Genomic DNA, 72089 nt, shown 5'->3' with positions numbered 1-72089 from the left:
AGGCCACTGAATGTGTGCTTTCAACCGCAACCCATGTGTAATATCTTCTTTTCCACCGTATTGATCCTGTAATGAATCCTGTTTCAGAAGCGTCTCATCCAGTACATGGTTATTGATTCTGAGAGACTACTTTTTAACAATTTGTTACAAATCAGGTCATCCCAAATGTGTTATTTAGAAGTTGCTTGTTTACCATATTGTGTTAGTTATCAAGCAGTTTTGTGCACCATAGAGTGTCCAACTGACTTATTGAATCAGGAGGTTTTCCTTCTTTGAAGTATCATCAGCATGTGTATTTTTCCATAGTTTAAGTTGGCTTTCTCTCATATTAAACTGTATGAAATAAATGGAACAAGATGTTCTGGAGCATTGGGGGAACTGGTGAAAAATAGAATAAAAACCTCAAAAAAAGCCTTTCTTCTGCCTTTTCAGGAGCCTTTTTTGCCATCATTTCAAGTGGAAAATTGGATTTGTATTTCCTACTGTGTCATAAAAGCTCTCGATTTATGCGAGCCATGAATGACACATGTTAGGTACGTAAATGCATATTATTGTTGCTAGTCAGAGCAGTCAAGGCTGAAAAGGCACTATTACAGAACAGCCTCCTGGCAGCGGTGTGGCAGGTGAGAGCAGTGTCAGGATTAATGGTCATAAATATTCAAGGCCAGCAAGAAAATTGGAAATATAGTTTGCTTTTGCATGCAGTTTTGGAATTAAGAAGGGGTAAAAGCATAAATATATCACCTAATATATTTCTCATTTATGATTTCTCCAAAAATAAACAGGCTTTTAAGCATTTTTTCACTTTTGGGAGCTGTAGAATAATGTAGTCTGGACTGAAGTCACGTGATTTGGAAATCTGATGACAAAATCCCAACAACAAGAAACAATTAACTTTACTGAACTAATAACTTTGAAATGTTGTCAGTCAAAAAGGAAAAACAAGAATGATACATTTAGGATGTGCACTTCATTAGGCTCTGTTAATCTCACCCTTCTTGCTGAAAGTTAGTAATTACTTCTGGATTACTGTGTATGAGATTCAGCAGATGTGCTGGCAAGGCAGCTGGTAGTCATAGTGCCATCTTATTAAATTAATTAAAAACTTTTTTTTTAAAATGTAGCATTAGCTTGCACCAGTCTGCCATTAGTGCTGCTGCTAAAATAACTGTTTAGAAGTTAACATTAGAGTTGTCTGCTGCAAATAAAGCCATTTAAGTGGCAAAATCCATTATATACATTACAGTCTCAGCATATAATTGCAAATACTCAATTTTTGGTATGGATTTTGTGATTTGTATAGGACTTACACTCAAAGTTTAGGAATTTGGCAAAGGTCAAAAGGAGACCGAGATCAAGAAATAGGGCTATTACATCACAATGATACAGATGTGTTATTATGAACACCGTACTCACATCTTAATTGAATTTTTTTTTTATACACTCATCCTGTTTGAATCATGACACAAGAAAAGGCCGATGAGCTGTAATTAATCTGTAGCTGAAGAAAACAAAAATTGGCTCATTTCTGTTTTCCTTTGGTCTGTTTTATTCTCTGGTTTATTCTCACTGCCAACTATACAGAGCAGAATCATCAGCAGATGAAAGTACATATTCATAATACACCCTTGCCAAATGATGAATTCTGAGGTAAAATCCTTTGTTTTTTGTTCTCTGGATCATTTATTTGTTTGTGTGCCTGTCTGGATTTGAAATGGTGTGATAAAGAGACTGTTCTCCCTCCAAAAACGTGCCCATGGGTTTTATACTGCCAGAGTCAGCCTACATTGGTGTGTGCAGAGTATGAGACATCTAGTGGTCAGAAAGGCAGATATATGTGAATTGTTAAAAAAATAAAAAATGGTGTCAATGAAGGTGGCAGTGACATTATAAAAAGTTTATTTTAGGTCTAAACAAAGTTTTGGATACAACATGTAACCAAAGCAACCATTGGGGTGTACAAAGACTGTACTTTAGCCTTTATCGTAAACATTTTTATCTTACCATAACAGAGTAATCTTGATGTCCAGACCCAATCATCCGAGGTTTTACTGCTGGAACAAATACCAGTGTTGATCTCAGTCTTGCATCACATCAGCTGATTGAACTGATCAGTTGGAGGGCTTGTTGGAAACATCTTGGACATAAATCAGACCAGAGCATCTGACAGCATATATTTTTATTACTTTTATTTGTTTTGTTTCTTCTTAAATCAAGCCACTTTAACATCTCAATAACTGCTCCTGTGGTATTTGCTTTCACATCCAAGGCCACAGTGGTGGAGTAAACAAGTACTCCAAGTGATCTCTGGTGAGTTTAAGTGCTAATGGAAGCTACTCTGGTCGGTTCATTTATTTCGGACTACGGACCTCGCTGTTCATGTTGAGTTGATTGGTTTGGTTGGTCTGGAACAAGTGCTGCTTAACTGTGACCTCCATGTAGAAATAAAAAGGAGTAAAAACTCAATAACTAGCCATTGTGTGATGGCCTCTGTTCATTTTCAAAATTCTTTAAAGGAGATGATACTCCAGAAACTGAATTTATAAGTTTGAGCAATTGTTAATGATGAAGCTGATTTATTTTCCATCCAAATATCATTTTTCCTGACCTCATCAGTCCTAATGTTGTTTGAGACTTCTTTTCTTCAAAAAGCAAACATTTGGCACAGTGTTTGTCACAAGACAGATTGGGTTCAAACATTTTTTTCCTACATTGCATAAAACAATATAGATTTACCCATTTATCCATCCTATCAAATAAAAGTTGCATCTTCATTCTATTGCTTAATCCAGATTAGTCCAGCATTCATTCATCTTCCATCCCTCCAGCTTTTCTGTCTCTCCTCCAACACATTTGCTCTGCCCGTCAATTGAATTATCTCTCTGTCTCTCAGCAGCCCAACTCTCTCTCAGTTGGTGCATCCCTCCCACTGCTCCCACTCTCTCCTAAAATATTTATTGATGTCTTAAACACTTTTTCTGTTACCTGTCCTTTAATCTTTCATTGCTCTGTGCATTCCCCAATCCCCTTATTACATCACATTTGCATTAATTCACATACTCCGGATTTCTGAATCTAAAGAAACACTGAATGGAAATATTATATTTAGAAAATGCTTCCTAGACACACGCTTCTTTATAGCATTTACAGTCGTATTACAGAGCCAACATGTAGTATAGAAAATGAAATGTTTTCTTATTCGTGCTTGACACAGGTTGTAGTGGTTCAACAGTTCAATGCCTCTTTTTAATGCATCAGATGTTTTCAGTGGCTGACAGCTCTGTATCACAGGCAGGTAAGTTTTGCATTTGTGTTTGTTTCATCTGCAGCCATGCTGTTGTAATGTTTGCTGAATGTGGTTTCTGAAAAAGACATCATGTGGGTGGAAGCATGTGTTGCTCCACAACATTTATCTATAATATATTAATGGGCACTTTGCAGATGTACAGGTTACCAAGGACACGTGCACTGATGAATCATGGATGTAATCATGGATTCATTCATGATTCATCAAGTAATCGTGGACACTGACTTCTGAACTATATGCTAATGAGAAGTAGAATGTTCTTCAATTGTTTTGCATTCTGATTTATTTTGACTAGAGAATGAAAATTTTGTATTAGTTTAACTACAAAAATAAGCCTTTTTTTACAGGATAGTATTACTATCTAATTAAACTTTAATTTCATAGTTCATAGTTTTTTTAACTGTTTCTTAGCTCATGCAGAGATTTCCAGGATGAAATTGTATCTGTTTGCAGCACTGACCCAGAAAATAAGGGCTTTTCTGTGTTGTTTTTCTCTTGTACTTAGCAAGAGAGATTATGGATTATGTGATTTTTGTAATAATAGTATAAATCCTAAATGATTAAATTACTGCACACTTTGCCACTTTGCTTACTGCACTCTGAGGAACGTTGTTTTAAATTATTGAGGAATTCGCCCAGTACAGGTACACTTGGTCACCAGTCCATCAAACGTCTCAATACTTGCATTCGGACTCAACAGGACCAGTTAACCTAACATGCATTTCTATGAAAGGCGGAGGGGAAGACAGCTAAGCTCCACACTGTCACGATCTTTGTTCTGTTTTGGTCTTTGTTTAAAGTCCCTGAGTTGTCCTGTCGCTTCCTGTTTTATTTTGTTTTGCTTTTTTCCACATGTATTGTTTTGCTTTCTGTTTCCTGTTTATTAATGTACCTGGTTTTGATTTGTTCATTGGTTTTCCGTGCTCCCTGTTAGCTCACCTGTATTTGTGGACCCCTTCTTTGCTCAACACCCCACTGCTTTGGTTTTCAGTGCTTTAATTAAAACCATTTAATGCACCAGTCTTCCTTCTGTCCTGTCACCCTGGACTTGGGTTCGCATTCTCCACAGAACCAGACACACACAAAACCCACCAAACACTAGATGTCCATGGATGTTGCTTTTATGGCTGGATTAGGTCAGTCCACTGAATTCTTATAATGCTATTTAAAGCCAAAGTTTGTTCAAGAAGCATGTTCAAACAGTTTTTGTTAACTATACCCAAGCACTTTACCATAAAAAGAATGAAAATTATTCTGTGAGAGCCCAACATAGCATATGATAAGTACAGTTTCCCAGACATTAAGCATCACTTTACTCATAAAGTAAAAACTTAGCTGAAATTCTTGAACACAATCTGATTCTTGTCTTTTGCTCCTTAATAGACATTGGAGAGCAAAAAAAAAATTACATCATAAGAATTTTGATATACCACATAGTAAGAAATGGTAAATAAGCCCAGAAAATGCATTAACATTGACATTGCAAACATGCTCCTTTATGTATTTGAGAGAAACTTTGCAGTGATTTTCTTTCACAGCAGGCTGATCTCCACATCAGTCCTGCCAGTTCATTATTTCTGCCAACATTACACTCTTTCTCATTATCCAGGCATTCATTTCTCTGCAGCTTCCATCTTACTGCCTCTGCAGGTCAAGAGAGTCTGTTTTCCTCCTGATATTTTAAAATGTAAAATCTGTATTTACTTAGTTTTCTCCCTTTGTAGCTTTTAAATATTTGTTTGCATGTCTTCTGTTTTCTTTGAAGCACTTTGTGACGAAGCACTTTGTGACAAGTACTTCACAAATAAATTTGACTTGGTTTGACTGCTCAGTCCTATAATATGACGGGAGGGGTGAAAATACTTCTTAAAGCACAGGCACACCAGTGGAGCATAGTCAAGGAGATGAGTGTGAGGAGTGAGGCATTCTGACAGCATTATGCAGGACTGCTGAAATATAACTGGAATATTCATGACTTAAATAAGATCTCATGTCGAGAGACTGTAGCGGAGGAGACCTTATTTTTATTTTAACCCTTTTGTCTGAATAAGGTCAAATATCTTCATATGTGTGCCCATTTATTTGCATAGACAGTAAAGAAAACAGCAAAAATATATGACATAAGCAACAAGTTGAATGACAGTCGTACATACATGTCAGCAACTAGCATGTATTTTTCTAGCACCTTATTACAGAATTTTCCAAATAATGTGAATATGCTTCAAGGAAATCTATAATTGGAGCTTCTCCATTTGCAACAGCTGTAGTTATATAAAGTTAGGTGTTGCACCAGTGTTGTTAAAATAAATAGTGCTGCTTTGTTCTTATACTGATCTATTTCTGTTGACTAAGAAGCAGTCAACATTGAAAATAATATTCATTCATTCATTATCCTAATCGCTTAATCAAATGTCATGGGAAAGATGGAGCCTGTCTCAGCAGTCTTTGGGCGAACAGCAGAAACAACATCTGATACCACAGGAAGATTAAGCTCTTTTTTCCCAACACCGCCACACATATGCACAGGAAGTTATGCAATGTTGTGTGAGACTATTTGGAACTGATAGATGGAGAAGCTGCTAACATTTGGCATTAGCATTATGCAAGAAATTTGGTATATTTACTCATTAGACAGAAACACACCTAATCTGAAGTTTCCAGAGGAGATTCCAATACTGCCACGTTCAACACCAGCAACCTTTCAAAACATTTAGGTTGCCGTCGCATGGAAAAGCGTGGGGGTTTAGTTGCTTTAAAGAAAAATTATAACAAATCGCAGCAACAGCTAACACTGGGAAATGCTTTAAAAAAAATTCAAGAAATTCACTAAATTTAGCTGGGAAGCTACCGCAATAATAAAGTTTTAGAAATTAGAATCCTGGATGCACAGCCTTGGTTTGTCGTGAAAAAGTCCACTTTCAACAAAATTTTTAACAAATCATTTTAAAGTTCTTGGCCAGTAATCGTTTTTATGTGTAAATTGATGTTATACAGCTTAAAGACACACTACAGAACTTTTGCCAATTTCCCGTCACACTCTCCCTCTCAACGGCTAATTCAGCATCCATCTTGCCTCCTACCTGACCAGTTAGCTCTCTCCAGCCAATAAAAGGTGATCTTACAATGACTCTTATTTTGTCCATTTCTCTTTTTTAATCTTCTTGGATTTCTTTGCTGAAAAAAAAAGATGTTGCGTGTTCAAAACAGCCAGTTCTTATTTTACCGCAAAATGTAGCGTCACGTCCTGGTTGTAAAAGTTCTATAGGGCAGTTTTCTCAGCCTCAGGACGCTGCTAGGCAGCAGCTCTACTATGTCACACGACGCAGAGTTTTAAGGCCAAAAAGTTATGGAATGCATTTTTAATCTAGTCCAATAAATGATAAAACAAAAAAGTATAAATTTTTTTTTAAAAAGTCAAAATATTATGCATCAAAATGTATAGTAAATATAATTTATCAAAATTATTTACTCAATAGACCTCTTAATAAAATAACACAGGTATCGTATCAGTACTTGGTATCGGCAGATACCTAAACCGCAGGTTTAAGAATTGGTATAGGACAGAAAAACTTGTATCGGAACATATTTACTTGAAACAAGTGTTCCCATTTTACTTGTGGTTTCCAATTAGACAAAAACTAGGTTTTAGTCAATTTTACAGAGAACAACTTACTTTTTTTATTTGAGAAAAAATGTTTTCTACATAAATTGTGTCTATAAAACCAGATTAGAATTATTTTGTGTGACCATTTAGTGGAGGTGATGGATCTCCCAAATATAATGATAGGGAAAATACTGCTATTAAGTAAATTAAATAATTGAATTTTCAAGTAAATAATACAAGGAATTTATTAGTGCAAAAAAGAATTCCTGTCCAAATTTGTCCAAAAATGTCCAAATTTTCTTTTTCAAACAAAGTTTAAATGAAACAGTTCAACATGATCACTGTGCTTTCGTCTGAGCATGGTGCAAGTTTTGTCTATGTAAAACAAAACAGTGCCTGAATCTAATGTTTGTGTATAGCGGCCAAAAGGGGGTTCCTGCTGTCTTGTCATATCAAACAGAGTAAGACACACTCAGGTCTCGAGGCGATGGAGCATCTCTGTTTCAAAATATTTGCAGATCTTCTGTGTGAGTGAGGCGAAGCCTAAGTTTACATGACAAGAATATTGAATTAAATTGGTGTGCTCAATATGGGAGTGATATGTTCTCAAGCATGTTGCATAAATGTGTCTCCCTATTTGTCTGTGTCAGGAAATTTATCGCTGAAGGTATCGCTGAGCTACAAATAGCCACTGCGCCGACCTCTAAATTGATGCGGCAGCTGTTGAATCAAGAGACCTACAGGCACCGCTATAGGAGACAAAGCCCTTTGGACTGTTGGTAAAATCCTGTTGCTTGACTCAGGGATCCCTCCATCCCCTTCTGTCAGCTTGCGTTGGGCTTCTGCATGAGCCTTTGTTTAAATTCCCTGTGTAGAAAACATTGCATCAACTCTAATTTGTCAAATCAAAATGAATTTATGCAACAGCCACACACCTCCTGTTGTGTTTGCATGAGCAGCGTTCTAACACAATTACTGTCATAATTTTGATTCTTGTTGGGAGAAAGACTTTTCATTAGTAACATTATTCACAAGAGCTAAGTGTTTCATTCAGGAGAATGAGCCCCGGGTAAATATAGATATATAATGAGCATCTGTATGGATTTCCCACTTTCAATAAATATGCAGAGGTGCATCACATCAAAAACTTTAAATATGCATAAATACAACTTGTGTGCCTCTTTTCTGAAATATTATTAATTTGCATGGCATTGTATATTAAACTTTTTTTTCCAAACATAAATGTACACATTAAATCATTAAAATGCAAAATAAATAAATAAATGATATGTCGGATTTGTTTTCAGGGTCTTTGTAGCGAGAGGAAACCAAGTGATTGATGTTGCTGGCAGTTGACCTCACTTTAATGTATTCATTTGTGCACTTATGTGTGTGTATGTGTGTCAACCAACCTTGATGCTATAAAAAAAACACTGCATTACTAGCACTAAGGTAAACAAGGATGGTGGACCTTGTGTGTCAAATAAATGTTCATCTGAGGAGGTGCAAGCGTGCTCTCTTCTCTGAGGCTTATTGCTCCCTCCCACACACATGTACACACACATTCAAGAGCACAGTGCCCAAGTGTAAGCTCACATGGACACTCAGAAGAGGACAAAGAGGCTGAATTTAAAATATGCAGCATGTCAGTGCAAGTTGTGCATGAAATGGCTCATTGCACCCTGGATATTCTATTCTTCTGCAAGATAGCGGAGAAACAAAAAAGAATACAATACCAATATATTTGTGGGATAGATACATAAATGTATAAATAAATGAAAGGGTGGTATATTATAATTACTCAGAAAAATGTTCAAAAAAAAAAAAAGATTAAAATAATACACTGCAAAAACTCAGCCTTAAAAAACAAGAAAAAAAACATACAAAAATTAGGTAAATGTTGCTTAAAATAAGATCAATTATCTGCCAACAGAACAAGAAAATTTGGCTTGTCAAGACTTCCCAAAACAAGTAAAAATACTCTAAAAACAAGAGGAATTCTCTGGCATAACAACAAAGAATTATCTTACCTTTAAAAAAATAAACATATGTGTACTCAATTTCAGATTTTTAATCTTACTTAGATTTCAGTTTTTTCAGTGTACATTTTGCTGGTAAATTTAAAATACAGATCAACAAAGCTGTCCAGCATCATTCCAAGTGCAATGTTGGCCAACATGAAGCAACGTCCTTATAGTTTTGAAAAGTTTCAAACAGAAATATTTTCCAGAAGTTTCTTTGAGCCAGCAAGATGAAAGCTGGTGGATTTCTCTAAATCTCTCTTGCTTTTTTTTTTTTTTTAGATACTCCCAGACACCGGAAACCTTCTTCCTGAAAGAAAAATCATTTGTTTATAAAATATTTGCTTTGAGCCACAACATCCAATGCAACGTCCAGTTACTTTTATTATGGCTATGGTTGTTTAATTCAGAATTAATTATTCAGAATGGAATAGTTCCAAATTAAAGTATTTTTCTTCATGTTTACATGTAAATAGTAATTTGAAATTGAAGTTTTCATGCAAACTTGTTTATTCTACTTTGCTTAAGTCCTCTTTAGTTTTGGGGGATGGGAAGAGTTTTGATTGGACAGAGGCGGACATGAAATACTTACATCTACAGGAAGAAAAGGTAGGTAATTTCTTTAAAATATTTTACTGCATCTGTCGACACTCTTCATCCATTTGCCACCATGGATACAAACACTGCAACTTATCTCTGATTCCTGTTGTTGAAAGACAGCAGGCTTTATGACATTGGAAATTCTGGATTTAGGATTAAATTATATGAGTTCATGACACCAAAATTTATGTGTGAAAGGAGTTCAGAGAAGTCACAAAGAACAACTTTCAGACGGCTTTGAAGAGATTCTGATCCACCACCCCGAGGTTGTAGAAGTAGAAGCAGCACAACGTCCACACTGTTTGCAGAGGGGACGGGATGCTGCTGACTTTGACAAGGGACACCAGTGGAAGGAATACTTCAAATACCTCCTCAATTCTATCAATGAATGTTCCAATGAAGAAAGTTTGGGGATCTGGAGGTGGGCTCATCGATCTCTGGGGCTGGGTGGGATCTGCCTGGAGATCCTCACAATTCTGAATGTTGTGGGGCTGTCAGATGACACACCTTAACAGCATTACATAGACATCAGGGACAGTGCCTCTGGACTGGCAGACTGGGTCCCGCTTTTGAGAGTGTCTGGTTTGATGGCACCAACATTAGGTTTCAGCTTTTTACAGATGATGTGGTTCTGTTCGCTTCTTAAGGACATGATCTTCATCTTTCAATCACAGCCTAAGGTGAGACAGTAGAGATTAAAAAAGGCATCTCCTTATCCGAGACCGGGATAATCAGTCAAAAAAAGGTGACGTGTCCATGCTGGGTCAGAAATGAGGTTCTGCCTCAAGTGGAGGAGTTCAGTTATGTTGGGGTCTTCACAAGTGGGGGATGGATGCAGCAATAGATCAACAGACAGATCTAGTCTGCAGCCTTGGATTTCGTTCTCGGTCTGGGTTCCTACCCTCTTCTCTGGTCACAAGCTGTGGGTAGTGAGTGAAAGGAAATTATTTTTAATACAGGTAGTTGAAAATGAGTCTCCTTTGCAGGTTGGCCAGGTTCTCTATAGAGATAGGTAAAGAAACTCAGTCAAGGACTCAACTCCAGGTGGCCTCAGAGCAGAAGTGCTGCTTCATAACATGAAGAGGAGCCAGATGAGGTGGCTCGGGCATCTGGTAAGGATGCCTCCCTTGTGTGGTATTGCGGGCACGTCACATCATGGAGATCCTGTAAGATAGCTATGTGTATATAATATACTTTTGGTTTCAGGTGATTATTAATTTTTTTTCCTCCTCTGAAATGAGTTTGGAGTGACATTTTTCTCTTTTTTTCCATAGATGGTGGTTTTTCTTCTAAATCGGTGCAACGTGATGAAGGAACTTTCTAATAGTGTAGCAAGTCCATTGCCAGTTGTTGTTGCTGGAACGTAAATAGTTTTAATGAGTTATCACCAATTTTTCACCAAGTTTGTAACTCATCTTGGAAAGAAAATAATGAGATTTAATTATTTATGTCATTTTTCTCAAGCAATGATAATAACCTTTGCTTGTCTAATTTGGAGAACATTTTTGTACCAAAAGAACTCGTCATGATGTGATGTTTCGTGTTATCTTTAGTTCCTGGTTTCCTGCTTTATTTTGTAGTTTTTCCTGTTTAGTTCCCTCATGTCTGCTTTCCTGTTTTGCCTCCCTGTTCATTAGATTCACCTGGTCTCATTTAGTTCATTCACTTCACCTGTAACTTGTTTTGTTCATGTGTATTTATACCCCTTGGTTTCTGTTCCTCATGGCTGGTTCTTTTTGTTAGATTTCTGCAGTTCTATGTCAAGTCTTTGGAAATAAACATCTACATTCAGCCTTCCTGCCTCCAGATCCTGCATTTGGGTCCTCACCTCCATCCCAATCCTAACAGAACTAGTTTCACTAAACACAAACCTACTGGTGGAAAAAAAAAAAACTGATAAATATTAACCTAAGACAATGGCTACTTTAGTTTGATAATGAATGTATAGAATATTTTTAAACAATAGATGGATGTATGGTGGTGATCAATCTCAGGATTTACAGGGCAGTTTAAGGTGTACTTCAGTATGCCATAATTGTTTTTTTGTTTTTTGTTTTTTGTTTTTTTGTTTGTTTTCTTTGCACAAATGGTCCAGCACATGCATAAAACTTGGCAAAATTGACTTCCACCTATATAGCTGTCTCATTAAGCCTTTACTGCAGCCACCTTCTTATTTCTCTTATAATTAAGTTTCATGTGAACTATGACATGTGAGGCTGAATTGCAATTTGAGAGGACTATTCTCTAACCAGGCTAATAACTGAAAACCCTCCTTCCACATATAAATAATTCAAATGGAAACTTTATTTTAAAATTAAAAATAACAGGAAGAAGCACATGAAATAACTGTAAGTTAAAGGTTAATCAACTGTCTGATGTCTGTCTAGTCTGCCAGAGTGATGAGCTCCCTAAACTGTTCATATGAAGACATGGGGGGGGGGGGGGGGGGTAATCTTGGTTAAAAAGAGAATTCAGAGGATTTTCTCTGATTATATGTCTTCATAAAACATTTACAGCAGTTTTATCACTGTGTCTCTTTATGTGACATACTGTATATGGGGGTACATGTATACATGTCCTGCATGTGGGAAGGTTTATTGGTGTACAAAAATTATGGTGATATGATGATGTGATCTAAAACATTGTTACAGAAAGAGGTCAGTAATGGATTGTGTATGTTTCCAAATAATACAGTACAGCTCTCTGCTAAAGTTACTACAGGAATTTAGGCCTAAGTTAAAAGGGGTAACAGCACTAACGGTGTAGTTTAGTTGCACTTCTTAAGTTGCATTCTTGGATTAATTTTGCAACCTCTCAAATGAATACTTACTGAACCGCCTAGTTGTAATAACAGAGGTCGTTATTTGAGGAGAAAATGTCGCATTTTTTGGCTTTTACTCATTTTATAATCACATCATAGTGTTTCTTATTATCATATTTGTTTTTGTTTCTGCTTTCATAGAAATCCAGTTTTGTTTCAAGGCCCAGTTGTTGGTGGAAAAGGACGTAAATAGGATGAGGCAGTTGTACTTGCGGGAAGAGGGTAAATAGGTGGGAGAAATCACAGGAGAGATGATATGTAAACACGAATGAAACAGAAATAAATTAAACATGATAAGCAATGTTACCTTACAAATGCCCCAGCGTGCATGAACACATAGATGCTTATTTGGAGAAAAAAAGGAGAGGAAATCCAGAGGAGATGATAAATAAAAAAGAAAAATCAGAGGAGAAAACAGAATGTGAAGCAAGGGGTTCCTGCTGTATGAGCTGCACCATGCTGATGCCTCCACAGTCTTCTTGCAATAGATTGCTTGTCAGTCGGCTAATAAGCACAACACTTTAGGGGCAAAGAAGGTCAATAACAGCTTCTAAAGTAAAACACTCTTTCCACAGATACAGATAAGAGCTCAGATTAAAAGCTTGGGACTGAACGTCTCTACTTTTGTGGAAAAATCCTCCTGCCTGAGGAAAAACAAGGAATTCTCACATTCAGAAGAGCAACAGATTTACACATTTATGTCTCCCAGTTCAAACAGAGGTGGGCTTGGATGCAGATTGGCTACAGAGCAAACTTTGGTCTATTCTGCTGTTTAATACATGAACACACTAAAATATGAACAGGCTGCTCTTGAAATTCCCGCAGCAATGAGATAGAATTATGTATCTACAGCTGAAGTTTGCACCCAACGAGAACAACTGGAGTAAATTCATCAAATCCTCTTAAACAGAAACCCATGTCCTCACTGGATACTTCATTCATGATGCATACCAACATGTCTTTTCTGGCAATCGGCAGCGAATTAAGCCAAAGACAAGACTCTGTGAGATTTCTTCCAGGAAAACATGTGGACCAGCGCTGTCACATAAGCATTCAAAAACAGCAAACACTAAGAGACAACACACAGACAGCCCCTTGCACTTTCAAAGTCAACCATGTCCTGCAGAACAACTGAAGAATCACCAAAACAATGACAAGTCAGATGTCCTGTCCATGCTGCCAGTGAAAAACTATGTAAGGGCTGTGGAAATAAAGGCAGTTTCTGGTCTTTATAATAAACTGCAAATTCTACAAACAATCTGTTTTTGCCTGAATCTTTTTGCCAATCAAAGTTCATCCATTACATACTAAAATACAGGCTCATAATGCACAAGAGTACAAATTACAAAAGCTGCATATTCAATTGCTTTAATCTAATATTAAATGACTGCCATGTCTCAGCAGCACGCCTCAGATAAGGAATGTAATATCCTTCTATCCAGAGCAGCTAAAATAAGGAGCATAATGTCATAAACTGCCTGATTTTTCATTTCTTAGTTTGGGTTGGCGCCATTTAGTTGGACAAGAATAAGGTGCAGAGCCATGTGAGCCATGAACTCCTTGCCCACTAAATGATGTTCCAAATCTAATCTATTTTGCATGGAAGCCATAACTAATGCATGCAGCAACGGGCAAAACCTTACTTTTCTTGGCTTGTATTGCAATGTCAGGGAACAGTGAGTTTGCTTTAAAAGGGCTGTCATGTATAAAAATATGTACAAGTACAGTCAACAGTAAACGTCTTGGCACAGCAAAGAGTGAAAATGTTTGTTGCTGCTGGTGAAAGTGAGTCAGCATTTAACACCTTCCATGAATAAAATGTTGGGGTGTGGCTTAATAGGTTGAGCAGACAGTGCATATGCAGAAGCTATGGCTCCTCAGCGCAGCAAGCTCAGCTTTGAGTCCTGCAGTCAAGTTCATCAAACTTCTTCAAATTATTCCAAAGAACACTGCTAAGAGTTGACTTATGTGCAAAAAAATCCGCTCTTAAAGCTGCATTTAAAAGTTACCTATCAAGGGTTTCACTCACACTTTTGGAGAAGTATTGCTGAATCTTAAGTGTCAGTCTCGGAGCGAGGTTACAACAGTATACTCGGTGCCGTAAGTAGAATTTTAGATTACGTCACTTCCAAGTCCACTGCATTGACCAATCGCTGAACGTAATCATTTAATTAATCATTGCTCTATTTCTCTAATGTATTACTGTATAAATATATGCCAATATTGCCGTCTCTAACTTATTTCTCCTTTTTTCCGCAGGTCTTCCTGAGTAAGTGCAGTTGTACATATTTATCTGTCTTTCCTGTCCTTTCCCCCCAACCAGTCGAGGCAGATGGTTGCCCTCCCCGAATTGAATTGAATTGAATTGAATTGAATTGAATTGAATTGAACTGAATTTAATTTAATTAATTAAGTATAGCAAAACATCTGAGAGACATCTTGGTGAATAAACAGTGTGTATTTTGACAATAATTTTTTATGCAAAATATGAACTAATAAAAATTTAAATGTTTCCTAATTTAACTCCTTTTTAAAAAATAATCATTTTAGAATTTCACCTTTTTTACTGGTGCTATGATGTCCCTTATTCTTTCTATAACAGATTATTCCCACTATTCCAAACGATACCACGTGATCAGCTGCTTATTGTCAAAGTCAGAACGTGCCGAACGCCCACACACCTCTCTCTCTCTCTCTGTGCCATCCTCTAGAGCACAGGTGTCAAACTCCAGTCGTTGATAGTCGGTATCCTGCAGGTTTTTGTTATCTCTGGGCTCCAACACACTTGGATGAAATGAATAAATAGGTTGACAAGAAGCTGCTGGATCCTTTTGATTTGAATCATGTGTGTTGGTGAAGGGAAACAACAAAAACCGATACCAACCCTCGAGGACTGGAGTTTGACACCCCTGCACAGGCAACTCCAAACCACTTAGGACACCTCTGGAGGTCTTTTATTAAATGTTTGGAAGAGTAGGAGAGAATCTTAGACTTGAGAAAGTTGATAAATTATTCTTAAGTTTGAGAGTAGGACTAAATTCCACAAATTCTCAGCATTTAGGACCAAAGTGGCCCTCTATGACACTGAAATACGGACCTGGTCTGGTTCCTTCTTACTACTTTCTGCTGTCTTTCTAACTCCTTTTTCTGTTGAGCTTCTGTCATATAAAAGCCACCAAAGTAAAAGAAATATCCTTTAAAGGAAAAAGCAGAATGTCCATTCAACAAAATGTGGAGTTTTTTTCAGTTTGAAAACATTTCAGTGCCTTCAGTATATCACCAAATATATTCATATCCCATGTTTATAAAAGTTACAACTCATTTCAAGTCCTTCGGGATGGACTTATCTATCTAAGACAGGTAACCACTACCTAATTTGAATTGACAGGCTAGATGAATATGTAAATCAGATCTCCTGTATGTCTACCACTCACAAAGCTTGAGTTGTATAATTTTGATTCTGCTCAAGCAATCCTAAATTTTCAGCCTCTTTACATTTAGTCATGGGATTTACAAATCATAGCTAGATATATTTTGATGTTAGTGGTTTAGTATGTGGTGTGTATGAAATTCTGGATCTCATACAGTGACAATTAGTCAAACATGCTGCAATTCTGAGGTGTTCATTTTGATTTCTCATCTCTCATGATAATGTTTTCGAGACTAAAAAGAACAATTTTACTGAAATGTTTTAAGACTAATTTATATTTCGTATGAAATAGAATATAATTGGGAAACTAAGGACAAGGTGTAAATTAATTGAAACAATATGATATAAAGGTTTGTATAAAAGCAAAGAGGTTATACTACATATGTGGAATATACAATCAAATATTAGCACTGTTAAATGAGTTTGTAAGGTATCAGTAAGGTTCAAACCCATCTTATTCCAGTAGTCATTTCCTCTTCTCTGCTATCTCACTTCTTCCATCATATTAAGTCAAGGTACAACAAATGAATCCAGATTTCTTTGATGATCTTTAAAGAAGACTTGGGAGATTTACTCTGACCAATCTAGTAGTAATACATACTTTAACTGGAAACTTGCAATTTGGATTTCATTCTTTGGATGCAACAAAAAGGAAACACAATATCATCCATGCGACACAAACGGAAGATGCATTCTGTTATCGCTGTCGGGGAAGTTACAAGACTGTGCCAAAAGGATTCAGCTTAATATTGAGAATTGCATTCATTAAGCAGGAAGAAACTTGGCAAACCACTCAGCAAATATGAGTGCCTCACCACCCTGGAGCTAATATAAATATTTGATTAGCCAGTTGCAAATTTCAATATTTGATCAGCCTGTTGCAGGTGGACAGGATGTTCACGAGTAGTCTACTCTCACTCTGCCAAGTGTTTCACCACAGAAGGACCCATCCGTATGAGGAAGAAACATTGACTTTTGTTGGAGGGTATCACATACGGGTAAAGCTGCAATGCTAAATGACAACTACAAATGGGTTTCATGTTTTCGCTGCTGTAAAGGTTCCCTCTCCAGAGGCACACGGATGTTCACTAACAATCATGCTTCTGTTGTACATATCAGCAAAAACAATGAGCGAGATCTTGTTTCAGTGCAAGTGACAGCAAACACTCACAACTGCATCCCTCTACTCTCTCTTGTGTCATGACCTAACATTGTTTTGTGTCTGTGACAGTCTTGTTATTCACACTTAGAGCCCTAACACAAGCAACAGACTGGAGCGTCCGAGACTCTGTAATACATTTATTACACTTGGATGGGTGTTTAGAAGCGAGCACTGGACTGAAATCCTTGATCCATACACACAGACACACGCACACACCCACATGCACAATGTGTGACTGTCTTGATAAAGGATGATGGTTAAGGTGACTTTTCAAATGTATTTCTGGCACTTATTTCAGATTGTCTAATGAAACATCATTACATTTGAAGCAAATTCTTGAAGAACATCACATTTTATTTGCCATCATGAATAAGTGTTAATATGTTCCCACTCAGGCTTTCACACACAGCTTTGATGTTAGGACACAAGCCAAGTTAATGAGCATAGACGCAAAAGAAACTTTGCCTCTCTGCAGCTAAGACACGCACACAACATGCACATTTTAACCTTGATCTACCTTGATCTCTTTGGACGTCATCGTGGGTCTCCCTCCATTGCTGTGACAAACAGCGCAAATGTACACAGCACCACCTCTGCTCACACTCTCAAGCAATGGACTGGAACTAACACACACACACACACACATACACACATTTCCACAGCCGTCACAAACAAGTAGAGAGAGAAAGAGATAGACAAAGAGGGTGAGTGCACAAATATACAAACATAACCCCATGTTGTTTGTTTAACAGAAATAAAAAGACCGATCTTGAATTCTGTAAACACACAAGGATTTAATGTCTTTACTATACCATCTTTAATAGCAGACGTCTTCTTCACTAGAGGCTTCATCTATAATACTCTGCTGTGTAATAGGAAATAAAGCACATAACAAATGTTATAATACAGCTTTAGAGCATTTAAATGCAAAATTCTTTCAAACTCAAGATATTAGATTGACATATAAATAAGGTCTGCTTCTAATCACTTAATTGTTGCATTTTTTTAAGAAGTCTTATTTCGTTCGGACATGTTTAATGGCATTAACATCACCAAAACCATTCAAACAATTTCAAGCAGAAATACAGATTAAAAACATTTTAACTAAGTTATACAACAAACCAGGTTCAGTCTGGAATAACATAATTCTATTTAAATTAGCTGTTTTTCCGATTTGGTCTCCAATAATTGCAGCTGCTGACTTGCTAAATGAATATCAACTATAAATTATAAGATGCCTTTGGACACTTTCCCTACATTTGAATATTCTCAGCAAACATGCTGATCTACACATATTAAAATTCTCAAATTGCCCCAAAATGTTGCATGATATGCATGCAAATAATAATTTGAGATTGCACTTTTCCTTGCCAGTTCACATGAATATTTAAACTGGGTTAAATTCACTCATCCATAAATCAAGAACTATGGTTGCTCCTTCGCAGCGCCTTCATGAAATATTCACACGTGCATGCAACATGTATACGAACATGTTTGTGTCTTATTGTTGCAGAAGACTGCAGCTTTTGTACGATGTTGTACAGATGTGATTCTGTCTTGTTATTAGCAACAGCACACACACACTTGAGCTGAACTGCACACACACAGTTTTGACAGTACAATGAGCCGACAAGTGCAGCCAAAGTCACAGGCTTTATTTTACTTCTCTGACCAGTCCATGGACCCTCCCAGCGACAGCAGCAGCTCACTTACTCCTGGTTTTGACTTTGCTTCAATCCTTCTTAGTAAAATTGGGCATCTTCTATTCTCTTTTGTTCTCATTTTCCTCTTTTCTCTCTTCACTTTCATCAGCCTTTATCTCATCCAGCCTCTCCTTTCCCTCAAATCCTCTTTTCCCTTTTTGTCTTGGCTGTCCCTGCTGTCTTCGTTAGTCTGTGTCTCTTTGTATTGAAACTACTCCCACACTTATCCAGAACTCCACCATGGGCTGAACTCATCGGCTTATCCTGTGTGCGCGCATGTGTGTATGGGTGGACTGTGAAGCAATGCAGTGATAGCAAAGTGTATTTTGAAAATGGAAAGGAAAGGGAGTTGTGCATGGAAATCTGCGTATGTGACCTCGTTCTCTGGCTGCTTGACAGAACGGGTGGAGTGTTTGGACAGGGTGGTCGTTGCAAAGCACTCTGCCGTCTATCGACCGGCAGCCATTGATCTGAAAAATCCAATGACTCACTAGCTGCTCAGAATGCAGCCCACATATATTTCCATGAAGACGTGACCCCTCTGTGTGTGTAAACAAGCGCACATGCAGACACTGACTGATTAATGTAATTACAGTCTGCAAATTAAATGACTATAATTGCTCCAGAATATTTAAACAGAGTCGTTCTTTGGGAGAATTCAGTTAATTGAGAACACTAACCCCAGCCCTTACTTTGTAATTGACAAAGCAACATTGGCAACTAAAGGTGAAATTAAAATACTAGCTTTGCATTTCTAAGTAAGGTATTTGTTGTTGTTGATTTTTTTTTTTTATTCTATTTTACTTTAGACTGTGCAGAAATGCAGGGAGGAGGGGGACCAAAGAAACGGCTTATCATTCCTTCATCGTCCCCTCATGCAAAGACACTCATCACATTTTTGTTAGTTTTGACAATGTTGTTTTTCACATTGATTTTGATGCATTCCCTTTTACTACAGAGCCATATTGCTTTATAAACCCAGTATAGTCTAATTGTCTTAAGGAAATCAGCAAAACTTTCCTAAAAAGATATAATTTTAATGCCCTGTAAGTTGCCATAAAACAATGCAAATGTACAAGTAACTCACAGATCGTGTCTTTAGAATTGTAGGAAAACTTGTCCTTTTTTGACCACAGAGACCCCCATCTGATTTCCATAATTTGGATTTTTTCCTGAGTCAGACCAAAAGAGTTTTTTTTTCATTCCAGTCCAAGTGGCTTATCTACATGTGGACTCTATAGTTATGTCTACTTTTTCTAAACTAGTGGTTCTTTGTTATATCTAGAATAGGGTTTTCTCTTTGCATGAAAGGCTCTTAGTAACTAAGCTCCACTGTATGTTAAAGATATCGTAGTTCCATATTTTCCAAGCAGAGCACTTTGCTTTCACATTGGAGCTTTACTTGAGGTTCCTTAAGCTAGACTTTTCCGTTATCGGGCCTCTTTCCACCGTAGGTTCAGGCAGCAGACATCCTCTCAACCTAAAAACTTTGTCCTGTGAGCTTTCTAGTTGTAACCTCTAGTGTTTGTCTCATGATGCATTTTTTGTTTTTTATTGCTCTTTACTTTCCACGTCTACATAAATATTATCATCCTTAACTGGTGCATCTCGTTTTCTTTCTCAGCAGATATCACTTAGAGTTATGATGCTGTTGACCCCCAACCAGTCGAAGCAGATAACCACCCTTCCTGAGCCTGGTTCTGATAGAGGACCGTGCACGCTCAGGAGAGTTAATTGAAATGTAGGAAAGATTCAGTGCAATCTGTTGGTTCCTTAAACAGGCATTTCCTTTTTAGGAACTGGATCATTGAACTTGGTTACAATGAATTAGACAAATGTGTATCATATAATGTATTTGTTTTAATTAGATTAAAGTTCAGATTAACTAGATTATAACTGAAGGGAAAAATCCACGTGTGGATGAAGGCAAACGGGAGATTATAACATTCAGTAGTTAAACAACAAATAGGCAGGCAGGTATAAGATAATTATGCACTAAAGATGCACTTAGGAATTTTGGAAGCGTATCTCACTGAGAAAAATCACTCTTCACGACAGACAACTAAGTCAGCATCCATCTTGCATCCTACCCATCCTGTGAGCTTTCTCCAGTCAAAGAACAGTCAGTTGACTCATGTCATTTCTCTTGCTCTGTCTCTTTCTCTCCTTTTCCTTTCATCTTCCAATAATATCTTGCGTTTTGCCGAGTCAGCCATGGTGTGCGTTGAAATTGACCAGTATGTTGAGACCCTCCTGCTACCACGTGAAACAGGGCTTTAAGCTAAATTCTCCTGTGACGTCACCATTACAACCAAGAGTCTAAAGTTGTAAAGCGCGGTTTCTCAGCCTCTGGACGCTGCTGAGCAGCAACAGCTCAGGAAATGTATATTACTTCTGTCCTTGTTCCATCAAACCAATCAGGAACACAGAGTCTTACAGCTGAAAAGGTACAGTGTGCCACTTTAAGATTAGAAATTCAATTATCTATTTTTTCCTCCTACTTTGGAGGATGCTTATTTTATACACAATCATTTCTCTATTCTGATGTCACCACATGTTTTTGGGTTTTTTCTTAGCAATGCACAACTCAACCAGTGTTGTGTTTGAACATTTTGATGGTTGCATATTTAAAATTATCATACATTTTCAAACTTTTCCTCAATTTAAAAGATTTTCCACTTAGCGATTAGTTTAAATTATTGCAATAACATTCTGCTTTTTTCCCATTAATCTTAAACAGCCTCTCAACAGGTTTGTTTAGTTATATTATAAATCACCAAAGAGAAGGCTGGAATAAAATTATGACACAAAGAGGTCACAAAACCTTCAACTAAAGAATCAGTGGGAAAACCAAAAGTAGCTTCTTTGCTTTTCAACAGTGTCTTAATTTTTTCTCAAAAAAGTAAACAAGATCCCCCTCAAAGAAAATTAAGTTTCCTTTCGGAGCTTCTTTTCTGCACCAATATTGTAATCCTTGAATTTAAAAACAGATTTTAAAGTAAAGTCAGGAAAAGATTTGAGTTTAACTTCTGAAAAAGGATTTATGGCTTAAGGTTTATCAGCAGCTTTAGCTAAAATGTGAAAATGACTATTTAAAGAAAATAATAAAATAAAATACTAGACATAGACCACAATAGCCAAGGTAAGGCAATAAAATCACTTAAGTCAGAAAAATTGTACTTGCTCACTCATCAATATGAAACCTATAATCAAGTAGAAGTAATGGTGAACTGCAGTTTTTTTTTTTTTTTTTCCCCTCAAATCATGTTCTCACTTCACACCATGTCTGTTTTCTTATATATAAAACTAAATGTGTAAAATCTCCAACCTCCTGAACTTACTCGTTACATCATCCTTACAGTTTTGCATTAGAGGTTTTCCGAAGCTCTTCTTTTGGGTAACAAGAGTTTCAAACTGTAAATTTTTACTTCAATTATATCACATTTCTTCATGGAGGTCTCTGCCAGCAGAAGAAAGAGAAAGTGCACCACTTGTTGGACACTTTCATAACTGCAGCTGATTTCCATCGCAGCATACTGGATGTTGAAGCCCTGACAGTCTCATCATAACACACCCGATTCAAACAGTCTGCTAAATACAGCAGAGCAGAGATCAAGTACAACCTTATATCCATATATCTGAAACTGTCTCTTTACTGCTGTGCAAAGTCAACCTTAATATTCATCTCATGAGCAAAGGATATTTTGCATTTGTCAGGAAAAGTTGACAAAAACAAAAATATAATTAAGTTCCTTTTTCCTTTTATTAAAAGTTGTTTTCTTCCTTATTGGACCTCTAAGCAGGTTTGGAAAGTAAAATATCTTAAAAGATAATCAGCACATACAACATTAAAGACTTTTTAGCTGTGTAGTTAAAAATTAAAATGTCATTCATTTTAATTTCTTCAGTCGACAATCGGAATGATAAAACTGAGCAGCATTAATGTCAAAGAGACTTTAAAAAATCTACTAAAACTGGCTGCAGTCACAAAACAGAAAGACAACAGCTTAGAGACTGTTGAGGTTTTTAATAATCACAAACACATTTCTGTACAAAGCAAGCAACAATGTCATCTTCAAATAAATGAAAGGGGGGAGGGGGGTATTCCTAAAATACATTTTCTTGTTTTTCTGTCAATAAAACATCTAAAGCTTACCCCAGTGAACCAGTTTAACAGTTCTAACAGTTGTACAGAGCAAGTATAATTACGATTTGATGCGGCCTTCAAAGACGATCATCTTCTATGGTTTAACAACCCTGGGCATGGGAGAGTGGGATGGATTCACTTTTGTCCATTCTGTGATGAAAATAATTGTGGATCATGGCAAGAAATTAAAAAAAAAAAAAAAAAAAAAAAAAAAATCAGAAAGAATTTGTCCCTTACAGTTTCCTCAAAAAGCACCAAGTTTGTGTTTGTTCTCCACCTGTCTGACGGGACAAATGCGTTGACACAGTACACAAAATGCAGGCCGGGCACCAGCATTTCCAGGAAGAGCAGATATTATGTTTGTGGATTAAATGAAACAGGCTTCTGGGTGTTTCATGTTTGCACGTTCTCTCCTATATGCTGCAAAATGTGTCCAGTTTCTGTTCACTCTTCCTTCTTTCAGGCAAGCATCTTCTGACAAAGACCCTGATTGTCTAATACACACAGAAATGTTTCAATGGCATACTGCAAGATGTCTTATACAGTATAAAATATGTCTCCACAAGTGGGGTCTAAAATAAAAAAAAAAGCAGAAATTTGGATTTTAAGAATGTGAAGAAAACCAAAGCTAGATTATGTATTCCAAAACTATATTTATCTCACATAGTGAACGAGAAATGTTTTGCTAGAGATGTAATAATTACCTCATGTACAATATTCTTAAGCAAATGTTCACATGCATTTAATTTTCTTTAGCTCCAAAAAACTAAAACAGAATTCTATTAAAGGTGAGCTTGGTGGTAAATGTATCTTACATGGATCTGTGCAGTTGTAGGATCTTAGCATCCAAAACATCACACATCAATCACCACTTGGCATCAATGCAGAATTACTCAGAAATGTCATCCTTTTAAAATATAATCTTTGCTGTTCCCTGAAATATTAAAAAGTACTCTTCCTCACATCTCAAATGAAAAATACACAAGACTTGTTTTTATTCTCCTGGTGTTAAAACTTCAAAGTTAATTCTTGATTTAAATGGAGAGGAAAAATGTTCAAAAGGTAAAACAAATTTCAACAGAGCCCAAACAGACGACCAGATCAGTGCCAAAGTTCAGCTTGGTGTTATCACAGCAAAGACAATCAGCTCACGCCCAGGGTAGTGCTAAATGAATTACTCGTTATCCTCTTCCTTCAGAATAATCTGCTGTTCTTCATCCGTTTCTATCCTGCAGTAGATCCTAATTTGTGCAATCTGACGACTGACCACCGCTAACTTCATCTGCATTATTTGTTCATGACACCAGGGACTACAAGTAACCAAGGGGAGTACAGAAGAACAAAAAAAGTAGTCTTTACCTAACACAATCCTTATGAATGAATAAAGATAAAATAAATTCAGAGAAACTTAGAACTGATACAAAAACACTTGCGTCACTAGTTGGTAAGTTTGGTTTGTTTCCTCTTCTGTCTTTCTGGTGCCTGCTGATGCAAACAGCAGCACTGAGGGGATGGTGGTAAAAGTCATTATATACACACACGCGCACACACATACTCACTGTACAGTCATCACCTGAGCACACTTCAGTGTGTCCAGTTTTCTCAGTGGTATTACAGGTCAAAGTCTGCAAGTCTCTCGCTCTCACACAGAAATGGAAACAAACTGGGAAAGCAGAGTGGGGCAATGGCCGCTGCCGGTGCTCCTATGATGCAGCTGCGAAGACAAGGGTGCACCTCCACTCTGTGAAGTCATCTAACAGAGAGAACTGGGGAAAAGTAAGTCCTTCTGAAAAGAGTCCTACTTTTTCCATTGGGGAAGTGGCTGTGTGCAAAAAAGACAGATGTCAAAGTTTGTAATCAAAATGATTCAATTACACACAATTTCTACATCAAACACAAAATCACACTGGAATTTCATTTGTTAGCCAACATTGTCATAATTAGAGCCTTAAAAAAAGAGATGGTCTGCCTAATGTTTAGCTTTCAAATGATTTCATTCATAAGAATGTGACTAAATGATTTCATTCATTAATACATTTAACAAGCTTGAAAAGTGTATCCTTACATAAAATGTTGCTGCTGAAACAGAAGCGCCACTGTCTTCATTTTAAAGTACAAACTAGACAAACAGAAAACAATAAAAAGAGATTTTACCTGAAGGACTTCGAGGTTTTAGCTTTCATCATCTGAGACATGTGGTTTAGCAATAGCCATCTCCTCCTTGCTGTTTGCAATCATTTTACATTTCTATTTACACAAGGGTAAAAAAAAACACAAAAAAACAATCAGTTACTTTATGAGGTACTTTTCACACAAACACTGTCCAACACGAAATATTCAGACAATTAAGATTTTACACTAATGTTTAGGATGTACTTTATAGCAACCAAAAATCACAGATAAGTGATCAAAAATCATTTTTACACCACTATACTGCACATTCAAACTAAAAAACAAACAAACAACAAAAACCTTTACCTCAGTAAGCTCCTTGATGGTATGTATATTAGCCTGCTGAGTGACCTTCCTCTTCGCTTCCTCGATGTGGTCCAGGTTAAGAGATGGCGTTGGAGGGGCAAGGCACGGGGGAGGCTTGTTAGTAATTGTAGGAAGAGGAGCGAGGGGGGGCATGGCCGCAAGGGCACCCATGTTGGTCAAGGCAGCAGTCATAGTGGCTGCAGTCATACTCGCCACAGCTGCACTCATGGTCATATTTGACATAGTAGGCATTCCTGGAATACTGGGCAATCCCATTGGACCCATGTTGGGCATATTTGGCATCCCCATGCCCATTGGAAGAGGTAATGGTAAAGGTAAGGAGAGAGGTGCAGGAGATGGAGTTGGCAGAGGAAGCTGGAGGATGGCTTTTGGCCGAAGGTTCTCGGGAATGGGAACCCCCGCCTTGGCGCACATGGCGGCAGCATTAGCTTTTGCGATCTCAAGTAACTGGTCTTTATCTGTGGAAAGGAAAAGTGAAAGGGAGGCAGAGGAGAAGGGTAACACAAAGTTTGGGGTAGATTAAGGAATAAATAAGAAAAAAAATTTAATAAACACAGTGCAATAATTGTAGAATATAAATGTAAGTTAAATGATAATAAGTGTCCTACAAGCATTTGTCTTTTATTATAATGTAAAAGTTTTACCCAGGTCAGTTAGCCGTGGGGGCGTCTTGCTCGTGCTGCGTCGTGTTCGGGACCCTGAGCGCCGCTGTTTGCGAAGAATTAGAACTGGAGAGTGGCTGGGTTCCCTCTTCCATCTGTCCCGCCTGTCAAATGAACGGCTGCGAAACACTGGCCGCCTCCCCCGACCTCGTGACCTTGACCTGCGCCTTCGATCTGAGGAACGAGATCGCCTGCTCCTGTCTCCTGATCGAGACCTTTTTCTTCGGCCTGTGGAGCGGCTCTTGGAACGCTTATTCCTGTCAGTGGACTTTGACCTCCTCCTTCCTCGAGCATTTGGTGAACGGGAACGAGATCTTCTCTTGCGGGTAGGAGAGCGGGATTTTGATCGCCGGTTTCTGGTTCGTGACTTGGATCTTGAACGCTTACGACGATTGGCAGAGCGAGAGTGTGACCTCCGGCGTCGGGCAGGAGATTTGGACCGACGCTTCTTCCTTTCTGCTGGAGAAACAGATTCTCTTTTCCTCACTGGAGACTTGGACCTGAGAAAAGGCAAATGACAGGACTGATCAGCAGTCGTTCGTCTCAAGCTGTTTAATGGACAAACAAGCATTTGTTTCATAATTAGATGCCTTTTTAGTCATCATTTTGAGTTACTGCCGCAAAATACTTTTCAATTTTCCATGTTCTGATACTCTTTAAAGACACATTACAGCACTTTGGCGGTTTTCTTACTAATGTGCTTCCTGTCAATGGCTAAATTCTAATTTATGCATCCTACCTGTATTGTAAACTGTCTCCAGTCAAAATAAAGTCTTGTCATGAATCTTGTCTTATGTTTCTATGCAGAGTCAATCATGGCGCATTAAAAACACTGGTGCATTTATGTCAGTTCCTAGCACGTGATGTAGTGTGTAACGTGAAACTCTGCTGTAGTGTTACGCAATTCGGGGGAAAAGTTTGATGCCTCTGATGGGTCCAGAAATGCTCACAACACACATCACTGCACCATCAAACGTGTCCAGAACACTGAGTAATATGGTCAGAAAATTACATAATGCATCTTTAAGGGCCTACAAAGAAACTGACTCACAGATTCATGTAGACCAGGGATCCTTAATCCTGGTCCTTGAGGACCGGTGTCCTGCTGGATTTCCAAGTATCCCTGCTTCAACACACCTGATTCTAATCAATGTGTATTTTGCAGATAGGTGCAGAGCTTGTCTGGTTCTGAGTCAGGTGTGTTCCAGAAGGGTCACCTGGCAAACCTGCAGGACACCATCCCTTGAGGACCTAGATTGAGGATCCCTGATAGAGACCAACACCACCACATACCTGGACAACTTTCTTCTGGATTTAGACTTGGAGGTTGAACGAGAGCGTTTCCTGCGATCTGTAGGCGAGCGTGACTTGGACAGCTGCTTCTTCGGTAGTTCCGGAGATGCAGAACCTGAGGAGCTTCTCTGGCTTTCAGACGCCGTTTTGACTGGTGACGGCTCATCTTCATCTGACCCGTCTGATGAGCCCACCTGGCCAGTGCCTTGTTCTTGGGAAGCAGATCTGGACCTTGGAGCATTCAAGTTTTTCCACTCAATGGGCTGTTCCTGCAACTTGTCGGGGGAACTTCCACCTTGCAAGTTGGGGTCAGGTGCAAGAGGCATTGTTTTCAAATCATCTGCAGGGTTTATGTCTATTGGAAAGAGAGAGAGTGATTATTCAATCAGTGGTGTCCAAGAACAGTAAATGTACTGAGAAGTTATCTTTGAGAAGAGGGACAAGTAAATTTTACCTGGAGCAACTGAAATTCCTCCATTTTCTTCTGCTGCTTTTACGTAAACTGTCTTCTCTGCAGTAGGTGGGGGAGACTTCTTTTTAACTGGAGTGGAAGACACAGACCTGGCCGAGGATGAGCTTTCAGATCTTCCATTACTTGATTCAGACCGAGACCTGGACTTAGATCTGATCACCTCCACAGAGCCAGATTTAGACTTTGATCTTCTACTCTTCCTGGGGGATTTGGACCGCTTCTTGCCTGCCTGCGGTGACCGGTGCTTTCGTGACAATGAGCGGGACTTGGACCTTTTTACAGATCTTGGTGGAGATCGATTTCTTCTTCCTGGAGAATGAGAACGCTTTCTCACTGGTGACCGGGATTTAGAGCGCCTTCGGGACGGTGGGGTTTTGGATTTGGTACGTTTGCGGGGACTTCTGGATCTGGAGCGACGGTTGCGCTTCAGTATGACAATGGAACGTGACCGAGTACGCCTGCTCCTGCGGGGTGACCGAGATCGCGAGCGCCGGGATCTAGGTGACCTTCGGCGTCTGGATAAGGATCGACTTCTGGAGCGCCGTCCTCCAGCACGCCTTCCTGGTGACCGTGATCTGGAACGGCCAACAAGACGTCGAGATCTAGAGTGAGAGCGTCTGGGTCTGGTCACAGAACGGGACAGGGATCGTCTACTACCTCCGCCGCCTCGCTTAGGTGAGCGGGTCCTAGATCGCCTTGTGCCTCCACGGGACCGTGACTCTGACTTTCGTCGTCTCCTTGGCGATCGAGACAGAGAAGGAGACCTGCGCCCACTGCGCTTAGGTGATCGGGACACTTTTCTTTTTGGAGAAGGAGAACTCCTGCGTCGTTTAGGAGACCTGGACTTTCTAGGAGACTTTGAAACCTTCTTCTTGGGCGTGACAGAGAGCGAGGTAGATCTGGACCGACGGCCAGCTCTCTTAGGAGACTTGTGTAATGGCGAGTGTGATTTTATTTTCGGTTTAGGAGAGAGAGAGCGGGATTTAGATCGGGATATCTGACGACTTTTCACAGGAGTTGGAGATAATCCTCCCTTTGTGGGGGACCTGGAATGGGATCTAGATCGCTCTTTCACCAATTCTGTTGACTGACCACTGGACTGCTGCTTATTGGGTGATGGAGACCGACTTGGGCCTGATTCTGATTTCTTTATCTCTAAGCCCTTAGAGGGGGACGGAGACCTGGATGGGTCATGCTCCTTTACCTTTGCCTCTTGAACTGAAACGGTCTGATCTTTCAGGTCCAGATCATCCCTTGGGGTAGTACCTTCCTGTTTTGGGATTATGTCAGGTAATTCCTGGGCATGGCTGATCATGCCGTTTCCATGAGTGCCTTCTATCTTAACATCAACTATTTCTGCCTGCACTATCTCATCTTGGCCTGCAGAGGGTGATCTCATAAGCTTGTCCAATTCATTGGCGCCACTATCTATACCTCCAGTTGAAGTCACATCCACGTCTGTTATCGCCTCTTCCTTTACTGCAGGTACTTCAGGTGTTTGCATGATGACAGGAGCATCTTTGTCCTCCCCGCATTTGCTTTTAGAAACCAGTTTGGATACCGGTTCTTGGAGATCAGATGCAGCAGCTGAAGAAACTTTACTATCACCAGGTGCTTTACCTCCTTCACATTCAGACTCAGAACCTGAAGCGGAGCTGCTTTCGGATGATGGGGACTTTTTCCCTTGTTTTTCATCTTTCTTTCGCTTCTTTTTCTTCTTTTTAGCAGCTTGTTTTTTATGTTTTTTGGATTTTGTTTCTGCTTCCATATCTGCACGAACGGAAAGTAGTAATCATGGTTATTAAATACATAAATGAGGACCATTTTTATTTACTGTTGTGGTTGTGTCAGATATGTCTGTACCTGTAACTGAATCCTTTCTGCCTTCCTCTTTCAGCCCAGCGTGTTCTGCAGCTGCTGCCAGTCTGGCACTAAAAAGAAGGTAAAGTAATCAGAAATGTGTTTCCTTTATTTGTGAAATGACAATCATTTGGGGGGGAGCAAAAGAAAGTATCAAGTTTCTTTGTTCAAATAACCTTCCAAACCAATGGTGGAAATGTCAACTTCACAGGATATTGTGCATTTTACAATAGTAATTAACATGAGGTTTGTGTTACTGAATTAATTTGTGAATTGTTTTTTAATCCTCCTTTGTATGATGAATCCATATTCACACAATTTCAGAATTTATAAACAGTTTTGTTTTGATCTGGTTGTCAAATGTGTATCAAAGTAAGTTACTTTGTGTTACTTGGTGTTCCTTTTAGTTTTATGGCTCTGATGCAAACATGCACATTGTTGCACATTGTTGTACATGGCAAATTCTTGAAATATAAGAGTTACCTTAATAGGAATCAATTAAATATGCATGATTCCCGCAATATTGCAGTGAATTTCAGGGCCCGATTAAAATATAAAGAAATGTTAGAATAAGTTCGAAGTCCATTCAGCAAATCTTAAAATATGATATATTTGGTTCCGATTTCGAAGTTTACATAATTTTTTGTGACAGAATTAATGTATGTAATAGATATATAATAGATTTAATGTTTATCTCTCCTGACCTGGCTCTTGTGGTCCTGACAGGTCTCGGCGGAGGTGGAGGCTCCACATCTGACTCAGCACCTGATTCTGAGCTGCTCTCCTTCTCGCCTTTCTTCTTCCTCTTCTTCTTTTTGCTCTTGTGTTTTCTGTGCTTCTTGTTTTTCTTATGGGGTGGCTCAATCCCTTCCTTGGAATTCATGTCATCTTTCTCTGGTGCTTCCTCCTCACCTGCAGGAGTAAAAGAGCATTTCAAGCTAAATTAAGTCTTTTGCAAATAAATAAAATAGCATAATGAAGTGCAAATGGTTAGCATTGAGCCCTGAAGATACAAAAACTACTAGGTCAGGGTGGTTAAGTCATTCATTTGGCAACAGAAAATAACATCGGTGCCATTTATAGTCTAAATAGTCATTGTTGAGGGAGATAAATTGGGATCCACACAAATTCAGTTCAATACAGCTTTATTTATGAAACATTGTTTCATGAATAATTTATCCTAAGAAACTTTTAAAGACATAGTCAAATTCAACAAATTCTTTGTTGTCTAATGCTAATTAAAACTAATATATATATATATATATATATATATATATATATATATGTATATGTATATGTGTGTGTGTGTGTGTGTGTGTGTGTGTGTATGTGTATACACACACACACACACACACACACACACACACACAATCAGCTACTAGTGATTGTGTTTTGGTAAGTCACTTTGTAATAGCAAAGTAAGGTAGATTAATAGATTGCAATAAATCTTTAATTCGAATCACATTCATTCCTTTAATTTCAAAAGTTCGTTACATCCAAGAAGAGTTAACTGACGTATGTACAGCTTGAGGATTTAAAAGAAATCCAAGCTTAAGTTATTTATCAAGAGAACAGATCTGGTCAAATCATCCAAATCATCACTTACCAGAGGGAATGCCCACTGCACTTTCCATTATGATATTTCCACAGTTTCGTAAAAGGTCCTCCTAAAGTCACTGATGTGCTCCTTCCTAAAGTAATGCTGGAGAAAAAAACAAAGATAATTTAATTTAAAGGTGTGATATGGTTCTGAAAATCACCTCACTTAATCAACCATTGAGAAACTATCATTCACACAACAATGGTGGCAGAAAAATGATGCAAAGTGTCTGTCTACCATTGGAATCAGAGATGTGACTAAGGACATGTTTGCACACAAAGGAGTTTGGGATTAACCACTTCATCACCTAAACCAATGTCTTTATTATATAAGCTTTGACAATGATGGGTACTACGTGAACAGAATTTCAGTTTAATTAACACAAAAGGCGCCAAAACGAGAAAAATGGTAACCTGAACATTTTAAACAAGCTTGCCAATCTTTATTTTGGAAAAAACATTTTGAATTAGGAAGTTCCAAAATTACTGCAAGTAATGTCTGTTATTCTGCTGAATATTTACTTGATGTGATAAACTGAGCAAAAACACAAGAAAATTACAATCTCCCACCAAACACTACACGCAGCGTGAGTCGCAAGGTCCTCTTAACGTAATAAGAAAATCTCTTGCAATTTCATGATTTTTTGGTTTTTTTGTAAACCTACCAAAACTACAACAAAGTGACTATGGCAGAGGATTGTGATACTTTTGTTTTCAGAATCTAGGCTGAATAGTGTAGTGAATAGTTTGGCACCTCTTTGAAATAAATAACATACCTTCAAAAGTTTAATGGACAGCAAATATCGTTTTGTTTTGCTAAACTGGCATTACAATTTTCTAAAAGAACTGAATATAAGCGAGGGCAGGCGGGCTGCAATATAAATCAAAGATGTAATTCGCCTGTAATGTCTACAGAACATTTTTTAAAAAAAACAAAAACAAAAACAAAAGAAAACTAATGTATAAAGAACAATTTCATGCATTAGTTTAAAAAAAAAAAAAGTGGTTCTTAAGTAAACAGTGTGCTAAAGCTTCAAACATATAAACACTGGGATTTAAAAAAAAAAATATAATAATTTAGCTCTATTATTTATTTATATCTTCTTTATAAGCAGAATTTAAATTTTCCCGCACTGCACTTGACTCAAACAGTCATCCAAGACAAGTCTGTCATAACCCACATGAATACAGAAAATGCGAGAAACCCTGCCGTTCAAACACACATAAAACGAAACAACAATAAGCGCGTTTCCCTCTCCGCGTGCAGGGTGCACACAATCTAAAATCCTGACGTTTTTTTCTTTTTAAACTAACTAAAATGTGGAATTATGTACATCGGTGAATATAGCCAACCTTCCAACACTCGTTACTTCGTCCATTCATGCTAATGCTAACTTCCTCGAGACACGATTCCCAACATAATACTTTGAACTTCAAATGCTACAAGCTGGCTAGGTTACCTCTTCACGATGGAATATACACTAATGTATATTTAGAGAAAATGATAAAACTTTTCTGCGTTAAATAAATCCGGTAAAAGAGGCAAATGAAAAGTTGTACACATTCAGATCGTAAACACGTTAGATAATGCTGGTCAGTGTCAGGCCTGCACTGTCTTGGCTAACCTTTATTCACAGGCGGCAGCAGCTGAGTTTAGCGACCAGTTTAACATTTTGATAATAAAATGCGCTAATTTTAACTGCTCCAGACACTGTTTACCATAGCTGAAACATTTAAGTCGCATTGCAGAATGTAGTGGCCGCACGATGCGGCCTTCCAGCCTCATTGCTAGCTTCGGCATCACCGCTAGTCAGGCTCGGAGCTACTGTTATGGCTGGTTACTTTGCTAAATCATTTAGCTGCTACTTGCGTCAACAAAACGAACTTGCTGGCAAATAATACCTGTAGACTGCATAAAAAATACTCACCCAATTTTTTTTTAGGTGGATGCAGTCCCTGTGGAGAAAACGCCAGATGCCTACAGCGCCAAATTACGCAAAATCAAGCAGTCGTTGAATATGCTAAGCGTTGTCGTTAGCCTACTCGCTGCTCCGCCATGATGGAGAAAGGTATCCCAGCATGCCATGCTTCGCGGTTTGAATGGCGGCGTCACTGTTTCCTTGGCAACACTGGGTCGCTTGGTGAAAAATTTGCCCAAAAAGCAACCAAAGCTGCCGAAATCCCCCCCAAGAAAACCTTTATTATTATGGATTTCTGATATTCACTTTATGTTCTTTAATTATTTTTTGTCTTATTATGAAAACTGGTATATCTACAATCCTAGTATTTACTTAGACAGGAATAGTCATATATATATATATATATATATATATATATATATATATATATATATATATATATATATATATATATATATATATATATATATGTATATATATATATATATATATATATATATATATATATATATATATATATAAGCACATTATATATATCACACGATAAAACAACTTCACAAGCTATTTACATAGTGATGGTGGGATATTAAATATAAGTATGATGATGTAGGTAGGGATAACAGAGGTATTGCACTGTGAAATATTAATAATTAATACATAGTATCATGACTATACAGATGACTTGTACCGTCTGACAGCAGTGGGAATGAAGGACCAACGGTAGCGCTCCTTCCTACACTGAGGGTGTCTCAGTCTGCTGCTGAAGGAGCTGCTCAGCCCCTCCACAGTTTGGTGCAGCAGGTGTTGTCCATGATGGATGTAAATTTGGTGAACATCCACCTTACACCCTCCTTCTCCACAGAGTCCACTGGGCAGCACAGGACAGAGCTGTCATTTCTGACCAACTTGTTAAGTCTCTTCCTTTTCCGGTGAGTGCTGCTCACTCCCCAGCAGACAACAGCATAAAGGACCATGTATGTGAATGAACATTTACAACACAATTCCATGTTGTTGTTACCCTGTCATTAAGGCCACATCAATGGAAAGTTATGGAGCTGATGTCATGGAACAATGACATACATAGAAATAATTTTTCCATGCAACCACAATGGGACATTTATTCTATCAAAAACAACAACATAAAAAAAATCCATTTTAACCAAATTAAGATCCTTAATGTGTTCCAAGCATTCCCAAAAGACATAATTTCCTAATGATAGCAGATTCCTTGAAAGGTATATTGGGGGGGGGGGGGGGGGGGGTAGTAAACAAAAAAAGTCGTAAATAAACCAAGCATATGTTTTATATTTTAGATTCTTCAAAGTAACCACCTTTTGCTTTGGTACATTCATGACATTTTATCAATCAATTTATAAGGCAGTCACCTGGAATGGTTTGTCATTAACAGGATTACATTGTCAAGAGCTAATTTCTGAGATTTCTTTCCTTCTTAATGTGTTTGAGACCATCGGTTGTTATGTGCAGAGGCATGGTTGCTAGAAAGGTCTATACAGTGGTTTCACTCTGTTTGATCTCTGTTATAATCCATATTATGGCAAGAACCACTCAACTAAGTGAAGAGAAATGACAGTACATCATTACTTTAAGACATGCTGGTCAGTCCATCAGGAAAATTTCAAGAAGTTTGAAGGTATTCTCTAGTGTAGTTACAAAGACCATCAAACACAATGTTGAAACTGGCTCTCATGAGGACCTCCTCAGGACAGGAGGACCAAGAGTTACCTCAGCTGCATAGGATAAGTTCATCAGAGTCACCAATTTTAGAAACCACAAATAAACAGCATCTCAGAAAAGACCCTACACTTCACAGAAATTATGTGTATATGTATATATATATACATATATATATATATATATATATATATATATATATATATATATATATATATATATATATATATATATATATATATATATATATATATATATATATATAATTGTTAGTGTTGCTGTAAATCTAGTTTTTCAGAAGTATCAAGCACGGAGGAAATAATGTAATTTAAAAAAAAAGAAAAAAAGAAAAGAAAAGAAGACAAACAGAAGAAAAGATCAAGAAAAAAAACCATCGTATGTCTGCATTTTATTGTGAATGTGCTTTTGTTTTTGTAGTTGTTCCGGAAGTGCCAAAGATTTTTCTTCCTGTCTGTACAGTGAGTAACGTTAGTACAAGTTCATTGTAGTTATTTGGAGATATATATTTAGGTTAAAGGGTATTCATCAATTAAAAGACATGAAGAAGAGGTTTCACATAAATTTGGATGATTCTGCGTTCACCAAAGAAAGAACACCGGTGTGTATTTGTTTTAATTAAGCTAGTGGCTAGCTAGATATTGGCTAACTCACCCTCTTTTCTGCAAAATGATTAAGTTCAAATCTTTTTTTTAAGTTGCGTACCAAGCTAGTAAAACATTTATATATTAGGTGGTTAAATTTGTGACTTATGGTTGAGCATGAATCTATCAGTGATTTAGTTCTAAGACCTTATTTCACTGCGTTCCAGCCAAAGCCACAGTTTCAGCCTACATTCAAAGGACAGCAAAACTCTTCAACCTCAGCTGCATCCTCCACAAATCCTGCTCCCAAATCAGCTGAACAACCCCTTTCCTACGCAGAATACATCGTCCACAGTAAAAACAACGTGACTGCGTCTCCACAGAAGGATGTACCCTCCAAAATGGTCAGGACTGGAGATGCTGGCGTCACCAGTCTGATGCAAAAGGCGCAGGACTTGGTGCGTTCTGCTTCAGGAAGCTGTGAAACTGCTCAGGATTGTGTTCAGGTTAGAGCAGAAGATGCTAAAAACAGTGAGGAGACACATGTGGACGAAGGGAGCTGTCAAAAGCCAGATACAAGCCTTAGTCTGTTTCCTAAACCAGTTGGATCTGGGAGCAGCATTATTGTCAGTCCGCGACAGGTATGCAAAAAAAAAAAAAAACATGAATCGTTTTTAACTCTCACAACTCAATACAGCATAAATTAACCTTTTATTCAGTCATGCTTAATAACTCACAATCTAAAAATAGATAGTGTTTAGCTCAGTATCCCCTTTTTATTTTTCCTTATTCAGAGGGGGAATCCTATTCTAAAGTTTGTGAGGAGCGTACCATGGGAGTTTGGAGACATCGTACCGGACTATGTCTTGGGACAGATGACTTGTGCACTCTTCCTCAGGTGAGCTTTTCAGCTCCATGAACTTTGACTCACAATATACATATATATATACATATTTCTGACCTAACTATTCTTTTACGTGTGTTGTTCTCCTATGATGCTTATTTTGGGTCCGGTTTGAAGTGTAAGGTATCACAACCTTAATCCAAACTATATCCATGATCGTTTAAAGCTGCTTGGAAACACATTCACCTTGCGTGTACTGCTCGTCCAAGTAGATGTGGTAAGTGTTAATATTCCTAACCTGTTTTTTTTTTTTTTTTTTCGTTTGTTTTCTTACATTTAAATATGTTTTTCTTTTTTGGTTTGGTTTTTTTTTGTTGTTTTTTTTTTTTTTTTTTTAAACAACAACAAAAAAAAACATTTAAAACAAAAGACTTTCATGTGATCATTTCACAACATTTTGGGATAGGCTACTGCCACAAAGGAATTCAGATGTACAGCTGCTTATTTTGAACAAAGTCAGTCAGCCATTACAAGCCACCAGCTGTAATGTGACCTGTTATTTTTTAACTATTCAGTTGTTAAGTCAGTCTTTTTTGTGTAGTTAAGCAACATTTAACAAACAAACATTAGTGTAACTTCAGTGTGCAGCCTGAGACTATTTTAGCACCAAATTGATCCTAATTAGAATAGCTGTCAGAGTCAACAAATGCCAAAATCTATTATTTAAAGAATGTCTTTAAAAGAAAACAAAAGAAAAAACATTTGTATTAGTAGATGAATTGAGACAATCTTGAAAAAGCACTGATAAAGACATAAGGTAGTTTTTATTTTTGTTTTCAGAAAGATCCTCATCATACATTGAAGGAGCTGGCTCGCATCTGCATCATGGCTGACTGCACCCTTATTTTAGCTTGGAGGTAAGACCAGTAGCATGAAAAATTATAGTGTTTAGAATTTTTTTAAAATTATGACTTCTCAAGGAGGATCCTTGAAACTTTTGCTGCCTTGCAAGACTTGTCAGCAGAAAATATAGTAACTGGTTTCTCTTTGTCCAATGTGAGAGATACCTGAACTCAATGGAAGAAGAAGATTTTTATCTAGGTGTATTTTTTTGATTAAAAAAAAGCTACATAAATAAACAAACATGTCTTTGACACGGCAACCATTTATTCTTAAGAGCACTAAGATGTGTTGTTTAATTTATCATTTTCTCTAACTAGTATCATTATCAGTATTTATCTCCCATCTTGCTTTCTTCTTCTTGTTTTGTATCTTTATGTTGAACTGGTAGTCCAGAAGAAGCAGGGCGATACCTGGAAACGTATAAGTCATATGAAAAGAAACCAGCTGATCTCCTGAAGGAACAAGTTGAAAAAAACTACCTGTCAAAGGTGTGTAAAGTTTCACCCTATTGCTGTTTAAATATTTATCTTATTTTTATATCTAAATTTAGCCAGATTTAGGAATACATAGATATTATACAGTATGTTTCTGAGTGAATGCTGAAGTCTTGCAGCACTGCTTCTCACTCCTAATTGTATTTCTTTGGGCTAATTAAGGTTACAGATTGCCTGACAACTGTGAAATCTATAAACAAAACTGATGCCATTACCTTGCTCTCCACTTTTTCGGTGAGTACCAAAGAAAAAATAACCATGTAAAATTAACCACCGGTGTCCTACCTCAATTTTTTTTTTTAAATTTATTTATTTTTTTATTTTTGTGTCTGTTTGATAGAGAATACCTGAATGTGAGATTCACGGGAAAATAGTTTAAGCCTCAAGTTTTTTCTCCCCTTAACAAAATGACATTTTCAAAAAGGCGACTTGGACATGTTGCATAACTTTTGGGGGGGAAAAAAGCAGAATTCTGATATTTGCCAGATGTGCATACCCAGTAATTAATTAAAAACAAAACAAAAAAAATCAAGCTGGAATATTTTTTTTAAGTAGGAGAATTGATCAAAAGTAACCTGATGGTATTTTACTTTATTTGCCCTGTCTTACAACTCTGAATTAAACTGTCTCTTCTACCCTGAACTAATGATTCAGTCAAAATATACAAAGATTGCATTTCTTTCTTTCTTTTTTAAACTTCTTAACAGTCTATAGAAGGAATCATAAGTGCTTCTCAGGAAGACTTGGTACTCTGCCCAGGACTTGGACCACAAAAGGTGAGGAAGAAAGAGTGCAAGAAAATGGCATGCTGGGCATAGATGGAATATTTACCACCATGTTGATATTTTGTGTCCACAGGCAAGACGACTTCACGATGTTCTCCACAAGCCTTTTCTCAAGTCAAAGACAAAAGACAGTTGAGACTCCTCACCAAGGAGATGTGTGTGTGGCATGACCATGGAGAGAAATATATATGGCTGATCAACTGTCTTGATTTAGGAAAGTGATGTGTGAAATGTAGTTTCTCCCTAAAGAGGTCTTTGTAGATTCTTTGACCTGCATACTGATTTAGTGTTTTTATATCTCTTATGGTGTGATAAACTTTCTTCATTGAGATTGCTCTTGTAATAAAAAAAAAAAAAAAAATTTTTAACACTTATGTTTCATTGTTTTTACATTTATTTTGTTTGCGACAAAAATCAACAATTGAGTGCAAAATATAAAAAGAAAAGACATTTAAGAGAAATGAGCTCTATGAATAAAAAAAGCCTCATCAATGAGACACTTGACTGGTTGATACACCAGTTATTCCCAGTCATTACCTGGATTTGGATTTCTTGTAGAACAGGTGATGAGGTGATTCTATAATAAAGGAGACTGAATCTATAGTAAAAATAAGGAAAATTTGTCATATAATTGTGTTTCTTCAGTACTGAAAATCTACAATACTTTACATTTACATATTACGAAGAACTGATTGCCTGCTTTTTTCAGGTATAAAAATATGTTGGTGGAGCCGCTTCACACACATAAATAGCTGAATCAAGTCATTCAAGCAACTTTTTTTTTTTTTTTTTATTATTGAATTTGCGTTTCCAAATTTCCGACAACCGTGAAGGCGCGAAATCTGACGTCAAACCAGGAAGTGTTTCCGGTACGCACGTTTTAGCAGCGAAGTGTTTGTATTGCTGTAAGAACAACGTACTTATTTTTACGTACTTGCCGATGCGGCTTTATGTAACAAAGAAGGCCTGTATTGAAGTTTAAAGGGGAAACCAAGTTGTTAATGTGACAAAGCAAACTAGTAAGCATGCAAACAGAGAAAGAGGATGAGGATGATGCGTCTCCTGAGGAGTATGTTGCTTTGTCAGACTTCACTGGAAGTGGCTCGGAGCAGGTTAGAAAACCACTTAGACCTCTGGCACACTTCCTACTGTACATTTGGGAGCACAAGTCACGATATTAACACAAACTTTATCACTTTTGCTCCACAGCTTAGTTTCAGCACTGGGGACAGGTTGTTAGTGCACGCCAAGCCTTCACCTGAGTGGTGGTGGGCAGAGCTGGAGGGGGTCATAGGTTATGTTCCTGCCAGCCACCTGAACCGAGAAGCTGCTGAGGAGGAGGACATTTCCTTAGATGATCCATGGCAGGATGAAGAATACTTCGGGAGTTATGGGACACTGGTTAGAAATACAACCATTATGCTTTGCATGTAAAGTAACACATATGTAGGTCAAAAATACATTATCTTCATTTAGTTATTTAGCTAATTTTTCCTGATGATGAGTTAGTCAGACAGCTACAGTAAAAGCTTGCAGTTTAGTTTTAATTTTACAATTTAGCCTAGAATAAACACATAAATTGTACCTGCTGACTTTCTAGTTATCTTTGTAAATTCACCACCTAAACTAGAAACCTAGAAACATAAAAAACAAGTCATGTTTGCAATAACTGCAAAAAATAATTGCAAAAACACCAAAGTTCAGTTTTACATCACTTTGTCTGTGCTGTTTACAGCAGCATAGATGCTATTAAATGATCAAAGAAATATTACAAGAATAGTACATATGTGCCCACGTATATGGCCCATGTGAATTTATGAGTTCTTAAAGTGGTAGAAAGAGGAAACACGGGACGCAACATATTGACAATGTGCAGCTTTAGAATAACAAACCTAAGAAAGAAACAAAGGTAGTAACAATTCTGTCATTAAGAAATGATAAATTCTGTATAGTTGTAACAAGAAAGTCACAACAGCAGTTAGCAAAAGACTGTTGGAGATAACCTTATTAGCTGATATCTTACCTTCACCATTCATTTTTAGTTTGCTTAAATTTTACGGGGGGAAAGTTGTCCATTATTTAATGTCACAAATGTTTTCCAGGAACAAATACAAATATTTAGATCTCACTCTCAGCATAATGCTGTGAAAAAGTCAGCACCATCACCCTTAAATCCATTAGTCTGTGAGTGTGGAGCCTGGGATTGGGCCTCGCAGTGTAAGCAAAACAAAACATATAGTACCGTACATATTTAAGTAATAATAGTTACAAAATAAAACTATGAAGGACAGTAGAAAGAAAAAGAATGCCATTACTAGTCTGTCTGCAACCTCAGACTCACAGACAGTGTCATAGATTTATCAATACACAGCACAGTTAGGCTCAGGGCTATAGATCTAACTTGCAGAAACTAGGTAAAGGATCAATTCACCCAGCAGACGACATTAGCATATCCGGTTGAACAGCCCAGCTGCCCCGTTACTCTCCAGTTGCTAATTGCTGTTTAAAAGTTCACAGTGGAAAAACATCCATACCAAATCACCACAAATCCCTTCCTGCCTAAAGTTTTACTTCAGTGGAAGCTAAAAGGCTTCTATTTTATGTCTGTTTTGATTTCACATTGTTATTTTTCAGGAGTGCCATGTCGTGTCATTAATTGTAGGTCATGATGCCACTTTTTTATCAGTTCAATCAGTTAAACTAAACATGGCACCATTTTATGATCGTTTAGTTCTTTGGCTTCAATAAGGAGACATTTTCTCACAATATAAAGCGACGTTTTTGGGTCTTTTAGAAACTTTGCCATTTATTTTTTCACTAAGACATAACAATGCTGCCAAGACCCCCATGCCCCCCTCATTACTCCACCATTTCTCACATTGATTCAACCTTAGTTGGTGTAACTGTGCGCTTATACCAAGCTGAAGGTTCAGGGTGACGTGTAAACATATCCCACCACATACCCAGTTCTGTTGCCATGACTTTCCTACATACAGTGGAAGAATAAAGAAGCAGTTCTCTCATCTGCCATTGTGTGTATTAATCTCTGATAGGTTGTAAAACTATATAAAGCTGAGTATCATATTTGTTCCTGTCTCATCATTCAGAGGCTCCACCTGGAGATGTTGTCAGACAAGAGCCGCACGGAGACATACCGGCAGGTTATTCTCAGCAACAGTTCTTCTCTGAGGAACAAGGTGGTAATGGATCTGGGCTGTGGCACCGGCATCATCAGCCTGTTCTGCGCTCAGCTGGCACAACCCTCTAAGGTAAATAGATTTATGTTTAATCTGGAGAATTAGTTGTATTGAGAGCAACCGAATCAGTTTTTTTTTGTTGATCAGAATACTTATACTGTCACCTGCTGGAGGAGGGTTGTTACTACATGGTGTAAGCAGTTCGGCGTAGTGTTGTACATTAATGTGTGCTGCTGTAGGTGTATGCTGTGGAGGCGAGCTCCATGGCGGAGTACACCAGACAGCTGGTGAAGCAGAACGGCTGTGAGGAGGTGGTGACAGTGCTCCAGGGACGAGCAGAGGAGCTCGAGCTGCCGGAGCAGGTGGACATCCTGGTGTCGGAGTGGATGGGAAACTGCTTACTGGTAATAACAGTGACACTTCCACTGCTGTCATTTAACATTTGGATTATTGTCTGAAGCTGTTTTTTCATATTTGAAGATTATTCTTTGGTAGAGCGCTGCTTCCTCAAATGCTGTCATATTCTTTTACTTTCACCTCTTCTGATTATTTTTTCCCTTTCTGTTGGTCTAGTTTGAGTTCATGGTGGAGTCGGTTCTGGTGGCCAGGGACCGCTGGCTCAGAGATGGAGGTGTAATGTGGCCCTCCTCTGCAGCCTTCACTCTGGTTCCGTGCCAGGCCGACAGCTACTACGCAGAGAAAATGGCCTTCTGGGAAAGGCCCTACGGCCTGGACTTCACCCCTCTTCAGTAAGAACCATTAATTAGCTGTTGATACTGAATTAAGGTGCTCATTCTGGTCCTATGAGAGCTGAAGTCCAGCAGGTTTTCCATATTTCCTGCTCTAGCATTTGCCTAAAAATGAGTCATTGTGCAGAACTTGATAGACTGTAAAATCCATGTCATTTAATTCAGGTGTGTGATGGCAGGAATGCATTAAAAAGCTCCTGGATTTGCAGCTCTTGTAGAACTGGAATGACTAACCTGGATACCAAACAATCTCCTGTCTGGTTTTATTTTCTCTGATCCTGATTAACCTGATTCTAGGTGTACATACATTTGGTGTGTGGAAACATGATACAGGTCGTTGCACGGCAGTGATGTTTTTGTAAAGTCTTTCATTATCTGTTGTGACCCGTGCTTTTTCGTGCAACTTTTTACCTCAGTTTATTCGATTAAACTTGTGTATTCAACAACACTTAACTGTACAAGTGCTAATGTAGTTACACCCATTTTACAATCCTAGCTTTAGTCCCATCCATGATCATATTTGTGACTTTATATTCACATTGAACAGCTTAAACTTGGTAATTTAGCTTTGTTTTAAAATGAACTGAATTATCCAGGTTTTTTATTTCTTAGCTGGACTTTCCTGACACTAATCTTTGTAAATGTGCTTAAAATATGTAACTGATTTGTTACAGATATTAAGCAAATGTGTAACATCATCACAAAACTCCCTCTTTTCACCACATCACCCCCATCCTACAGCAACTGCACTGGCTACAGGCTAAATCAAGAATAGAATTCAAAATTCTTCTGCACACTTTCAAGGCCATCCACAACCTCGCCACCCCCTTATCTGTCAGACCTCCTTCCCTTGTCACCTCCTCCCGCTCCCTCAGGTCATCCTCCTCCATCCACCTCAATGTTCCCTCCTGCCGTCTCAGCACCATGGGGAGGAGAGCATTCAGTCGCTCAGCTCCCCACCTCTGGAATGTCCTCCCACCAGACATCTGTAACACTGACTATTTACATCTGTTCAATCCAACCTTAAAACACACCTGTTCAAGAAAGCATACTCCCTGTAATCACCCCGTCCCGCAGTTCTATGTTGTTTTTATTGTTTCTTATTGTTTTAATGCCTATTTTTATTGTACAGTCTCCTCGAGTGACTTGAAAGGCGCTTTTAAATAAAATGCATTATTATTATGATTAAAACATGTCTCATCTGCTTCATTGACCACTTTGCACCCAAAACAATTTAATAACAATATGGCTTATAAAGTACACTATTGTTTTACTTTAATTACTGCGCTTGCTTCCGTTATTGCAGTACAGCTTACATTCTCTCTTTAATAAACAGACGGATCGGGTGTTCAGGATACTGCAGAGCTGGATAATAAAACGTAAGGGAATAAAACTCGTTGGTTATTACTATAGGTCAGATGTACCAAAGATCATGTAAAGTTGAAGATTTAATAACTGGTTCAACAGGCAAAAAAAACTGTGATTGAAAGTTGCTCATAAACTGTGATCACTTATACTTTCCTAACAAATAACACTTGAATAATGGGAAGTAACAGAATGACCAATGGATATTATTGTGGAAACATTTAGTAGAAAATAGTAGAAGCTTTTTGAGGCTTCTGTGTTGCTGTTATTGCTTTGATATCTGCATTAATGTATCTGATTTCGCCATTAATAAATAATTAATAATTAATAGATAATATGTAATTTCTGCAGAACTTTGGCACAGCAGGAGTTTTTCACCAAGCCCAAGTTCAGTCACGACATCGAGCCAAACGACTGCCTCTCTGCCCCCTGTGACATCCTCTGCCTGGACATGTACACTCTGCAAGTTGGAGACCTTGAGGTGATAAGTGAGTTTGGCTGTTGCAAACTACCAGCATGTTAGACTTTCATCCCAACACAACTGTTTCATTTCTCAGGAAATGAAGAGTGACTTTCAGTTTTGTGTGGAAAAGTCTGGAGTCTTCCACGGATTCACTGCTTGGTTCACCGTTCGTTTCGAGAGCCTGGAGGCAGGAGGTGCAACAGTGGAGCTGAACACTGGACCGAACTCAGAGTAACATAAAACACATAAATATCTGTCTTCAAGACTTTAAAAGAACGTGTTAGGAAACAGCAATTTTATATCAACTGCTTCCTCTCAGGTCAACACACTGGAAGCAGACACTGTTCATGCTGGACAGACCAGTCAGCGTATGTACTGGAGACTCAATCAGTGGAACTATTGTGCTGCGCCGAAACCCCATCTGGAGACGCCACATGACTGTTTCTCTGCACTGGAAGATCAGCAGCTGCTCACAGGACACAGATAACTGCCAGGCAAACACAACATGTTTATCTTCACCAATAAAGCTTCAATTGTTTTTTTCTTTTTCTTTACTTTTCACTCGCTTTGTCTTTCTTTAGGTTGGCAGAAAAAGTTTCCCCATGTGGAGGTGACACACTCTTACCTATCAATATGCCTGATCGACAGAGAACTGCTTGAATACATCGACTCTTAAGCGGAGCTTCTGCCAACCTGTTTTCAGCCGTGGCAATGAATGTCTCCATGGACAAGTCTAATTGGGGTCCAAGGTGATTACACGTGCTCAAAATAAACTGTGGAGGCGCTCTGACTGGGATCAGCAGGAAAGCAGGGTTTGTATGAGGAGACTCGGATGTATTAGAGATTGTGACATATTTCCAGCTGAGAGAGACAACAAAAGGAAAATGGCTACCACACCATGTTTTTGTATTTTACTCGCAAATCTTTATTTCACTAATTTCTAACAATAAAGTATTTAACTGTCATAACTATTTGTCCTTATAGCACATGCCACTGGGCTTGTGTGGATTAAAGAAATGGTTTCACCATCTTTTACAAGAATTTAAAATTGTACACTTTTTAGACTTAAAGATTAAACAACATATACAAATTAAATATAGCTTCTTTTTGTGCTAAAATATTCCTTAAATAAATGCGCTAAGTAGCATCTACCTATCACGAGATGCTGATAAATGGAAAAGGATGAATAATAAGATAAGTGTTGCACACTCCAATTCCACTTTCACTTTAACTCAGACTGTTCCAGCCTCAAGTTTTTTTTTTTAAAGATTTATAAAATTACATATTTTCTAAATATGCATTATAACTAAATCACTTGTGCTTACAAAGATAATTGTCAATGACATTCAAATAACAAAACAGTATATTTAGTAAACCCATGCTGAATTAAGTAAAAAATAAGTTAGGAGTTGTTCAACTGCTCATTTGCTTTTTGTTCCTTATTGTGAATGACTCTCACTTGTAAACATTTACCTTTCAACATTATATGTTAAATAACACCACTGCTATTTCACAGTTCTCCATCTTTCATCCTCTTGGTTATGGCTCAGTCTTGGTCTTAGCTTTTGCTCTGGAGCGTGTGTTGACCTCTGGGGATGGAGGCTGAGTGGACTCAGGAGAGGGAGACTTGGAAAGTGGAACAAACAAAGGAGGCTTAACAACTTTGGCTCTAACTTCCTTGTTTTTGTCCTTTTTCTGCCTCAAATGTTTGTCACAGTGGCTCACAAACGTGTCCAGCTTGACGAAGGTCTTGTTGCATACTTTGCAGTGATAAGGTCGCTGTCCTTTCTTCAGGCGTATGTGCAGCCTGATGTATGATGAGCGCACAAAAGTGCGACAGCAGACGCCACACTTCAGATCCTCCATGCTGCTTTGTGTCCCTTGAGGTTCGGGCTCAGGTGCTGGTGCTGGTTTGGCCTGCTGGGATGCCTCCTGAGCCTTGTGAGAGAGCAGGAGTGACAAAGAACGGAACCCCGCACCACAGTTCTCACACTTGTGTGGCCTCTCTCCGGTGTGTAGACGGAAATGTGCCAGAAGCCCAGCTTTCTGCGTGAAAGACTTGTCACAATAGGTGCACTTGAAAGGCTTTTCACCTGTGTGGAGCCGATGGTGCGTCTTTAGATGCGAGGCACGGCCAAAAGTCTTCCCACACTCGGGGCACTTAAATGGCCTGTCTCCACTGTGGATCGCCTTGTGAGCCATCAAGTGGGAAGACTGATGGAAGTACTTCCCACAGATGTTACATCTAAACTTCCTCTCCTTGTTGTGAGAGGCGAGGTGAAGGGTCAGGTGGGCGGAGGAGATGAAGGTTTTGGAGCACAAGCTGCAGGTATGAGGCTCCAGGCGCATTCGGCGATGGGGCCGCCGACCATTAGAGATGCTGCTGCTGCTGCCTGCATGACATGATGGACATTTGGAGGGACTGCCTGTCTTGTTTGTCTGCTGCTGTTTAGTAGCAGATGAAGTGCTGCTGGGGTCAGTGTTTAAGTCAGGCTGTGGTGGGTTGAGGCTGCAACCACAGTCTGAACAGAACCCAGACTGCTGCTCTTTGTCGCTGGTTTTATCCAGCATGCTGCCATCTACTAGCACAGCAGGGCAGGAGTGCTTTTTACTTATTTAAAGATGATCTGAAAGGGAATGCAAGCACATAATATTAGGTTTAGAGCGATGTAGCTTCATGCAACACAAAGCACATCCAAAACAAGCCACTGGTTTATTCCGCTTTAGCTTGTGACTTATTTCTGTAGCACAGTTTCCATCATGATCATGCTATAACAGCGGGATGTATGAGCCAAATAACCTGAGGCTAAAAAAAAAACAAAAAAACACCGTGCATAGCAGTCCTGTGTGTAGGCCCTGCTCTGTCGTAAACAATGCGGATGCAGGAGGATGCGGCAAACATCCAACAAATAAACATTTCACATACCGTGTACATCCCTCCTGCAGAAAATATCTACGTGCGTTTACGTATTTATCTTGCAAGTCCGCAAATAACACAACAAAAAGAACAGGATTTAATAGCAAGAAGGCTGCAGGGTCGAGTGTCGTAGCTTGTGTTGTTCTGGAAGAAGCAGCGCAGCTTGTGTGATCAAACTGGGCTGCAGCATCATCTAGCGAGCGGCGGCGCAACTGTGCTCAAGAACTCCGACTTTTATCTGACAGACAAGCAGAATGAATGGCTGAATACTTCCCCTCGCTGAAGTTAGCTTCCGATTCGTAATGTGTGTAAAGGGCAATTCCACTGAATTTTTCGGAAACAACACCACATTAGACCAGGTCCTGACAAAAAACTATAACACTTAGACTCTTCAAACCTGGGCTAAAATATTCCACATATTATGCAGATTCAATAAAACATAGTGTCTGATTTGTGAAACCTTTATTCTATTTGTGAAAATGCAAATAAGGCTCATTTCATGACATTTTTGGCATCTGGACCACATTAGACCAGGTCCTGACAAAAAAACTACAACACTTACACTCTTCAAACCTGGGCTAAAATATTCTAAATAATATGCAGATTCAATAAAACATAGTGTCTGATTTGTGAAACCTTTATTCTATTTGTGAAAATGCAAAAAATGCTCATTTCATGACATTTTTTGGCATCTGGACCACATTAGACCAGGTCTTGACAAAAAACTACAACACTTACACTCTTCAAACCTGGGCTAAAATATTCTAAATAATATGCAGATTCAATAAAACATAGTGTTTGATTTGTGAAACCTTTATTCTACTTGTGAAAATGCAAAAAATGCTCATTTTATGTCATTTTTTTGGCATCTGGACCACATTAGACCAGGTCCTGACAAAAAACTACAACACTTACACTCTTCAAATCTGGACTGGAATATTCTAAATAATATGCAGATTTATTAAGACATAGTTTCTGATTTGATCAAAAGATTGTGAAATTGCAAGCATAAAATAATGTAATTGGTATCAGTATTGACAATAACCTGGATTAATCTTTTGATGATTGTTGCCTTTTATAATTGGTCAGGATTGTAATAAAACACGAAACAAAAGTTTCTGTCATATGAAACTTTTTAATTTAAAAATTTAAGGTTGTAAACTATTTAAAACAAAATATATGTCACAAAATAATTTTTTTTTCCCTATTGTCACACAATTGCCTGAGGAAAAATAAAGTCTAAAGCACTGTTTCTCAAATGGAGGAATGGTACCCCTGGGGTACTTCAAGGCATTGCAGGGAATACGTGATTTTATTTTTATTTTTTTTTAAACATATGTATTTTTATGTATTTTTTAAAATATCCTTGATTAAATTTATAAATATATTTTAAATTTTTAATATATATCAGTAAATATCAGTGTAAATTTATAAACTGAATTTAAATTTAGATTTACACCTTTTCATTCCTGCCAAAATCCCACATTCTGACGTGACTTGAACTCCACCTGTAAAGGGTCATATCCGTCAGTCACTGTGGCCTTTACAACGCAAACAACGGAGTCCTGGTTGAAGCTTAGTGGAGATGTGCAAAATAATTGCCATTGTTTTGCAAGGTTAAAGTTTAATGACCCAAACACAAATGTGTTGTATTTCATGTTTTTGCTTAACCAAAAATACTTTGCAGTGTTTAGGGGCAACTTGGCTAAAAAATATTTTACAAGGGGTACTGTGTTGCACAAAGTTTGAGAACAGCTGGCCTAAAGAAAAACCCGTTGCTTAGTTCTTATTAAAAAATCTTTTGCCTTTTGCCTTGAAAGCCTTTTGCAAGTAAAATATAGATATCATGCTGGAATTAAATGATATTGATACAACCCTGGGGATCTATAATATTGATTTAGGATTAATCTGCCCACTCTTATGAGCCACTGCTTGCTAGAAAAAAAATAACTCAATAAGTGTCTGATTACAGTATCAGATCAATTTTATAATCTGTTACTTACATAGAAGCAGTGTTGCTGAGCTGTAAGTGGGTTTTCAAGACAGTGAAGATTACATGCAAAATAAATGCTTAAAATGATTTCAAGCTGATTTGCAAGGAAGCAGTTGTCAGCTCTGTATGCCCCTGAACCAGTAGCATATAGGCTCACCAACTGCAGCTCTAAAGATAAATAAAAGAGATGTTTTAATATGTTAGGTTCCAGATATACTGGGGCAAACAAGTAAGAATGACATTTGACTCATATAATTTTGTCATAACTTTAAAACACATTTAACTACAAGAAAGACTGGTGTCTTCAATGTACTGCAAGAGAGTGATAACATCAGTTGCCTCACACAGCTACTGTGTGTTACACAGTGGAATTAAAAAGACTACTTATTGTATAAAAAATGACATGCTGGCTAATGGGGAAATATTACAAGCATGCTTCAAGATTCACATAATGCAAACATTTACATTTAATTTTGTTGTTTAAAAATGAGAAAGGAAAAGTATGACTTTGTCTTGTATTACAAAACTGTAATTGGACACAAGATGATAATCTGCAAAACAAAATATCAAATGGGTTAAAGTTTGTACAATATAAAAAAATTCCATAACTTTGCTTGTCACAAAATGAATGAAAAAAGAAATGTTTCACAAATCAGAAACTATGTCTTAATAAATCTGCATATTATTTAGAATATTTTAGCCCAGGTTTGAAGAGTGTAAGTGTTGTAGTTTTTTGTCAGGACCTGGTCTAATGTGGTCCAGATGCCAAAAATGTCATGAAATGAGCCTTATTTACATTTTCACAAATAGAATAAAGGTTTCACAAATCAGACACTATGTTTTATTGAATCTGCATAATATGTGGAATATTTTAGCCCAGGTTTGAAGAGTCTAAGTGTTATAGTTTTTTGTCAGGACCTGGTCTAATGTGGTGTTGTTTCCGAAAAATTCAGTGGAATTGCCCTTTACACATATTGCGAATCGGAAGCTGTCTTCAGCCTCGTCCTCACTGACCAGAGTGCACAGTTGGTGTTAACAATTGATGGATAAGTTTCGTTTTACTGAGGAGGAAACTTGAACTCGCTGCTTTTTCTGTTTAGTTTCGTTTTAGATGAGATGAGAGTTAAAACGGGAGGCGCGTCATCAGCAGCCTTTATAAGGAGCAGATGGACGTCAGGTCAGTACAGAAGGTGGAGCTGACACGACATGGCACAGGTACTCTGATTTTTATTACATATTTCCATTTTTGATCATGAGTGCTACACTTAATAATAGATGAAATTGTGTAAAATGTACAAAAAAAAAAAAAAACCCAAAAAAACCTTGCAATGTATGAGAAAAATGGTCTGGGAAATAAGTTTATTATTTTTAGATGTATTTTTCTGATTTTATTTATGAATCTTTAATGTTAATGTTAAATCTAACTTAACTTAAATCTTAAGTGTTGAGATGTGATGTGTGTTGAGGTCTCAGTTTCCACTGGGGGAGGATTTACACAAACTTTTTTTTTTCTACACACGGTGTAGTGTTTTTCCATCTCAGGCCCTCGGGACACACTGCCCTGCATGTCTTAGATATCTTCCTGCTCCAACACATCTGATTCAGATAAATGAACTTCCTCATAAAATTCTTTGCAGCCTGTTAACGAGTCACTCATTTAATTCAGATGGTATTAAAACAGGATTACCTCTAAAACACACGAGGCAGTGGGTCCTGATGAGCAGGATTGAGGAAAAACTGCTCTAAATGAAACAGGTGAGTTAGAAAAGCCGCCGGTGATTATGTACACATTCACACTAAGCCACTATAAATGGATATTTCAGATACAAATGACTGAATAGTAACTGGTACATGTGTGATAATGTAAATTTTCATTTGTTTGAACTAAATCAACAAATATTAAGTAATCCAGTTCAAAATATAAACTATAGTCTAGTCCTCAAGAGCTGCTATCCTGCAACTTTCAGATACATCTGTTCTCCAACACAAGTTGCATGACAGTACAGTAGCTCTCTACTACTGGATTTGGGCCCTCCTTTACTAAATCCTTTGGTATGCTAGACTCAGTTATGGTACAAATCTACTGGGATTTAAGTTTGATGTCAACATAAAGTATTTACTTTGCATAATCCTATGTTACATGTTTTTTGTTACAGCAATCAACACAGCAATGATGAGTCAGAAAACAAGGAAGAAAGCTCGGTGAGTTGCTCTACCGCATGTAGTTCACATGACAGTTAAAAGAAAGGGAGAAACAGACAATCACTGAACAGTTTTCCATTATGCCTCCTCTGGCTGTAGGATTAAACTGCAACATATTGGATTTATTTTTATTTGTCTTTATTGATTAAATCTGTTTGAAAATTAAAATTATCTATAATCTGTGGAGTTACTTTGGTTTCTTTTTGGATTAAGATAAATATAATATGTTTCAAACCAATAACAAAACTACCAATAAAACAAATAATACTTGAAACACATTTAGTTTTAGTTAGTATGAATATAAGATATGTCAGCTTCCTGTAGGAGGAACAAAGAAGTATCAACTGAATGTTTTTGCAAAAGGAATGCAGGAACTATTCTGAAAATACCTGCGTTGAATATTTCTTGTAAACTGTTGCCAACATCTTGCTTCATCTTCTAATGAAGTTTAAACTTTGTCACATGTTTTGCAATAAAGAAAAATATTTCCTTTTAGCTTGAACTATTTTTTCTTTTGGCAGGTAAACCCTGCATGCCCACACCATGGGAATTTATTAAACAGTTGGTTAACTTCATGATGTTATTTGTAAAAAAAAAATAAAAAAAATGGAAGTGCAGAATTGTTGTCCTCTTTAGTGAACAAACTGATTGAAAGGTACATGACACGGTGTACATGCAAGATAAGAAACATGTCCATGGTTATGTCACTGCTGTAGTTAAAAGAGGGAAGATGGATTGAATTACAAAATTGTCATCTGTGGCTCTAAATCTTTTCTGATCAAACAGATGATGTACTAAAAAGTAGACAAAAAAAAGAAAAGAAAACTTTTAAAGACTTCAGAAAATTTCAGAAACAAACAGTGTTGCATACATATGTACCCACACACTGACTTCCGTGTTGTCAAAAAGTTCAACTTGAGTCTCATCATTTGGAAGACTTCTTTTGGCAAGTGTCCAAAATACATTATATATATATATATATATATATATATATATATATATATATATATATATATATATATATATATATATATATATATATATATATATATATATATATATATATATATATATATATATATATATATATCACCACAGTTGCTAATTTCTTGTGCTGCCAGTTCTACAGTAATCCTTGTATTTAATTTGTGTTGAATAAAACTGTTTTTTTTCCATAACATAGGCCAACCAACCGGTAGTGTGCAGTCAGGGTTGGCAGTGCCTACCCAAGGCAGAAAGAAATAATTGGAATCATTCCATTGAAATCATTATTTCTACTTTTTAATATAGTCTTTCAGATGATAATTTCCTATATCCTATACTACAGGGGTGTCCAGCTCCAGTCCTCAAAGGCCACAATCCTGCAGGTTTTCCATGCATCCCTGCTTTAAAACACCTGATTTAAACTAATCAGTTATTGTGAAGAACTTCATTGGCTGTTAGATCAATAAATGAAAATTGAAAGCCAATTGTGTTGGAACAAGTATACATCAAAAGTGGCCCTTGAGGACCGACTTTGGACATGCCTGCTGTAATACCTATTGATTTAAAATCAATGGTATTTAGTGCTTTCAGCTCAGCAAAAATGACTCAGTAGCACCTCCTCCTGGCCAGACAGTAAAGCTGCACAACCCACCTACTGAAGGCACAGCACTGCTCTGCTTTTTCTTCTCATATCATCACAACAATGTGTGTTTGTGCATGTACAGTCCGTTCTCTAATATAAAATCATGAGTTTTTATGATATATGATATAAAATCATATATGATTTTATATAAAATATATATGTTTTATATAAAATCATATATGATTTTATATGTGTAAAAAAGCAGATTGCTATTCTGCCTTTTCATATGACTGCACTATGTCAATGTTATACGTACATTCACGGAGAATTAGTGAATTGATATTTTGCTCTTAAGGTTGGTTGATGTGAGGATGACCCTACTTGAACAATGTTCGTGTCTTTCTTTTGAGGAAAAACATTAACATACACTACTAGTTGTAATGGCATACAAAGTTAAATAGTCTGGTGACTGCTACAGAATCAGTTAGGTAGTTTTGCAAGTTTTTAAATGATGTCTTACAATCTTGATTGTGTTAGATTAAAGCTGGGGTAGGTAATCTTGCTCAGAGATATTTTTTTTACTCTGGGTGTACTGGTTCCTCGTTCTGATAGTAGTCTGTACAATTTGTAAACATGAACAATAAGAAATATAGATTTACAGTTTACTGTCTGACCAATCAAAATGTTTGAGCTGAATTGAAGTTGTTTATGTCTTATGTTTTGTAAGCTTCTTCATGGCTGAAAGAATGCAGGAAGGATTTTCGTGACCCGGCTCGGTTTATTTGCCTCCTCCCACTAAACAGCCGAGAAAGAGAAAATCGTTGGTGGAAAAAGCTGCGAACTAGAAAAGCACTCAGAGAGCGCAAACCACGGCTTTTAAAAAATTCCTGGATCCAAATATTACAACCAAAATTAAAGCTGTTCTTCCTTTTTACATTTCCAACAACTCCAAAAATATTTAATTAAAATAACTTTTTGAGTTATCTTGAACACAAACAGACAGGGTGCCACTTTCACATCTTGCTAGCTCCCCAACATTACCTACCCCAGCTTTTAGCAAGCACTTACCTGTATACACACATTTGAATTATCATTTGTGTGTCCAGCGCAATTTGCAGCTGTTTGCCTACCTAACCCTATAGCTCATGGCACGTGCCTTAGGCCAACAAAACAACACACCACAACCACCTAAATAAACGTTGAAATCAATACCTATAAAGGATATCTGTCACTGCTGACATGACCAAGGGGAAGCATGCTTGATTTTATTGCACTATATTCCCTTAACTGATACTCTGAATCTGCAAATTGATTTTAAATTTGCAAAGTTACACTAAAGCTCATAGGTTGCATTATGTAGCATTACACTTATGTCAACAGGATTATTTCTGGCTGAAGATAAAACAGAAATTTAACATTATGATTCTTGTTCTTTTCATTCATTGCCTCAGTAGGGCGCACCTTGTTCTGATTTGAATTGCAGCTCAAATTTCTTGCTATTTCTATGCTGTTAATTTGTTTAGGACTTCCTTTGGAGCCACAGCACCACCATTCCTCGACTACCTGAGAGATATTCTGCGTCGGTATCCAGATGGTGGACAGATTTTAAAGGTTGGTGGGATGACAATTGCTATGATGCTTGATTTCCTTGCAGCTGACATGTTTAAAAAGAACATTGGATGTCAAAGTGTCATTGTTGCAGAAGTTAAGTAATTTTTGTGTGATTTAATTTTCCAAAACTTAAACTTAATTAAAGAAGAGATTATGTGGGAGTTCTTTAATGTATGGTCCTCACCGATAGAAGAACATGGAAGTGAAAGACACAAACTAATATGTACAAATGGCATACCAGTGATCATTCTGGCACGGAACGCTAGTACACTGTTCATTTATAGCAGGGTCTCCAACTCCAGTCCTTGTGAGCTACCATCCAGCAGGTTTTAGTGTTTCGCTGGTAAAACACTTTGATTCAAATGAAAGGGTTCTCAACCAACTTGTTGTCATCCTCTGCACCTGCCTGTTAGTGAGCCACGTCTTTGGGTCAGGTGTGTCACAGCGGGGAAACACTGAAACCTGCAGGATAGTATCTCACGAGGACCGTAGTTGAAGACCCCTGATTTATAGAAACAGTGCACACAGATAGTACATTTGTATGGTCACCTGTAACCCAGAGGAGAGCTCTTTTGTGGCTAATGAAGTGGATGTGTGATGTTCCTGGATAAACTACAATGATCTCTTGGTTTTATGTGCTTAGCACCAGATTAATGTCAGCACCACAAATAGACCACATTATACTGAACTATTGTGTGTAGAAAAAAAACAAAAAAAACACAAGAAGCTTGTAGTTGAGGTCCAGCTGTAAACATATGAAATATTGCTGTGGCACAGAACAATAGTTGGAGTAGTTTGAAAACGCAAGCTAGGTATTGCATCTGAAGGCTACTAACTCACTGAAGCTGACTGTTGGTTATAGGTTCAACATACACAATATATGGATACAAATTTTGAGATACACACTGGACCCATTGTGGAGGTGGTGTGTCTTCAGATTAACTATGAAACAACAGTTTTAAATGTGTTGGTTCTATGAAAGTCCAATGTTTCTATATACAGTAAAGTCCACAGGCAAGTGTTCTTGTAACCCATTATGGAATAAAACCATTGTTTATAATAAATTCTATCTGTATTGTTTCATAGGTTGTCAGAGCATACAGATGTTGCTGACTCTTTGTTCATGTCTTTAAAACCGTAAATGCATCTTTTGTCCTTGTTTTTTATTTGTTGAAAGGAACTAATCCAAAATGCTGATGATGCTCAAGCTACAGAGGTGGTTTTCATCCACGATGAGAGAACCTATCAGACTGAGAGTCTATGGACTGATGAACTGGGAAAATACCAAGGTAGCTACAGGCATCACAGAAACACAAACTATGACTCAGAGCAAACATAATAAAAGAAGTTCATAGCTTCAAATGTCATCCCTTGTTATTAACATTTCCATTTTTTTGTAGCTGTTCAGCTCTATTTAGGATGCAGTGTGTCACTAGCTCTATTTACACTAAACTGTTTGCACCATGTTGCACCTACAAAAGACTCAAACATTGATTCTTTTATAAAACTACCCATTTGAGTTCATTTACATGGACCCCCAGTGGCATAAGTTGAGTTTTGCCATCAGATTCTTTATTAACAATCCAACAAGCATTTTGTTTTTCCCCATTGCAAGCTGGCATTTACAAATCACATTTTACTGGGTGAATTTGCATATTTGTACACTTCACTGGAAATACAAAATGCCTTTGCTTGTTAGTCCACGAATAGAACCACACTGAATTCCTTACACCAATCATAAAAGATTTGGCATTGTTCATCAGCATAAAAATCTAAATGGTTAGTACTGATACTCACTACTGTATAACTTCTGTTATTTGAGAAAAAAAGTATCTGACTTTTAAAGTCTTGTAAGATCATCTAATATTATAATAGCAGTCTTTTATGATTGAAAGTTTCGTTTTCCAAGTATTTCAATGTGAGGGATGTAAATGAATGAATAAATGAATGAATGAATGAATGACAGTGGGAGGGGCCTTAAGGGTTAGGTGCAGTGTGAACTGGGCAGTGGCCGAAGGCGGGGATCCTGACAGTCTGATCCTTGACTGCAGAAATTAGCTCTAGGAACATGGAACCTCTCTGGTGGGGAAGGAGCCAGAGCTGGTGCGTGAAGCTGAGCGGTTCAGGGTAGAGATAGCTGGCCTCATCTCGACGCAGGACTTGGATTCTGGAACCAGTATCCCTGAGAAGGGTTGGACCTTCTTTCATGATGGAGTTGCTTCCCGTGAGAGGTGCCAAGCAGGAGTGGGCATACTCATTGCCGCCTACTTGATGCCAACAGAGTTCGTATCCTGTCTGAAAAGCCGTGGTTGGTAAATTACATTAAGTTACCTGGCACCGTGTTTTATTAGCAAAGCCGTTACGGGCGTTAATAAAACAGCGTGTCAACAATGAAATTTCATGTCGATGAATTCTCATTGCCGACGTTGTTGACTTTGTCGACAAATCGTTGCAGCTTTACTCTGCATTGAAAGGAGCTGGTTAGGATGCTCATGGATGCCACCCTGATGAGGTGTTCTGGGCACATCCCTGTGGGAGGAGACCCCAAGGAATACCCAGGGATTATATCTCTTGGCTGGCCTGGGAACGTCTTGGCATGGCAAATGTGACTGGGGAGACGGAAGTTTGGCGTTCCCTTCTTAGGCTGCTGCCCCCGCATGGGTGGATGGATGGATGGATTTTAATTTCTATCTTTGTTTTGGCAAAGGTCCTGCTCTCTATACATACAACAATGCAGTGTTCACTGATGATGACTGGGAAAGGATCCAGAAAGCCGGAAGAAGTGGGAAGATCAACGACCCAAACAAAATTGGAAGATTTGGAATTGGCTTCAACTCTGTTTATCACATAACAGGTGAAACTTTAATAATTACTACTAATATATGCCATAGTCTCTGCATAAGTGGTATTATTTGAGATCATAGGGTAATTAATGGCATAACATCTTCTTTACTTTATTCACAGATGTGCCTAGTATTTTCAGCTCAGGACACCTTGGACTGATGGACCCCCAAGAAAACATTTTTGGAGAAAGAAATGGGGGATTTTTGTGGTCCTTGGATGATCCTGAACACCAACAAGCTCTGATGACAATAAAGGATCAATTCCAACCCTTTAGAGATATAGTGTCGCTTGTAGGGAAACAGGAATGGTCTAAAGTTGTTGAGGAGGATCAGTACTTTAAAGGGACAATCTTCAGATTCCCTTTACGCAATAAGAAATCAGAAATCTCAGATAATCTGTATGATTCAAATAAGGTTTCTGAACTGTTTGACAGCTTCATTGAAGATGCAGGCTTGAGCCTCCTCTTCTTGAAAAATGTGACCTCTGTATCCTTGATACGTATCAGTGCTAATGGCACCGTTCACAACAGACTGAAGGTGAAATCTTCAGATCCCACAGGAGTCACTGTAAAGTCAGAGCATGACTCAGTCATTGAGGGTTTGACAAGATTCAAACAGATAACTCTCGACTCAGAAGACCACAGAGAAACAACGTGGCTGATAACAACATGCACCATGAAAGAGGGAAAAGTAAAAGATCTTGATGTCCTTGCAAAAAAATTGAGCTATTTTCCTCAAGTTGACTTGGCATTCCACTGTGGTGAGGAGAAAGATTGTGGTGAGGGTAGACTGAGCTGCTTCCTCCCTCTCCCAAACAATGAGTCCAACAACACAGGCCTCCCAGTTTATGTAAATGCATGCTTTGGCCTCACAGACAATAGACGACACATCAAGTGGCAAGAGACAGACCAGAAACACGATGAACACGCTTTGTGGAATGAACTGCTGGTGAAGAGAGTGCTCCCACAAGCATACCTGAAAATCATTCAAGATGCCATCAAACTTTCCCAACAATCCCGTCTTCCTGTTTCTTCTGTGTACAATCTTTGGCCTCATATCAATAAGATGCAGCACAAAGAGAAATGGCGTGATGTTGCTCTGAATGTTTTTGATAACTTATTCAGACAGAATGTGGCTATCCTTTCTCTTGCCAAAGATGAACGAAAGTTTATCCCTCTATCAGAGGCTGTGCTGCCCTGCAATGGTCCAACAAGCCCTGACATAGTATCTGCCATCAGAAGAACCCTGGTGTCCTGTGGAGAAAATCTTGTCACTTTACCTGTTAGTGTGGCCAGCGCTATCAACGCCATTCCACACCACTCAACCCCAAAACATGTGACTCCAGCCTTCTTGAGACAAGTTCTACATAGAACTGGAGTAAACGGCATCCCTAATGAGGACAAACGGTGTATTTTAGAGTACATACTGATTGATGGAGAATACAAAGAACTCAAGGGTCTTCAGTTGCTTCCACTCAGTGACGGCACCTTCAGATCTTTCACAGACAAAGAGGAGGACACAGTTTTAATTGACAGCAAGGAATTTCCAAGGTAGTTATACTTTGTCGGCCTTTAACGTTTGATATTTTACCTTCAAGGAATATTTCTGACCTTTTGTTCAGATATTACAAACTCCATAAGTAGTTAATTCCCAGCTTTTCTGTGTGTGATTAAGTGGTGGAAAAGCCTTCCACAATGTTTTATTTTTAATTAAGTCTTAAAAAGCAGGCATACACTTTATTTAATGTAATAGACATCAAACGCCTTGCTTCAGTATTTAATGTAAACAGTTGTTTGTAATGATATATCTACCTTTAGTCACAGAGTTCACACAAAACCTGATGCAGATTTCTTTGGTTTTATGTGGATATTAAACAAACACATCTGGTTTTTTTTTTTTAGAGTCCTGCTCCCATACTGTAAACACCTCTTCATAGCACCCGATCTCACATCAGCTTGTAGAACCAACCTGAAAAAACTGGCCAGAAAAAGTAAGTCATTTTATTTAAACATGCAACTCTGTTTTCTGCACATTTAATTTCATTTTACAGTGAAATTCTCCTTCTTTTCAGATTTATTCAGGGTGATCAACATAGACAAGGGCCACTTGGCTGAATACACAAGAAGATATTTGCCACAGGACTGGAAGCAGACTGGAAGGACTCTTGTAACATGGGACAGCAGCAAGAGTCAGCATCCACCATCGGACTGGCTTCACGAATTCTGGAAGTTTCTCAACACACACTTCAGTGAGCTAAGTGATTTCACTGACATACCTCTGATTCCTGTCAGCCCCCTGTCTGTTGGTCAGCATGTGTCACTAGCTAAACTACAAAACAACACAACCCTCATTTTTCAGAGCAGAAAGAAGAGTCGTTTGCCAGATCAAATAGCTCAGCTGGTGACCAAAGTAGGTGGCACAGTGGTGAGAGGAAATGAGTGGATTAAGCACGAAGACCTTGACACATATGTACTAAGCCCATCTCCAAAGAGTGTCATGAAGCTCTTGAAAAATCTAGACTCTGAGTGTCTCATCAGAGACGTCTCATCAGAGTCTGAGTCTCACAAAGAACTGAAGGATTATCTCTCCCACCAGAGTTCTCTCTCAGACAGAGAGAAAGATTTACTCTTGATGTTGCCTCTGTTTCAAACAATGAGAGGATCCAGTGTTGCAGCTCGATCCAAACAGGCTGTGCTTCTAACATCTGATCCAGTAGTACCTGCAGATCTGCCCATGCCTGATTCAGTCATTCAGTGTGTTACTGAGGCTGATCGCAGACTGTTAAAACTGCTCAAAGTTAACCTCTTGAACCCAGCTGAAGCAGCGCTTGTCCTCATTGACTGTATCGAGAGAGGGACTTGCAGCAAAGATAAAACTGAGAAAACAATGACATGGATTTTACAGCATGGTAACATCCTTTTCTCTCAAAATCAGCCCTTGAAACACAGATGTAGGGAACTGAGCTTCATGGAAGTAAATGGACAAATGAAAAAGACGTCATCCTTTTTTGACCCAACAATTCAAACTTTCAAAGTAATTTTCGAGTCAGAGTTCTTCCCCCCACCTGTTTACACTAAAACTCCACAGATGCTGGAAAGCCTGACAGATCTTGGATTAAAGAAAGAAGCTGATTTGTCATCAGAGCTGTTCTTGTATGTCACCACACAGATCGACAAACTGCATGTGCACTCACACGCTCAGGCTCTTAACAAGGCTCATGTTCTTTTGGAAATACTGGATGCTAAAAACCTACAGACAAAGTTTTCAAATGAGCAGCTTACTCAGCTTAGGAAGCTAAAATGGATCCCAGGAGATCAAGCTGGAAATGACAAAGGACAGTTTAGTGATAAATCCCAGGAAAGTTGTTTCTACTGCCCAGATGAAATGAGACACATCATGTTTGAGGACATTGTTGGACATGTAATGCCCCTTGCAGGGAAGCTCAGTGACAGAGTGAATACCAAGCTTGGCCTCAAACGCTTGCCCCCACCTGAAAAAGTCATTGAGAACTTGTCAGTCTTGAAATCCAAAGCACAGGAAATGACCAATCCTGATATGAATAAGGGATTCAAAAAAAGCTTGCATAGCATTTATAGTCACATGCAGGAAAACATTTCCGCATTTGCAGCCGTAATGACTAAGGAGACACACTGGCTGTGGGCCTACAACCAGTTTGTTTCACCTCAGGACCTGATTCTTGACTACCCATGTGATCTAGATCTGAGCTCTTACATTGGGAAGGTGCCACATGAATTCTTGCTCTACAAGGAGCTGCTCCAGGAGTTTGGCCTCAAAAATTCCCTTTCAAGTGAACAAATTATTGACATCCTTCATTCAATCCAGAACAACATTCAAAGACGAGAGCAACCATTTGCAAGTCCTGCAGAGGTAAAAGTGTCCATAGAAATTCTTAACTGGTTGTGCAGAGAGAAGAAGGCAGTTCAGGATGACATCCCTGTGCCAGTCATCATAGAGGATGGACTATTCACGCTGAAGCCACGATCAGAAGCACTGCTCTGTGATGTCAGCAAAACTGGACTGAAAGATCATCATTTCAGTCAAGACAATATGTATCTCTTACATAAAGAAATCCCAATAGCAACAGCTGAATGGTTGGATATCCAGTTCCTCAGTAACTACATCCTCGCTCCAGAGTTAGTGGGAATAGAAGAGTGTGGACAATCTGAACCAATAACCATGAGACTTAAAAACATCCTGAAAGAGTATGATGAAGAAACTGACATCTTCAAAGAGCTCATTCAGAATGCCGAGGATGCTGGAGCAGATGAATGTAAATTCATGGTGGATTTCAGAGTGCACAAAGAAAAACCAGACAGTCTCATTGATCCTGACATGGCCCTTTGTCAGGGACCATGTCTCTGGGCATTTAATAATGAGCAGTTCTCGGCTGAGGACTGGGAAAATATTGTCAGGGTTGGCTCTGCCTCAAAAGAAAACAAAGTGGAAAAGATTGGAAAGTTTGGACTTGGATTCAATACTGTGTATCATGTGACAGATGTGCCCTCCATCCTCAGTGGCAACAGACTTCTCATTCTTGACCCAAATGTTACTCACCTTAAGAAGCACATCAAACACAAAACAAACCCTGGAATCAGACTGGATCTCTCTCAAAAGAGACTTTTTGATTGCTTTCCTGGTCAGTTTGCACCTTATGAATGTATTTTTGACTGTAATCTCACCAGAAAAAGTCCCCCTGAACCCTACGCAGGAACTCTGATCAAACTGCCTTTCCGAAGAGAAGAGGAGGCTCAGAATTCAGAAATCAGCAAAAAAGTGTACCATAAACGTGACATCATTGCTTTGCAGCAGAACTTCACAACCAGTGCTCAAAGTCACCTGCTTTTCCTGAAGAACATCAAAACGTTGTCCCTACAAAGCATCTCAGACAAAGGGTCAACTCCACCCAGAGACATTGACGTAAAGACCATCCTGACTGTGTCCAAAACTGTTGCAGGTACAGAGAAGGTCCAAGATGAAACTAGTTTATCTAAACAACACCAAGCTGAGAAAGCACTGGTGAAGCTTGATGGGAAATGCAAAGAAATTATTGACAATGACACAGTCAGCATTGTCCGAATAACAAGCCAACAGTATGGTGAAAGTGAAGAGCAGTACTGGCTGCTGTACAATTGCTTTGGGACAAATCAGTCCCTGAACATGTCTCTTCAAGAAAACAAGACATCCAGATTTTCCTTGCCCATCGGAGGGATTGCTGTGCCCTTAAAATACAACCCAGAGAGTCAAAAACTGTCCCCACTTGAAACAGATCTTGTTGGACAAGCATTTTGCTTCCTTCCTCTTCCCATTCGAACTGGTCTCCCAGTAAATGTAAATGGAACATTTGCTGTGATGAGCAATAGAAAAGGTCTGTGGGAAAGTGGAGAGAAAAATGACTGGAACAAAGCACTTCTTCAGGACCCTCTAGTGACTGCATATGTTACTGCCCTTTTGGCACTAAAGAGCATGTCTGAAAAGAAGCAGCTAGAGGACTACCGTTACCACACTTTTTGGCCTGACAGGGAGAAAGTGAGCAATACTTTCAAGCCTTTGGTAGATGCGTTTTATTCTGCCATTGCTCAGCAACCCAATGGCCCAGAGCTCCTGTGTGATGGAGAAGACTGGTGCTCAGTAAATGATGCCATATTCCTGCATGAGAACATTGAAAAAAATAAAGACATCAGCACACTTGCAGCACAGGTTTGCAAGAAATATGGCAGAACATCCAGTTTTGTTGTTCCACTTCCAGTATGGTTGAGAAACAGTTTCAGACAAGCTGGCCTAGAGGAGGTTTTGAAAAACAGAACCTGGAACTGGGAGAAGTTTTATCAAAAAGTAGTGTTCAAAAACCTTCAAGTCATGGACCCTAAAAGCAGAGACACACTCATACTGCATGCAATTGACCTTAACATCAAAGAAATTGACGATCTATTGGTTTCATGTCCATGCATACCAGCAACAGATGGACAGCTCCAGTATATTAACAAGCTTGTGAACCCATCTGGGAAAGTGGCCTGTCTTTTCGAAACAGAGGAGGGACGATTGCTTGCTGGTACCAAAAATGACTTTCGCTCCCCCAGAACGATTCAGCGTCTGATGGATCTTGGAATGGCAAATGATGATCTTCCACTGGAGGACATCACACAGAAAGCAGGCACAGTCAGTGACATCTGGAGAGTGGACGAAGGGAAAGCATACAGATGTCTAAAATGCCTCCTTGAGCTTATGAGGAATCACATGGACGACCAACCATCTTTCCACTGGGAAACACTGAAGATGACTGCATTTCTCCCTGCATTTTCCCCTGGTGACGTAAAGATGCAGAGAAATAAAACACTTCAAATGCCCACAGCTGTTTTCAGTGACAAGTTCTCCAAGCTTGTTAACCTGACGCATCCTGTGCTGGATCACACTGGTCTAAACATAAACAACACTGATCCACTTTTAGACGTCTTAGAAGTTCGCAGGAGTCCAGATCCAAACATTGTTCTTCAGCAGCTGGAAGAAGCATGTGAGGAATCACAATCCATTGACAAATCTATGCTGCTCACAATAGCAAATGAGTGCTACAAGTATCTAGATCAGTGTATCAGTGGCTGCACGGATACAGCTTTGATTTCACAGAGGGCAAATTCATTCCCATTCATCCTTGTTGGTGGTACATTTGTAAATGTCAGCTGTGTTGCTGAAGTTGAGCAGTTTGAAGCAAAACCTTATCTCCACATACTTCCACCTGCCTTCAGTAACTTCAGGAATCTCTGGGAAAGTGTGGGTGTTAAAAAAGAGTTTACCATCAACCAGTTTCTCACTGTTCTCCAGGAACTGCACTCTAAACATGGAAACAAACCACTGCCAGCGAGTGATCTATCAACTTGTCTCACTATTTTAATCAAAGGAATATTTGAGCCACAACAGAAAACACCGGATGACTGTCTGGTACCCAATGAGCATGGTGTTTTACAACCTGCACGAGAGCTGATTTACAATGACAGTCCATGGATGCCAGTAAGCCCAGGCGTCACATTGTGTCACCCACATATCTCACGTGCCATGGCTCGCCACCTTGCAATTAAAACAACAAGGCATCACAGTCTGGAAAACAGCAAAGATGACATTTCACCATTTGCTTTTGAGTTTGAGCAGCATGAAGAACTATCAGTTCGAATAAAAGGCATCATTTCAGCTTATCCATCAAAAAAGGACATTCTGAAAGAGCTCATCCAAAATGCTGATGATGCTGACGCTACAGAAATCCACTTTGTTTGGGACAAAAGGCAACATGGAGAAGAAAAAACATTTGGGAAGAGATGGAACCATCTGCAGGGTCCAGCACTGTGTGTGTTCAACAACAAAGTGTTTTCTAAAGATGACTTGACTGGTATCCAGCAACTGGGAGAAGGAGGAAAGCAAAACTCTCCTGGGAAAATAGGCAAATATGGAGTTGGATTCAACTCTGTTTACCACCTGACTGACTGCCCTTCAGTCCTCACTGGAGATGAGTTACTTTGCATTTCTGATCCCAACAAGAAATACATTGAATGTCACTCAGACAAACAACCATCTGGCACTGGCTACAAACTAGCTGACAGATTCAAGGAAATGTACATGGATGTCTACACTGCATTCCTTCCTGACCAATTCTCTCTTAAAGAGGGCACTATGTTCAGATTACCTCTGAGGACGAGAATAAATGCAAAACACTCAAAAATATCACAACAAGAAGTCACTGATGGTGACATGAGAGAACTGTGCTCTGCTCTGTCGGAAGATCCAGAAGGTTTAATGCTGTTCCTGAAAAACATCTGCAAAATACAAATTCATGTAATCAATGAAGATTCAGGAAAACTTAACACAATCTTTAAAGTAGAAAAAACTCTGCCAGAAGAAAGTCGGGAAGTAAAAGATAGATTTGTGAAACATCTACAAAATGCACTTAAATCTGAGAGACCGATTACCCCAGACCGGGCTTTCTATGAAACCACCATCTCCACCTCATACAAGAGAGAAACTAAATGGATCATTGCTGAACAGATCGGCTCATTCAAAGACAGTAATGATAGAAAACTATCAAACAAACTTCCACAGGGAGCAGTCGCTGCACGTGTGAGCGTAAAGGAATCACAATCCAAGAAAATGGACTTCAAAGGTGCAGCATTTTGCTCCCTCCCCCTTCCTGGAGAAACTGGACTGCCAGTACATGTCAATGGAAACTTTGAGGTGGATGCTGGCAGGAGAAATCTGTGGAAAGAAGATGGCCAAAGTCATAAGACAAACTGGAATGAATATTTGAAGAAAAGCATCATTGCTCCGCTGTATGCAGATCTCTTGTATTACATCAGAGGTGAACTAAAAGTCAAGACAGTTCCTCGTGGAGATGTTGAATCATATCTTAATAGCTCATATCTGTTCTTCTGGCCAACTGTGTCTACAAATGTTGATCCAGAGTGGCATGAAATGATACATGAGGTCTACAGGTCGATGAAAGAGAAAGGCCTTGATGTGATCCCAGTGTTGAGGAGCTCAATACGCAAAACTGCAAATTATGAATTCAAAGAGTTTTCTTTTGACTGGTGTAACCTCAGCGAAACAGAGATAACTAAGGATCCTTACCTGATACACTCAACATTTGATAAGATTAACCCCATCCTGGAAGACCTTGGAATGAAACTGGTTCCTACTTCTGACAAAATGCCATGTATTTGGAAAAGCATCAAGGCTGCTGGCATTGATGTGAAAGAAGTCAGTCCTGCTGCTGTGCGGACTTTCTTAAAAGTCACACCCCTCAATGATCCAACCCAAACAGTTAAGAATTTACCATTACCCATCACAGAAACTCTGATCAGAGATCAAACAAGATGTTCTCAGCTCCTCAACTTTTGTTTGAATGAATTAAGCATCGAACAGCATATGAAGAAGAATCCAACATTACTGAATGGACTCCCACTTCTTCTAACAAGAGATAAAATTCTGAGAACATTTAACTCTGAATCTCCAAAGCTGATATCAGGATATGACAGTCTTTTTGTTGGAAATGAAGACAAATTTGCAGATCAGGAGACTGTTAAAGAGAATATTAAACTTCTGCAAACTTTTAAGTTTGTCAAGAATTTGACACTGTCTGATGCAGCAGAATTTTTGAAGCCATTAGTGCAAAGTCATCTTCAAAACTGTGAAAATGATCCGGACACTAGTCTTCATGTCTTGGATGAAAACATGCTGTCATGGCTGGAGTCCCTCTGGAGGTTCATATTAAGTCAAGTTAAATTTGAAATATTTTCTGATAATGACCAAAGAATGTCATTTAGTGACATGAGGAAACTCCTATGTGACTTCTGCATTCTACCTGTCGTGGGTCCAAATAACAAGCGATTCTTGCGAACAATGAAAAACATCTCAAGTGTGATTCCACATGACTCACACAAAGAAATACCTGCAATTCTCATTAAACTTGGTTTTATGAGGCATGATAGCCTTTTCTTTAATAAGATAGATAAACAGGTTTATTTACATTTACGTTCTGAACTCTTGAATATAAATGACCCAAGTTCAGTGTTGGACCAGATCTGCAACACTGACCACTCAGAGTTTTCCCACCTCTCAACTGATGACATGAAAACACTTCAGAAGTTCCTGCAGTTTGGAGTATCCACATCCAAAAACAATCCTGAGTATGAGAAGAAGCTTAAATCCTTACCGTTGTTTGAAACAATCAATGATGTGCGAGTGAGGATTGATGGACCTGCACAAGTTTTTGTCCTCAACTGTTTTTCGTCAGTGAGATTTCCAGATTTGGTGACTTTGCCCAACATCAACACCATCTTTCTGAAATGCAGCCCAGAAAACCAGACTCTGGCAGAACTGCTGAACATAAAAACCCTGGATGATTTGGAGTATTTCATGAGGTTCATTCTGCCCATTGTTCACACACTCACAGAGAAACAGACTTTGCACTGCCTTGAGCTGTTATTGCTACTACAATATAATTTAAATCAAAGTAAGTTCAAGGACGAAATTGTGTCCTCCATGAAGACAGTCAAACTGATTCGCAGCTCTCAAGGTAGACTGGAGACAGCATCATATTACTTTGATGACAATGTTGAACTTTACAGGAGAATGGTGCCTCCGGGGAGGTTTGTGCCTGAGAAATTTTGGAAGGAGTTATGCAATGGAGATAAACATGGAACAGACCAGGCAAGAAAGCTGATTAGAGAGTTTGGAATGAAGCATGAAGTGTCTAGAGATGACATAATACAATTTTCATACGAATTGGAATCAGAAGCAAAAGGAAATAGTAAACTTGAAGAACTGAAGCAGAAATCAACATCACTTCTCCGAACAGCTCTGAAAAAAGTGATGAATGACAAAGACACAAAGTTGCTACAGAGCATAGCTGACATCAGGTTCATTTTTCCTGAGAAGATTCAAGGAGAACTTTGCAAATATCACCAACCATTTGCTGCAGAGAGAGATGCTGTTCAAATCAGAGGATCTTTGATTGACAAAGATCTGAAATATCAAAAACTGATCTGGTCCTCAATGCCAATTATAGATCTAAAAGTTTACATCTCTGCAAATCTTCTGCGAATGATGAAAGCTGTAGGAGCTTATGATCAGCCACCTCCACACTATGTTACCAGCAACATGAGAAACATCTGTCAGTCACCATGTCAGACTGAAGAGTTGATCAGAACCCGAGCTGATGTGTTTCGGAGTTCATACGCCCACCTGCAAGCAAATGACTTTGATGAGCAGCCACTGGCTGGACTTCCTGTTGTGTTGGTTGAAGAAGACACACAACTTTTAAGGCCTGAAAATGTGTGTCTGTCACTCCACAATGACCTTGACTTCAGGCCATATTTGTACAAAATTCCTCCAAAAGATGCCATTTACGCAGATTTCTTCAAGAAGATTGGAGTGAAGAATGAAGCTACTGCTGTGCAGTACTGTAACGTCCTGGCAGATGTTTATGCTGATTCCCGTGATAAAGCACAGATGAACCCAAACCAGCTGAAGGCTGTAAAACGGGCTGTTGAGCAACTGTTTCAGCTCATCAAAACCCAGGGAAACAAAGTCCTCACTGATGATGTTAAAACTCTGTATCTTCCTGCAGTGGATGGAAAGTTGCATCCATCATGCTCCCTCTACTACAATGACACAGTATTTGAGACCAAAAGGGTGGAAGAAGCTCTGGAGAATAAGTTCCTGTTGCTCGAGAAACTCAGCAACTGCCATTTGGACAGTGATGTCTATGAGCAACATCGACTGGTCCAGTTGCTGCCTCAGAAATTTCAACTTAAGATGCTGTCTAAGATCACTCAAGAAAACATGGTGGAGTCACAGCTGTGTGAGCTTGGGACCAGTTGTGACTTTAGTGGATGGTTTGATAAACATCTGTCCTCTGAAGCTTTCAGATACGGACTAATCTGTCTTCTCAGAGAGCAGTCTCAAGGAAAAACAACACAAGAGGAAGCAGCTAAGATGTGTGAGAAGACCTTTGGCAGTATTCATATTGTCTGCTGCAAAACTCTGAAAACGATGCTGTGGCTGGGCGAAGAGCCGCTACACAAAACTACCAGAGAAACCCATGTTTACGTCAAACGAGAGCAACAAGGCTGCACTTTTTTACTTACAGCACAACCATGATATGGCTCCAAAAGTGATAAATAAAGTTAATATGACATTGGTAAAGGAGATTAATGCTCTTTTAGGACACCAGATTCCATCAGGTCACCTCTTAGTGCTTGGACAACTTCTGATGTGCGATGATCAGGAAGATGTTCTAATAACTCTGGCTGACAATGAGATCCATGATAGTGCTGAAACTGAACGTTTAATTCTCAGTCCACCAGCCCCTGGGACAGAAATTCCTGTTGAATGGCATGATTCACTGGACATGAGTTTCCTAAACAACTTCGAGGAGGGAGAATACGTTGGTTACAGCACAAACAATAAGTACATTTATGCCATTGTTATTGAAGAGCTTCCTGGGTCCTGCAGACGATGTTCTCAGAGATATAACATAGAAATCGGAGAGTACGAGCTTATGCAGGTCAGCCATCTTGATCTATATCAGTTTAAACGAGAAAAGAAACTAAAAGAAGAGGTGACAACTGGTGCCTTCTGCATGGATTTGATGCTGCTGACAGGATCTCCACCACCTTCTTCCAAACCTTCCAAAAGTTCCCTACCAGCCTCTCTTGATGAAGCCAAAAAGGAAATTGACAAATGTCTGTCTGAGATCTGGAGTCTTCCTGAGGAGGAGAGGCAGAAAGGCATCAAGCGACTGTACCTTAGATGGCATCCTGACAAAAATCTTGACTGCCAGTCTCTCGCCACAGAGGCCTTCAAATATTTACAGAATCGAATTGATGAGCTCAGCAAAGGCAAAACTGTACACCCATCCTGTTCATCTAATTCAAGCAGTTACTCGCACTTCCGGGACTTTTTCCACCAGTGGAACCAGGAGGCCAGGTATCATAGAAGTGGTCGAGAGAGATTTTCTAGGGGCCACCGTTCCTACAACTTCTGGAGCTATAACACAAATGTCCCAAGACCGAACAAAGAGGAGGCTCAGCGCTGGTTCAAACAGGCTCGCTGTGATCTGGACGCAGCTGAAAAAGACATGGATGGAAGGAGCACAGAGTGGTGTCTGTTTAAAGTTCATCAAGCAGTGGAGAAGGCTCTCATAGCTGCAGAGTTTAAACGTAATGGTAAATGTCCCACCAACAGCTCTATTTCAGGCATTGCAGAGAAGGTTTCCCGGTACCACTCTGTACTGACAGATCTACCTCAAATAGTGAAACGTCTGGAGATCCTGGGTGTGGATCCCAAGAAGACTCAATATCCCACCTACCATTCATACCCTCATATCCCAAATGGACAATTCAGAGCAGAGCAGGGAATGCAAGCGCTCCAAATGGCATCTGAGCTGCTGAGTAAAGTTGAAAAATACGTGAACTAGACAGGAACTCAAAGTAGTCCTCTGTCTTAGGAAGGTGATCTGATACGCACAAAGACAAAAATGTTTTTTTTTTATTTAAATTTTTACTCCATTCCTTCACCAGCTTTTAGCAATTGCAGCTGGATTGTTTTTGTGGCTTTGTGGCAGAGGAGTTAGGTATTTTTTAATTTATGATAAATGCTGATAATGTTTTATCCCTTATAATCAAAGCTTCAGTTGTTTAAAGGGGCAAAAAATGTGACTACTGAAATTAATGTTAACTTTGTTTTGAAGATGTAAAATACTTTTATATGTTGGATGCATTTATGACTTTTGATTGATGAAAACTGTAATCACCAAATGACTTTGTGGGTTTGCCGTCATTTACAACTCTTACTGATGACAATATTTTCTAAAGATTCTTACTGTTTACTACTGAATACTGATTTATATGCTCTGAAGTGCAGAAGATTCACTGTAAAACTTTGCCAAAACTAGAAATACTCACTAAAGGATGACGTTATTGATGACTGATCTGAAAATGCTAGTCACTGTGTCATTCTCCATACAGAGTAATTGAAGATAAAAAAAAATAAAAAATACAAAACTGTAAATTAAATATGGGATTTTAGTTCAGATTATTTTCAGTTAGTTGCCAAAAAATCTTTTTGTTTGACTTTTAATATTTTAAAATATATCTTCTTGAGAGCTGTTGTGAGAAATGTGACCAAGATATTTCTTATATCCATCTTTTTTTAACTTTGATACTTTGATCAGAATACAGCCAATTTTTAAAATATGTTTTCATTTATCCAAAGTCTAGTTGAGTTCATTTAACAAACATAAATGTATTAATGTATGTAATATTGTTTTATCTCTACATCTCTATAAGCTGCTATAACATTGTTCTATACATGGCAGTCTAGATTCTTTATTTTTCTTTTAAACATGTAGGACAGCATGAGGACCAATACGATCTGTGAAGAGATGCAGATATCACAGTTGCTTCTTTTTAATTATTGGACATATTAAACCTGTTATAATAATAAAGATGCTAATTGTACTTAGTTAAAAAGGAAAATGAACTAATCCTTTTCTTTGACTACTTTTGTTTGCATTATTATGAATAAATAATTGATGAAACTGCCACCAATTGTGTCCCACTTTTTTTTGGTCTACGTTTTTATATACAGTCTACGGTCTATGTACGCTAGTCACAAAAAGTCAGGAATATGCAACTTTAGTATATAATTTACCCTAAATCACAAAAGTTTGATATTATTGAATGAATGTGGTCTATTCCATTGTAATTCCTTTATCTCATACAATTTATCAAAACTAAATCTATTAGTGGTGATAATACCACAACGTTAACATCAATGTCTCTATACCTTGTCGTGTTAGGGTTTTTCTTAGTTGTCATTGGAACAAGACATTTTAACCTTGACCTTGAAACAAGACAACATTCAGGAAACGTACCTTGGTTGTTGGCCATTTGGAAGACCAGAAGGAACAGAATCAAGGATCGAGAGTCAGAGGATGCTCGCCTGGTTTTCACCAGGTTATTGGCTGCTCGGCTTAGGGTGGAATTGGATTTTTTTTTTTAAACTCACAAACAGGTTGTGGATTTCTGGGGTCTGCAAAATGTTCTGTGTTCAGTTACAGAGAATTGTTTGGTTTTCAAAATTTTTTCCCCTCCCCCTTGGTTGTTGTACATGTAAATTATAATCCTTTGATTGTGTAGGCTTAAATAAAGAGCCTTTTAAACCTCTTGCTAGCTAAGGTTTAAAAGCTAGCTAGCTAGG

At 38.5% G+C, this 72089-nt stretch overlaps 5 protein-coding genes across 5 annotated transcripts; 3 read left to right on the top strand and 2 right to left on the bottom strand.

Annotated features, from left to right (window-relative positions):
• Nucleotides 1–22676: 22676 nt before the first annotated feature.
• sona (SON DNA and RNA binding protein a) lies at nucleotides 22677–33237 on the bottom strand. The gene is made up of 10 exons (XM_079253873.1): nucleotides 33109–33237; nucleotides 31188–31283; nucleotides 30286–30493; nucleotides 29585–29652; nucleotides 27704–29491; nucleotides 27250–27604; nucleotides 25939–26456; nucleotides 25274–25752; nucleotides 24950–25042; nucleotides 22677–24617 (listed from the first exon to the last, which is right to left on the bottom strand). The coding sequence occupies exons 2-9, from the start codon at nucleotides 31213–31215 to the stop codon at nucleotides 24968–24970; spliced, it is 3519 nt and encodes a 1172-aa protein (XP_079109999.1). The 5' UTR covers nucleotides 31216–31283; nucleotides 33109–33237; the 3' UTR covers nucleotides 22677–24617; nucleotides 24950–24967.
• A 2037-nt stretch (nucleotides 33238–35274) lies between these two features.
• Nucleotides 35275–38748, top strand: ercc1 (excision repair cross-complementation group 1). Its single transcript, XM_079253687.1, has 9 exons — nucleotides 35275–35410; nucleotides 35621–36034; nucleotides 36188–36291; nucleotides 36415–36514; nucleotides 37078–37154; nucleotides 37529–37628; nucleotides 37797–37868; nucleotides 38342–38410; nucleotides 38493–38748. The coding sequence occupies exons 1-9, from the start codon at nucleotides 35351–35353 to the stop codon at nucleotides 38553–38555; spliced, it is 1059 nt and encodes a 352-aa protein (XP_079109813.1). The 5' UTR covers nucleotides 35275–35350; the 3' UTR covers nucleotides 38556–38748.
• A 585-nt stretch (nucleotides 38749–39333) lies between these two features.
• prmt2 (protein arginine methyltransferase 2) lies at nucleotides 39334–44807 on the top strand (the record flags this gene model as incomplete). Its single annotated transcript, XM_079254724.1, has 9 exons — nucleotides 39334–39531; nucleotides 39629–39820; nucleotides 41527–41688; nucleotides 41856–42020; nucleotides 42190–42365; nucleotides 44082–44211; nucleotides 44288–44424; nucleotides 44513–44687; nucleotides 44775–44807. Exons 1-9 carry the CDS (start codon nucleotides 39445–39447, stop codon nucleotides 44805–44807), a joined length of 1257 nt encoding a protein of 418 aa, XP_079110850.1. The 5' UTR covers nucleotides 39334–39444.
• Nucleotides 44808–45333: 526 nt separating this feature from the next.
• On the bottom strand, nucleotides 45334–47233 carry LOC306766447 (uncharacterized protein). Its single transcript, XM_079254214.1, has 2 exons — nucleotides 47120–47233; nucleotides 45334–46820 (listed from the first exon to the last, which is right to left on the bottom strand). Exon 2 carries the CDS (start codon nucleotides 46762–46764, stop codon nucleotides 45733–45735), a length of 1032 nt encoding a protein of 343 aa, XP_079110340.1. The 5' UTR covers nucleotides 46765–46820; nucleotides 47120–47233; the 3' UTR covers nucleotides 45334–45732.
• A 4043-nt stretch (nucleotides 47234–51276) lies between these two features.
• Nucleotides 51277–70305, top strand: sacs2 (sacsin molecular chaperone 2; the record flags this gene model as incomplete). Its single annotated transcript, XM_079254723.1, is given in 8 exon segments — nucleotides 51277–51305; nucleotides 54396–54483; nucleotides 55661–55772; nucleotides 57191–57337; nucleotides 57448–58876; nucleotides 59228–59316; nucleotides 59398–68963; nucleotides 68965–70305. Coding segments are annotated over 8 exon segments (12801 nt in total).
• Between the last annotated feature and the right edge of the window lie 1784 nt (nucleotides 70306–72089).

The sequence above is a fragment of the Telmatherina bonti genome (genome assembly GCF_933228915.1).
Source record: "Telmatherina bonti genome assembly, chromosome: 15".
Taxonomy (NCBI): domain Eukaryota; kingdom Metazoa; phylum Chordata; class Actinopteri; order Atheriniformes; family Telmatherinidae; genus Telmatherina; species Telmatherina bonti.
This window is presented reverse-complemented; position numbering and strand designations above follow the sequence as displayed.

Coding starts and splice junctions, on each gene's coding strand:
- sona (XM_079253873.1), bottom strand. CDS start 31,215: ATGGAAAGTGCAGTGGGCATTCCCTCTG. Junction 26,457..27,249: donor TCCAGAAGAAAGTTGTCCAG/GTATGTGGTGGT, acceptor GCCTTTTCTCAG/GTCCAAGTCTCCAGTGAGGA. Junction 25,043..25,273: donor CCATCAAGGAGCTTACTGAG/GTAAAGGTTTTT, acceptor TTGTGTAAATAG/AAATGTAAAATGATTGCAAA.
- ercc1 (XM_079253687.1), top strand. CDS start 35,351: ATGAAGAAGAGGTTTCACATAAATTTGGATGATTCTGCGTTCACCAAA. Junction 37,155..37,528: donor ACCCTTATTTTAGCTTGGAG/GTAAGACCAGTA, acceptor TTGAACTGGTAG/TCCAGAAGAAGCAGGGCGAT. Junction 37,629..37,796: donor AAAAAAACTACCTGTCAAAG/GTGTGTAAAGTT, acceptor GGGCTAATTAAG/GTTACAGATTGCCTGACAAC.
- LOC306766447 (XM_079254214.1), bottom strand. CDS start 46,764: ATGCTGGATAAAACCAGCGACAAAGAGCAGCAGTCTGGGTTCTGTTCA.